Here is a 72,089-nt window from a genome sequence, read left to right on the forward strand (position 1 = left end):
CTATGAGCTGGAAAGTCATCTCTGAGAATATAATTTACAAATAATGTAGACAGCTAAATAAATATCTGACTGTAGATGTTGGGTATTATTCTGGGTAGAGAGAAAAACAATTGCAAATTCCTCAAGGTGAAAGGGTTAGAGAACACATCAGTGTTATTGGTGCAGAGTGAGAAAATAGGAAAGTTACATCATATTAGTACAGACATAGAGAGCTAGATTATATAAAACTTGGAGACTACTGTAAGGTTTTGGCTTTTTTTTTCTGATTGAAGTGAGATGCTATTGGAAATTGGAAGAAGTAATGGTTAAAAGGAAAATTTTAGACAAATAAAATTTAGCAGTTTATGTGAGGAAATAATGATTCATGGGTCAGGCCACACTTAGAACCAGGAGTGGGCCAGGTGGGGTAGCTCACACCTGTAATCCCAGCACTTTGGGAGGCTGAGGTGGGCAGATCCCCTAAGGTTAGGAATTCAAAACCAGCCTGGCCAACATGGCGAAACCCTGTCTCTATTAATAATACAAAAATTAGCCAGGCATGGTGGTGTGCACCTGTAGTCCGAACTACTCAGGAGAATGAGGCAGGAGAATCGCTTGAACCCGGGAAGTGGAGATTGTGGTGAGCCGAGATTGCACCACTGCACTTTAGCCTGATCAACACAGTGAAATGTGTCAAAAAACAAACGAGCAAACAAACAAACAAAACACCCAGGAGAGGTTCAGAGATCTTCACCCAACAGAAAAAGAAACTGACATACAGAAACAGCATCACTGGTTACAGCTCCAGCTCAGGATTTGTCTTGTATGGAAATGATCTGATCAATTGGCTGCCTGAGACAGGTTGAATCTCCATTGCTCTGATTGTTACAAACAATATACTCTTAAATTAGGTAACAGTTTGTTTACATACCAAGTTAGTTTGTCCTTATTATGTATGGAGACAGCTTTAAGCTAAATTAGTTTAACATAGTTGAATTAAAAGAGTTGTTTAAAAAATATATATTTTAGCGGTAGTTTAGGCAATTGGCTGCAGGGATGAAAGGGCAGAAAAGGAAAAATTGTATATAAGAATATTGCAATAACTCAGTGATTATGAAAGCATAGACCCAAATAATTTTCTACTAAAAATATAGGATTCTTGATTTTTTATTGTTGTTGTTTCTTGTTTTGTTGTGAGTTATTTTTTATTGTTGTTGTTTGTTTTGTAATACTGACAGGATTGGCTGCTGTGTAAGAAAACAAGGATTGGTGGTAATTTCAAAGCTCTTAACCTATGGAACATGAAGGAAAAATAGCGAAGATGAAAGAATGAGTATATTGAGGATAGGATTAGAGGGTAGAGTGTAGATGTGCGAGTTAAAATTTGAAAAACATATTAGGCTTCCAAGAGAAGATGTGAAATAGGTAATTGAGACTTTTGATTTGGGTTCAGTGAAAAACACATAGCTAGAGCAATACTGAAAGATTTCAGTATCAGACATCACTGAGAAAAGTTGGTCACTAAGCAATAAATAATAAAACATTTAGAGACTAAATGCTGGGATTTGCCCATATTTGGTAGAATAGATGAGGAGAAAAAAGCAAAAGTTACTGAGAAATGGCAACAGCAGAAAAAATACAAAAACAAGGTCTTCTAATACATGGAAAAGAAGTTGAGTATTTCAGAAAAAGATAATTGTTCAACTTTAATGTATTTTCCTGATAATTGGTGAGAATAATTTTGTAACATGGAGATTCTATACATACACCAGTGTTAACAAAAATGCTTCAGATTTTGTAACGGACGGTCAATAAAGTATTTGTATTTTTAGAAACGAAAACTGAAACTATTCCAGATTTTTATCAGTGATAAAATGGATAAAGGAGTATAAACATTGGGAAATTCAGCAACACTTTATAGGACTTAAGTATAAAGTAAATCTTGATGTCCTGATGTGAAAGTATGCCTGTGAACACTCAATAAAAAATTAAATAATAAAAAAATAGGTTTAGTTAAAAGCAAAAATACACAAAGACAAATGAGAAATATTCTTACCTCAGGAGGTTAATATGAAGTGGGCTGGTTAATAACATAGCAGTCTTAATGTAAACACTTCTAAAATAAAACAATATTCAAAATAAAAACTGATAATGAGTTTCTATTTGCAAAAAAATTAAAAGCAAAGACTAAGATACTTACAAATTAAAAAGCAGAATTGTAAATGTAGGAAGCTTGACCAAAGAAAATACTAATTTTTTAAAAAATTACAACTTTTATTGATGTTTGGTATTTTCATGTATGAAAACATAAGCCAATTTTCACAACATCAATCTTGAGCAGGAATGAAAAATATCAATGTAATGACCCTATAATCTGTAAGTTTTTAATATGGATAATATGAGGTAAAACCCTTTGGAAAGAAATAATGCCACATATCTACAACTATCTGATCTTTGACAAACCTGACAAAAACAAGCAATGGGGAAAAGATTCCCTATTTAATAAATTGTGCTGGGAAAACTGGCTAGCCATATATAGAAAGCTGAAACTGGATCCCTTCCTTACACTTTATACAAAAATTAATTCAAGATGGATTAAAGACTTACATATTAGACCTTAAACCATAAAAACCCTAGAAGAAAACCTAGGCAATACCATTCAGAACATAGGCATGGGCAAGGACTTCATGTCTAAAACACCAAAAGCAATGGCAACAAAAGCCAAAATTGGCAAATGGGATCTAATTAAACTAAAGAGCTTCTGCATGGCAAAAGAAACTACCACTAGAGTGAACAGGCAACCTACAGAATGGGAGAAAATTTTTGCAATCTACTCATCTGACAAAGGGCCAATATCCAGAATCTACAGTGAACTCAAACAAATTTACAAGAAAAAAACAAACAACCCCATCAAAAAGTGGGCAAAGGATATGAACAGACACTTCTCAAAAGAAGACATTTATGCAGCCAAAAGACACATAAAAAATGCTCATCATCACTGGCCATCAGAGAAATGCAAATCAAAACCACAATGAGATACCATCTCACACCAGTTAGAATGGCAATCATTAAAAAGTCAGGAAACAACAGGTGCTGGAGAGGATGTGGAGAAATAGGAACACTTTTACACTGTTGGTGGGACTGTAAACTAGTTCAACCATTGTGCAAGTCAGTGTGGCGATTCCTCAGGGATCTAGAACTAGAAATACCGTTTGACCCAGCCATCCCATTACTGGGTATATACCCAAAGGATTATAAATCATGCTGCTATAAAGACACATGCACACGTATGTTTACTGCGGCACTATTCACAATAGCAAAGACTTGGAACCAACCCAAATGTCCAACAATGATGGACTGGATTAAGAAAATGTGGCACATATACACCATGGAATACTATGCAGCCATAAAAAAGGATGAGTTCATGTCCTCTGTAGGGACATAGATGAAGCTGGAAACCATCATTCTCAGCAAACTATCGCAGGGACAAAAAACTGAACACTGCATGTTCTCACTCATAGGTGGGAATTGAACAGTGAGAACACATGGACACAGGAAGGGGAACATCACACACCGGGGACTGTTGTGGGGTGGGGGAAGAGGGGAGGGATAGCATTAGGAGATATACCTAATGCTAAATGACGAGTTAATGGGTGCAGCACACCAACATGGCACATGTATACATAAGTAACAAACCTGCAAGTTGTGCACATGTACCCTAAAACTTAAAGTATAATAATAATAAAAAAAGAAATCATAAATAAAAGGTTATAAAAAAGATTGAGATAGAAGTAGTTTCAAGCCCCAATCAAAGGACAAGAAAACATAGAAGGTACAATCACTTTTTCAATAATATAGCCTTCAGGACATTTATTTTTGAAGTTTTTAGTGAATGTTCTTAAGTGTTAATACTAAACATTTGCACTTCATTCATATGTAGGTGGGAGTATTTAATCTTCCTCAATATAAAAAATTATAATTTTTAAAAACATTTTACATACTAGTTTTATAATGACAGTTCAACTTGAAATAAAGTTTAGCATTTTAAAATTAAGGAGTGTGGCTGAAAGAAAATTATTAAAATTAAATTTATGATACTACTCTATAGCATTAAGTACCTTTATATAATTTTACACGTGTATGACAATTTACAAAATTTTAAAAATTACAGATGTTTTCAAATGAATCTAACTTATTACATTAAAGAAGTTCTGATTTTACCATACTCAGTTAGATTTATACTCTGTTATTGGGAAACTAAGACTGCTAGAAAATGTCCTCCAGTAAAATGATAATAAATGTTGAACAGAATGAAAAAACCTCCTAGAGGCACTGAAGAGTAAACAAAGTAGAAACAGACACACAGTCATTGGAGGTACACACTGGAGGAAGCAAAAAGGGGCTGTAAAATATGAATTTTTTTGTCTTTTAGCCTTGGGCTAAGGACAATTGGTATACTGTGTGCATTAGGCAATTCGGGTGACAATAAATCAAAAAAAAAAAAGTAATTCTACTCTAGGAATCAAAAAACAAAACACACACACACACACACACACAGACAAAAAGAAAAGAAAAGAGGAAAAGAGTACTGAAGAAACTGAGCATGCTGAAGAAAGTCAGGAAATCTTGGAATTCAGAGAAGGAATACCCCCAACATTTCTGACTGACGCATGAACGATGAATTCAGGAATCATTTGCACTTATAATGTTCAGGAATCAATCTGATTTACTCAGTACAAAAAATGAAGAAAATGGAATGCATGTCGTAGATTAAAGACAAAAGCTTGGTTTAATCAGAAATAAACTAGGTGTTAGAAGTGGCATTCAAAAATTTTAAAGTATTAAAAAAATTTTAAGTATTATTTTAGTAACTCTAATTAATTTAAAAGTGATGCGCAATGAATAAGATTCCACAATGAATAAGAAATTTTAGTCATGGAACAGAAAAGATTTAAAGGAATCAAGTGAAAATTCTAGAACTGAAAAATATTTCAAATTTAAAAACAAATGTAAACACTATCTGGATAACATCCAAGGAGAAGACAAGAAAAAAAAAAGAGAGAGAGAGAAAACGAACTTGAAGACAGATAATTAGAAATTGTCCACAGTGAAGAATAAAAAGAGAAAAGACTGAAAAAAATGAACAGAGACACAGAGAATTGTTAGATAATATGTGGCCTAAAATCAGTGTGATTAGAATCTCAGGAAGACAGAAAATAAAGAATGAAAAATAAAAAGAAAAAATTAGAAGAAATAATGACTCACAGTTCTCCAGACTTCATAAAAAAGAAATGAAATAATACAAAGTACTAAACATCAATCAGAATAAGACCAAAGAGGCCCACCCTGAAATACATTATAATACACTGTGGAAATCTAAAAGTAAGAATAAATTTTAAAAGGAACATGTGAAAAATAACATATTAACATTCCAGTTAAATTACCATCTGAATGATAAGTTGATTTTTGGCAGAAACCATGGAGGCCAGAAACAAAGTGTGGCAACACATTTATAATGCCGAAAGAGAAAAAAAAAAAGTTGATCCAAAATTCTATACTCAATTAGTGGAATCATACATTTAAAAATGACTAAGATGTTTTAAAATGTTTTTAAAAATGTTATCTTACCAAACATTTATAAATTTCAGTTAAATTTTTTTTAATAATTCAAGAATATAGACATACAACATTTTAAATGAAGAACTAACAGAACTTTCTGATAGAGAACTTTTATTGTGGGAAATGCTAAAAGCATTTTTTCAGGCTACATGGAAATAACACTAAATAAAAATGTAAATTCTTACATAAGAATAAAAGAGTATCAGACATTGTAAATATCTAGGTAAATTTAAAAAAATTATTTCCTTACTGCTGTCTTAATTGCTTTTAAAACACATAACTTATTAAAGTGAAGATTAAAATACTGTCTTCTGGGATGAGCAATACAGATTGGCCATCCATAATCAGAAAATCATAAATCTGAAATACTCCAAAATAGAACCTTTTTCAGTGCTAATGTCATGCCACAAGTGAAAAATTTCACAGCTGACCTCATATGATGGGTTTCAGTCAAAATGCAGTCAAAACTTTCTTTAAAACTATACAAGTACATGGAAATTAAGCAATCTCCTCCTGAATGATCTTTGGATCAATTAATTTAAAATAGAAATTTAAAAATAAATGTTTGAGACAATTAAAAAGGTAAAACAACATATCAAAACCTGTGGTATACAGAGGGAAATTTATACTGTTAAGTGCCTATATAAAAAAAGATTATAAATTAGCAACATAATGTTGCACCTCAAGAAATTTGAAAAAGAAGAAATTATCTAATGGGAAATCAATTCCAAAGCTAGCAGAAGAGAAATAACAAAGATCAGACTAGACTTAAATAAAATTGTGACCTCCCTCCCGCAAAAGAAAAGGATATGAAGGATCAGTGAAACGAACTGTTGGTTTTTTGAAAAGATAAATAAAAGTGATATACCACGAGCTAGAATAACTGAGAAGAGGGAAGATCCAAATAAGCCCAAGAAGAAATAAAAACCGAGACATTTCAAATGATACCACAAAAATATAAAAGATTATAAGACACTACTATGAGCATCTCCACACTTACAAACTAGAAAAGCTTGAGGAAATGTATAAATTACTGGAAACATAAAAGCTCCCAAGAGTCAACCAAGAAGAAATCAAAATCCTGAACAGACAGTAATGAGAAGTGATATTGAATAAGTAATAAAAATATCTCAACAAAAAATAAGCCGAGAACTGGATGAACTCACAGGATAATTCTACCAAACATAAAAAGAAGAGCTAGTATCGATCCTGTTGAAACTATCCGACAAAAATCAAGGGGAGGGAATTCTCCCTGACGCACTCTAAAATGCCAGCATCACCCTGATACAAAAGCCAGGCAAAATGAAACAAAAAGAAAATTACAAATATTCTTGATTAACAAAGATGCAAAATCCTCAACAAAATACCAGCAAACTGATTATAACAGCAGATTGATAAGGTAATTCACCATGATCCAGAGAGTTTTATTCTAGAGAGGCAAGGAGAGTTCCCCATACACAAATCAATAAATGTGATTCACCAAATAAGCATAATTAAAAACAAAACAATATGATTATCTCAATAAATACAGAAAAAAAATTTCATAAAATTTAACATTTCTTCATGATAAAAACTATCAACAAAGCATGAAAGGAACATCTCAAAATCATAGGAGTCATATATGATGAGCTCACAGCCAACATCATATGTAACAATGGAAAGTTGAAAGTATTCCTTCAAGTAATGTATCAAGACAAGGACGCCCAATTTTTTTACTCTTGTTCAACGTAGTATTGGTAGTCCTAGCCAGAGCAATCAGGCAAGAGAAGAAATTAAAGCCATCCAAATTGGACAAAAGAAAGTCAAATTGAATCCTCCATGGTGGAAATTTCAGAGGAGCCCCTGGGAACCGTGGCGGATATAATAGGAGGGACAACATGCCACAGAGAGGTGGTGGTGGCGGCGGAAGTGGTGGAATCGGCTATCCATACCCTCGTGCCCCTGTTTTTCCTGGCTGTGGTAGTTATTCAAACAGAGGGAACTACAACAGAGGTGGAATGCCCAACAGAGGGAACTACAGCCAGAACTTCAGAGGACGAGGAAACAATCGTGGCTACAAAAATCAATCTCAGGGCTACAACCAGTGGCAGCAGGGTCAATTCTGGGGTCGGAAGCCATGGAGTCAGCATTATCCCCAAGGATATTATTGAATACCCAAATAAAACGAATTGATACATATTACTCCAAAACCTTCACAAGAAGTCGACTGTTTTCTTTAGTAAGCTAACTTTTTAAACATTCCTCAAGAGGAATTGCCTGCGGGTTCCTTTTTTAGAAGCTTTGTGGGTTGATTTTTTTTTCTTTTCTTTTTTGTACATTTTTAATTGCAGTTTAAAAGTGAATCGTAAGAGAACCTCAGCATTGTGCACAATAAGAGAATGTGTCAGTATTTCAGGGTTCTACATTTTATCTGTAAAATTTGACTTTTTTTTTTAAATCAGAAATAAAATGTTGCTTTGTAAAAAAAAAAAAAAGAAAGAAAAAAGAAAGTCAGATTGTCTCTGCTGATGAGAAAGACTCCTCCAAAAGACGCCTAGATTTGACAAATGACTTCAGTACAGTTTCAGGTTACAATATCAACATATAAAAATCAGTAGTATTTAATACAACAGTAACAATCACACTGAAAACCAAATCACACGTAAATCCCATTTACAATAACCACATTCACAAAAATACCTTGGTATACATTTAACCAAAAATATGGATTCAACCTAAATATCCCTCAATGGATTATTGGAAAAAGGAAATGTAATATAGCACATACATAAACACATACACAAACACACATACACCACGGAATACCACTCAGGGGCATAAAAAAAATGAAATCATGCCTTCTGCAGAAATGTTGATGAAACTGGAGACAATTACCTTAAGTGAAATAACTCAGAAACAAAAAGTCAAATACTACATGTTCTCAGTTATAAGTGAGAGCTAAATAATGTGTACATGGACATAGAGAGTGGCATAATAGACACTGGCGAGTCTGAAAGGTGGTAGGGTGGGAGAGGGGAGAAAGAATAAGAAATTATCTAATGGGTACAAAGTACACTATTTGGGTGATGATTACACCAAAATCCCAGACTTCACCACTACGGAAAATATCCTCATGTAATAAAATTGCACTAATACCTCTTCTATCTGTAAAACACACACACATACACACAAATTACACAAACATACTCTAGAAGAAATATGAATACCTTCTATTACTCAAAAGGAATTGAATCAACAATAAGAAACTTTCAAAGACAACTCTAGGCCCAGATGGCTTCACTGGTGAATTGTCAAATATTTAGGGAAGAAAAAATACCAACCATATACTTTGTATTTTCAGAAAATAATGTAGGTTGGAACATTTGCCAACTCAATTCATAAGACCAGTGTTACAGTAATATCAAATCTAGAAAACTATATCAGATTTAAAAAGAACTGCAGACCATTATGCCTCATTGGCAGAGATGAAATCATTCCTAATAAAGTGTTAGCAACTTGAGCTAACACTTTATTTATGTATTTAAAGAAATACATAATGACCAACTGGGATACCAGGGTGGATCAGTTGGAAAGACAATGAGGATAATTAATTATATAATTTTTATGGTGTAAGAATTGATAACAAAATGTGAAGATTAAATGTAAAGATTTACTTTTCAGAGATAGTAAAGGAAATATGGTATAACAACAGGAGCCATATGGAATAAATTCAGGGCAATGATATTTCAAAAAAAATTACTGTTTGTGTGTTCATTGCTACAAGCTCCAAAATATTCCTGAGTAAATTTTTATATCATAATGCATAGAATAAAGGGTTTGAAATCACTTGCCAGTATCTGTAATCATGTTTATTCTATTTCTTAAAATCATATGGTATACTTATTGTCTTCTTTGATCATTTAGGGCTTTGATATTATTCTCAATAATGTTTTTACCTTATTCGTTTTGACTGTTGGAACTTTATTCTTTCATGCCAAATAAGCATTTAAGTATTTTTTAAATCAAGAAGTAAATGTCTTAAACTATTTTTATTGGGATAGGGGTTATATTCTTTTGAAAGACTTGTGATTGGTTCACTAGGCTGAATATTATCTCTTCTTTATAACTTCTCATAAAAAGCACATTTTATATAAGCTAATAGTCTTAAAAGTATAATCAGTAAAAAATAATTATTCTCCTATATGCACGCTTTTCAATAGTTGATTTTAATTGTTACGAATTTTAAAATGTATATGAAATTCTGGTACAGTGATTCTCAAGTGTGTCATATTTTCAAATAAACTATTATTTCTGAAAAAGAAAAATTAAACTGCATTCTTCAGGTAAAAAATTCTTTTTAAACTATGCGTTAATTTTTGTGGCATCAACAATTTCCTAGGTTAAGATATTTTAAACTTATATGTTATTTATTTTAACAGATTTATAAGACACGGACTCTTTTAAGGTAGCCCAGAAGCTTTACACTGCCAATCTAGGATGATAGATGTGTTATATTTATTGGTCAAGAATCTATTCTTATTAATGTTGACTTAGTGAATATGAACAAATTTTAACAAACCTCTTCTTCCATTTCTCTATAGATGTATAACAATTGATGGTCTTTCACATATTCTGATTCACATATTTACTATATCTGCCTTTCACTTTTGGTCATTTGTGTTTGCTCTTTATACACTAGAATGCAGATTTCATGATCACAAGGACATTAATATATTTTTCATAATAATAACTCCAAAATGTAATTAGCAACTAACTCAGTAACTTTTATACACACACACGTACACACACACACAAACACATATATTCTCCATCTATATTGTAAGTTTAAATATTTCCATCCCATATTCTTTGCTAATGCTTTGCAAAAGGATGTCATTATTTTATAAAATTTCCTCTTATTTTTCTAGAGGAATTGGCTAATAGCTGATGCCTTTATAACAACAACCTCAGTATACATAGCAGATAACTATTTTCGAAGCTTACAAAACATTTTTCATTTCTTGATTCTTACAATAGTCCAATACTAAGAAGTGTAAAAATAGTGATAAAAATCTAAGAATCTAAAAGAAGTCATATTTTTATTTCAAATACTGTTCAACCATTTATTAGTATGTGACTTTTGTTTAGTATTTCAACTCTGCACCTCAGCTACTCCATCTGTAAAAAAGGTAGTTTTTAATTTCACAGACTTAATGTGAGTATTAAATGAATTCATCTGTATATAACACTTAACACAATGTCTAGCAAACAGTAAATTTTTAATAAATGTTAAAGAGCAATAGGAGGATTATTAATTTACTTTTATAGGTAAAAAAAGTTTCAGACAATTTAAGTGACTTTTTAAAACTAACACAGTCAGTTTAAGACCACAGAATAGAATTAAATTATGAAAATAACGTATTAGTTTTTTTCTATGTTAATATATTCCAGAGAAAAAACTACAGTTGACTCTTGAACAATACAGGGTTAAGGAACGCCAATCCCAACGCAGTCTAATCTCTGTGTAGAACATTTAACTCCTCCAATACCTAACTACTAATAACCTACTGTTGACCAGAAGACTTACCGATAACATAAATAGTAAATTAACACATATGTTGTATATGTTTTTAAACTATATTCTTATAATAAAATAATCTAGAGAAAAGAAACTGCTACTAAGAAAATCATATGGAAGACAAAATACATTTACTATTGAATAAGTAGATGTGGATTATCATAAAGATCTTCATCTCATCTTCACATTCAGCAGGCTGAGAAGAAGGAAGTGGAGGGGCTGTTCCTGCTGTTTCAGGTCTTGGGGATAGCAGAGGTGGAAGAAACTCTCTATATAAATATACTTGGCAAGTCCAAATCTATGTTGTTCAAGGGCCAACTGTATACATATATTACATAAAAGCTATGAAGATAAAGACTTACAATTCTCAAGATTTTTAGAGTAGTCTGTACATTGACTGGGTCAGAAATCCAGCAAGTACAATTTCAAACTCTGCTTTCTTCAAAATACAGGAAATACAATACTATAAAAGTGATGTACTAAGCATGTTTGGAACTCCAATAAAGTAATAGGAAAAGTTTGGGGTCAAAACTTATTTTGTCTAGGACTGTTTTATCTATCTTTTGTGGATCTTTTAAAATAGATATATGGTTCAAGGATCAGATATTGTGCTTGGAGCTGTACTCTTCTAAATCAAAATTTTAGTTTCATTCTTTCACAAGTATGCCAAGCCTGACTTTTGTTACATTTATTATGTAGGGTCATAGGAACTAAAGTGTACCATTATCTTATGCTTAAACTGAGTTATCCAGATTATTGCATTTTGGTTGTAGTATGACCTTTTCAAAATTAAGTTCACTTTGGTTGTACTTTTCTAAAGAAGTAAGATATAAAAAAGCAGTGGTTTAATCTCCATGCCAGATGAATCCATGGGCTAAAATGAGATAAGGGTAAGTTTTCATTATCTGTCATGTTTTTTTATTACACACAGAATAGCCATAATGCCTAATACTTGTGATTTCTCCTCTGTTCACCTCAGAATCTTTCAAATCCTTTCTGTGATTTAAATAAAGATTAATTACTGTGAACATTCTTTTTTTATCTTATGTTGGCACATATCTGCTTCAGATCTAAGAACTCAGGTCTTATCAGTTTAAACCCACAGCTGTAAGTCTCTACATCTCTGTATAAAAACATAGTATTCTACATCTCTTTCAACACTTTCTCACTCCAAAAATTATTGTCATTTGGCTGGGCTCAAGAGACATACCAGCAATAATTTATATTTTTCTTGTAGCCTCTTCCCTATCTTGATTTTTTTTTCTTATCTATATATCGTCTCCTCTGTAGTGGAGACACCAAAGATTAATCTCATGCATAGGAAAGAGAAGCTCATGTGTGTGCTTTCTCTTGTTCTCATTCCATGAAACCACATATTTTTAGCTATATTTAGACATAGTAAAGTCTTCACACTAGAATTCTTATAATTTGTAAAAACCAATCAAGATATATGTTATAATTAATACTACAAAACTGCTCCAATATTACAGAATGAGGAATAAACTGAAAGGATTAATTCATCTGGAAAACTTTTTACAGAGAGAGTTTAGAACATGAAACTTTCCAAACAGAATATATTTGTTAATGGGTTGAAAATAAATAGAAGTGGGTAGTGGTAAGCTACTAGGTCATTATTATGCTAGTTTTCGTCATAGTCTCCTTAGGTATTACCAAACTTTTTTGTATGCCATGGTTGCATTTAGCTGAACTAAGGAAAAGTCCTGCAACCACAAAAATTTAGACTCACAGACGGTTTGAAAGGTGAGTAAAGCAGGGTTTTATTGAGTGAAAAGAAAGAAAAGGGGGAAACAGGGACTCTCGCTAGGCCACAGTCCCTGCAAGAGAGCTTCCCACCTGGCCATTCAAATCCCCAGTTCCACACAGGAAGAGGAGGGGCCAGGCTCCTCCCCACCGCAAAGTGCATGAACTTCCAGAACTTTGCTTTAACCTGTGGCTTATAATTAACAGAAAAATGGCTTATATTTAGAATATATTATATAAAGTGTCCTTACAAATCAATAAGGGAAGCAAAAAAAAAAATCTGCTTAGGAAAAACACGACAAATAGAACCGTAAGAAGACAAAGTCCCAATAAACATGAAACATGAAAAGATGATGTGCCACCACATTCATAAAAAAGGGTATACAAATTCTGTGAGTCACTATTTTGGAATGATAATTAGTTTGACAAAAAGAAAAATCATTACTTTTTTGTTTGACAAGGATACAGAAAATTGGCCACTCTTGCAAAATCTTTATGTTTTATATGCTGACAAATTTTGCTATAGAAACATTATTCATCTATGCTAAAATATATGTATAGGAGTTCATGATAACATAGAACCTACTTTGAATCTGTTAAAGAGATTATTCCAGATGGTAATGATAAACCAATCATGTATTATGCAAGAGCAGTGTCATCTACAGAATAGACCTTTGGTAAGCAAGTTAACAGTAACCATCCCTTTGCTGTTATAATTGGTGTTTAGGATATACACATCTATAACCATGACCGTACTTTTAAAATGTGTACTAATTTTAGAATTCTTCTAAGGATTTCCATGACCATAATTAAATCATAGCACATACCGCATGGGTATCTCTTGTTCAGTATTTATGATAACACTCTTCTTGTCAACTCTGGAAGAGCAATATCTTATCCTAATACAAAAAACCATCTGGTGCTGCAGATGCCAGGTTGTGGTATCTTGACAGTTTTGATGGTAATACCACTGAGTTAATTCTTTGCTAGAGGCAATGAAAAATGAGTACATTTGATTCTTTGATGTATAATTAAAGTAACATGGTTTGTGTCATAAAGGTTTATAAAGTACTTGGGCCAGTCTAGCAAAGCCACATTGATCAGATATGAGGCTATGTACCAAAAGAAAAACTCCTTCCTGCAGGGCAAACACTATGATTTGTCTGAACACAACATGGTACATCAGAACAATTGTGTTTCATACTCCCTGGCCTGACCTATTTTGTTAGTCCCACAAGCCACGACCTCAGACTAGCTCTTTGACTTTGAAGAAAGTGTCCATGCTTTCTTCTCATTTTATTTAATGACATCTCCTATTAATTAGGTTATTGAATTTGATCTGTGACCAGCTCTGCTTCCATTATGGGGCCTAGTTCCCTTTATGTTATGTAATTAAATAGATATATATTTAATATATGTTTATTATCACTATTATTATTTTGCCTTTAAATGTTTCTATCAGCCCTTATATTTTCAAGGAATCTTAATGCACTGTACCTGTGTGGCAAATACTGTAGGCTTTAAAATCATACCACATGTGTTTAAATACTAGCACCATCACTCATGAGCCAGGTGGTCTTATAAACGTTAACTTTTATGACTCAGTTTCTTCAAAAAATATGGATGCAATATTGCCTACATATAGGGTTGTTATAAAGATTTAATTAAAAGCTAAATTTAAAATGCTTAACACAGAGACAATTATAATATAAATGTTATATTTATTATTCACTATAAACACTTTCCTCCCAAGATAATTCCATTGGAGTATTAGACGTTCTAGTTAGTATAGACATTACTTTACCTGTATACAGTCAAACCTCATTATTCATGGATTCTGTGAATTGGCCCACTCACTAAAAGTTATGTGTAACTTCAAAATCAATACTCACGAATTTTCTCCGTCCTTTGCAGACATGCTCAAAACCTCAAAAATTTTGAATCAGTAAATGTGCTTATTCGCAACTGAAATTGAACAAGGCAACACTCTGCCTTCTTGTTTTAGTTTTCATACTTTAAACAAGTGTCCTTTCTACAGTCTATTTGGTGCTACATTTTGTGCTTTTTGTTGGTGATTTTGCTGTTTAAAATGGTCCCCAAGCATAGTGCTAAAGTGTTATTTAATGTTCATGTATATCCATGTGTGCCATATGGAGAAAATATATGTTAGATAATTTTCATTCAGGCATGAGTTATAAGCTGTTGACAGTTATCTCAATGTTAGTAAATCAACACCATGTATACCCAGAAAAATAAAGCGGAAATTTGCTGATCTGTACATGAGGCTGCTCCACAAAGTGCTAAAATAACATCTACAATGCATGAGAAAGACATGGAAAAGATGGAAAACCTGCCAAATTTGTAAATTCATGAGATGACACATATAAAAATGTGTAATGAACAGCATTGTTGTCATTCTTAAAGCCAAATATATATATATGTATATACAGTCATGTTAATCAGGGTCAAGAAAACGCTAAATCCTTCTTGGCCAATGCTGACTGTCTTACGTGTTTTGAAAGCAGCATGGTCTGAAAAATGTTAAACTTGAAGGTTTAACAGACAGGGTGGTTTCTACAGATCTGGAGACTTCATAAAATAATTTAGAATGCCTGATAAATATTATACAGGAGGAAGATTAGGTGGAAGAGCAGGTTTTCAGTTCTGATGATTAAATATTGCCTTGTTTAATAAGGACATAGGCAAATTAACCTATATAACACAAATGACATTTTGGTTGAGGAACATGTTGTGACTCAAGGCTTGCATAAACTTAACCCTGCTTTTTCCCAGAAGCAGTCATTCAATATTTTTAAATTCCGTGTTCATGGTGACTTCATAAAGCATAACTACCATGAGTAATGAGAGCTGACTACATCTTGAGGTGTTACCAGATCTACTGAGAGAAGGACGCAGTAATTCACACTGAAAGACAGTAGACCTGTACTATCTCAAAAATCGGCATAACAAGAAGAGTTTTATTTATTATTTTTAAATGAAAGTCTACCTTGTCACTGCTTTAAAAAAATATTGACAAATTTAAAGTTGATTTTTATATTGGGAGTTCTGGTTTAAGGTAAGTATATTAAGTGCACATATTTGTGCTGTTAGTTACATAAGGCAGTGTTAGCCAAGAATGGACAATTGGGTCTCAGGTATTGCTTTTGTGCCTGGAGCTAGTAAATGATAAAATGCAGCACTGTGATGTCAATGGTAAAGAATTTCAACACTTCATTACATTTAAAATCATACATCAATACATATTTTGCTGAAAAGAAATTGGGAACACATTTTGCTGGGAATATTTTCATAACAGTGATGAGATTTTCTACCTTTCCATTGAGAAATGTGTCAGTCACTACTTTGATAAACTAAAGTCATGTAAACCGTATTCAGGGAAAACACTATACTTGACTATTTTATTTTAAAAATAAGTTTGTATTTGTTGGTGTAATTGTGCTTATGTCAAGTCAAGCACCTAAAATCTTTCCATATTAACTCTTACTAGAATTTGCTCTAGTATTCACTAATTTGATACTATGTCTGTATGAAGTGAGCAGTTCAACCAAATGTACATAAAAATAAATTAAGTTTGGATTTACTTTAAATAACATGGTTTGTTTCCCAGTATGGCTTTTTCTTATGATTTGTTACATTTAGATTATGTTTTATTTCTTTCAATGTATGATGTGTAGAGTCTTTTCTTTTTTAGTGAATACATTTGATGTTAACCAATAAGCCATTACACTAGTGATCTCTTTCCTATTCTTTTATTTGTATGTAGATAAATACGCCTTGTCTCACATGAATCCTTTAACATTTTGGTACCACTATAAACCATAATCAAATTCCCAATCTAAATATAATGTAAGTGAATATTGTTCTATATATCTTTCCATTATGCTGTTGAAATAGCCTGCTTTGGGCTTTAGTTTTGAGGATTTGGTGTTGGACATAATTACCCATGTCAACAAGAAGTGCAATATTTGAATAATTTGTTTTGTGATTTAAGAACAAACTGCCATATGTCAACTGTACTAAAATCTGGGAATTGTGGAGTACAGTTATAAGTGGTCTTGAATTTTTAAAAATAAGGTGATAGCTTGGGGGAGAATTTTAAAGTAGTGGAAGAAAATATAACCTGTAAGCACTTCTGAACTTTATAGTGAGCAAGACAATTTAGGGAGATCTTAAACAGTAATCAGATTCATGAAAACTATGACTGGAGAAAAATATGCAGAGGTAGTATATTTTGATGTGAAAATATTGGAAGGGAGGTCAAAATTATAGTGTTATCAATTTATTCCTGAATTTATATAATAAAGTCATATCTTTTCTCTTGCTTCCCTGTTTCTCTTAGTTTCTATTTATCTTGCCCAGCAAATTGTTACAAATTAATCTTTCTGAAATATCAATTTTATTAGTTTTATTTGACATTCCTATAGCTCCAAGCTGCCCTAATATGTCCTTATTGTGATTAAATTGTGCATGAAGTAGAAAAAAATGTAATACATTGATCTAGGATTTGTAGATATTTTATGTTAGTGTTATAGTATTGCAACCTATAAGTCATATATTACAGTTGTTTCATTAGACATATAGCTTTAGCAATTTTATAAAACCATTGCCTTATTTTGTTTGTACTCTACCTAAATATTTTATCTAATAACTTTTCCAAAAAATCAACTAATTTCAAATCAATTTATGTTATTAAAACAATGAACAAAATAGAGACTATCAAAAAGGCAAAGTATGTTCTAAGTATTTAGTTTTTAATTTATGTGTACTAGTTTAATTGACAGACCTGTACATAAAATATCGCTCAGGTACTACTTTAGGGAAACATTCTGGGTATTATATTAATAACAAAGTATAAATCTGAGTAGAATTTTCAGAACGCAGGTTTATAACAGCTAGAATATACTTTAATCTATCTTTTTAAAAAACAACACATATTTCTCAACCGATCAAAAAACAAGTATCTTTTTTTTTTTTTTTTTTTTTTGAGACGCAGTTTCACTCTGTCGCCCAGGCTGGAGTACAGTGGCATGATCTCGGCTCACTGCAAGCTCCGCCTTCCGGGTTCACGCCATTCTCCTGCCTCAGCCTCCCGAGTAGCTGGGACTACAGGCGCCCGCCACCACGCCTGACTAATTTTTTTTTGTATTTTTAGTAGTGACGGGGTTTCACCGTCTTAGCCAGGATGGTCTCGATCTCCTGACCTCATGATACGCCCGCCTCGGCCTCCCAAAGTGCTGGGATTACAGGCGTGAGCCACTGTGCCCGGCCAAACAAATATCTTAATTGTTACTGTTATTGTACATAAATCTCAATAAATCAACTGTAATTATACTTTTTGATCACCTAAGTTTGGGGACACTGAGCTGAATTAAGCATAATTCCAAACACTGTAAATTAATTGTTTCATATTTTCTCCACAATCTTCCTCTGACATTGCCATCTGCTGTCACTAGAGAGTGTGCTTAAAATAAAACAAAATTACCCAGGAAAAACCTAACAGCCCTGGAGGAGAGAGCTGAACAAACAACACAGGTATATGTAGTTAAGCTATCATGTACAGGAAAATCAATTGAAAAGAATGTTGCATTACAAATCCACAATGCAGGAGAACTTAAGTGAACAAAAGTAATGTTTAAGGAGCATATAGGTTTTAGATAAGAACAGAGAAATGAGGATTATCACTGGGGTGCAGAGCTTGAGATAATCATAAAAATATGGTAACCTTATATTGAGGTCTAGTTGTCCCAAGTTTTCTTGAATCAAATTTTAGGGAGAAAATCTACCCAGTACTTAACATTGGTAAATGGTATTTTTAATGCAATATGCAAAATAGTAGTATGAAAGGATAATACATCTTGGGACCCCAAAATCACTAAACCAGAGAAAAGTCAAGCTGGGAACTGCATCAGGCAATCATTCCTCCCATTTTATTAAGGAAATTTCTTGTGAGCCTCAAGACTTTTACTCTAAAAATAATTTTGCTGAATTTCACCCTGGCAAAGTAAATTGATAGCTTATCTTCACAGGTGTAGGACAGAAAGTCATCCCTCTGCTCACCTGAGACAAATGCATATCTAATTGCTTTCTCAGCCCTATAGTTTATGTAAAAATGCAGATTCACTGACCCAGATTAAGGCATCAATGACTATTCCTTTACCCCCCACCCGAAGTCACATGTAAATTGTGTATTCATTGAAAGGCTAATCAAATAGCCAAAAGAATGCAATCATTTGTCTCTTATATACCCATTCCCTGGAAGCCCCACTTTGAGTTGTCCTGCCTTTCTTGACTGAACCAATATACACCTTACACATATTATTTAATGTCTCATGTCTCCCGAAAATGTATAAAGCCAAGCTGTGCCCCATCCACCTTGGGCAGATGTTCTCAGAATCTCCTGATGGCTATGTCATGGGCCATGGGCCAGTCATATTTGGCTCAGAATAAATCTCTTCGAATATTTTACAGTTTGACTCTTTTCATCAACAGTAGAGACATTTTGTCCAAAATGATACAGTCTAAGGGCACTTAAAAAGTAAGCAGTGTTAAATAGAGCTTAGCCTAAAGCTGTATCATTACATATTTTAAGTTCAGACTAAAGGTTTCTTTGTACATTGTGAACTAAAAGCTAAATGGAGTTCCAAACACACCGTAGATTAATTTTGTACCAATCACTGAACATTGACCAATCAAAGGTGACCAACAATTCAAACCGTATTCAAATAAGTCAAATGCCAAGCTGTAATCAATCTAGCTGTTTCTATACCTCACTTCCATTTTCTGTACACCACTTTCCTTTTCTGTCTATAAATATTTTTCTACCACATGGCTGTGCTGGAGTCTCTGAGCCTACTCTGGCTCAGGGGGTTTCCAGATTTATGAATATTGCTTTGCTCAATTAAACTTTTTAAAATTTAATTCAGCTAAAGTTTTTCTTTTAACAGATGGTGTCAGAATTGGGATCCAAAGTAGAGCTTCTAATGATCCCCATGAGCACTGAGTGACCATCCGAGGTACCTGCCAGTCTTACTGTGTCCTTTGGTCTCTTGGAGCAGCTGGGGACTATGGTAAGTTCTCTCTCAGATTCTGAAGCTGAATTGATTGTGTTTTGAGTTCTCTGAGTTTCTTTGAGCAAAATTCTCATCCAAACTGGGTTTGGAAGTCATAACAGAAACTGGACTGGGTCCAGGATCAGATTAGACCTGATAATTAACTGGCTTGGATCCAGTTAGAAGCCTCTTATGTCTCACTGGATTAGAAAGAAACTGGTAGTAAATGGCAATGTTGCAGGGGGTGTAAAATTTGTCTTTTGGAAATTTGTAGGAATTTTTGTGTTCTATCCACTTTGTTTCATTTTTCTTGCACACTTGGGTAGGGAAAAGTTGATCTTTGGCTAATTGATCATTGGAAAACATTTGTGGTAAAAATAGGATCCTTAATTTCTAAAGAACTGAGTTCCTTTCAGCTTATACATGCATAGGTATTAGGCCCTGGAAACAGCAAGGTCTCATAGAGATGACAAAATCTTACTAAAGATTAGTTACAGTGGAACATTCCAAATGAACAGTACTGCACTAAAGAAATGCATTTGAAAATGAGGGCTCCCAAATTAGTCTCATGTAAGAATGACTACTGATATGCAGAAACTTCTAAAAATATACCAGTATTTTCAAGCAAAGACTTTATAAAAGGCAAATAAAAAGCTAAAGAGACTAATTGATAAGAAAAATTAAACCTGCTAAACTTTTGGCTTATTACTATCCCACCACAAAGGTGGAAAGAAAGCTATCCTAAGTGATAATAAAATGTAGTCCCTCAGGTAAAGAAGGCTTGACTTTTTTTCAGATCTATCCATGCTGAGTCCAGGCATAGAAAATGCTTTCTTGGCCCTAGTCCTTAGTGGACTCCACCCTGAACTCAGTAATTTTAGATAAAAAACAGTAGCTAAGTTTAAAGGAACACCCTGTTAAACTAAAATACACCTTTCTGAAATTTAATTTGTTATCTTGAAACACTTTTGTAAAAGAAATTTACATCTATAAAGGAAATCTCCATTTTTAAGGATGTCTGCCTATGTATATTAGAAACTTGTAAAATTCTTTTAGATTTACATAATAAGTCATACCTTTGTTTAAGGCGCTTATCTGGCCATCTTAAGTGACATTTTGTTTGAGTCATTTTTTCCTTTGGTTTGTGCAAATGATAATAAAATATTTAGGCCTAAAATCTTAGCTCTATGCTTATGAAATTACATATATATGTATTTGTTTCACCTAAGAGTTGTCCCTTTAGAAATGCAAATTGTTGCCTAGTTAACAATACCTTAAGGCAAAGAAACAGGTAATTAGAAGACTGATAGACCAAATGGGGTGTAAGAGTGGGAATTATTTAAAAGCCACCAAATGAAAATCCTTTATGAAAGCTTCTGCGTGTTTGTATGTCTATATGAGTTATGTGTGTGTGTCTATATGTGTTATGCTATATGTTGTGTTTCTATATGTTGTGTGTCTATACGTGATAATATTTAGTAAATAAAGCTAGTTTTTAAAATGTTGGTAAAATAAAAATGGCTTCAAAATTATCAGTTAAATACAGATACTTGCTTCATTTGACTGTGAGCTTATGTCTTTGGTTTAGAGTCTCCGGATTCCGGGATCTAAATGGGTAGTCATGATGAGGTATGAAGACATTTTCTATACCATTTTCTACGCCTATACCAGCCAGAATCAAGTCCAACATGGCTGCTTCCTCCTCTGCTTTTCCTGTTTGCCTCCTGGCTATTTTGGGATGGGTTGGATTCTCCAGATATAGTCTTCATGGCTCTGTTCTCTGTCCTTATGGATTCAGAAAGGCCTTGAATTTCATAATCCTCTTGGGTCCCCTGTGGCTACCTAAGACCTAGAATGCCTAGGGGAAGACATTAGAAAGGCTACCTGTGTCAATTTCAAAATTATTTTCAGTAATTTAAAATTTTAGAGTCATGTTATGTAAAATTAAGTAATAGATAATTATAAAATGTCTGAGTCATCTGTAAGTTGATATTGAAATGTAGATATTAAACATGAGTTTAAGTCTATATACCTTCACATGTTATTTTTACATGATATAGAAAAGCTAAATAGATCTGTCAATAAACAATAATTTGAAGAACTATTTTTCTTAAAAAATATAAAATGGTTTTTATCTACAAATACTGATATAAAACAGTTCAAAATTACTTTCTAGGTTTTTCACTAAAAAATAGAGATAATAAAAGTTAAAAACTACTAGATATGAGACAATTCTGTATACAGAGTGTATAAACAAAACCAAGATATGTGTTCAATGGGGAAAGTTATAAAGGCATAAAAATGTGTGTTTAAAATGTTGTCTGGTTTAAAGTTACTTAAAAGTTTCAAGTTGAAAGAGTAATAAAATAGATACAACACAATAAACAAAGAAAGTTGGGGAAAAATGTAAAACAAAAGGTTTATGGAAATCTTGTGTGGTTAAAAGATGACAGATTTGGTACATTTATTTATAAGGTTTTATTAAAATTAATTTTAGTTTTGATAATACACTAATACAAAAAGAAAACTTGGTTTTCTCTTTTGAACAAAATTTTTTTGTAGTTTTAATAACACATGGTAAAGTATTTTCATTCACCTTTTGAGTAAACTGCCAAAAGAGTGAAAAAGACAGAGGAAAGAAGAGACAGATTCTGTCTCATGCTGTCTTAGGTCTTTTGTTTGGAAAACTGGGTCTTTTTTTATCAGAGTACAGGTTTTGGCCTTTAAAAATCTTTTAAAATTATCACTTTGGTTAAATGAACAACTATTGTTTTATGGTGACCAGTGATCCTATTTTGTTCAAGTGTTTTAAACCTTTAATGTATTTGATAGGCTTCCCAAAATCATATTTCAGCATCAAAATTAAGTCTTCTTTGGCCTCTAACTTTGAGATGCTAAAGAGGGCCACTGAAGCCCTCTGTAGGGAGGTAAGCAGGATTATTTGACATGTTAAGTTACATGGGAAGCATTGTCAAGGAATAATGTTTAACCTTCTTCAGGTTATATTTAATGAATGTCATTAATATATGTTCCAAAATTGTATGGGATTTCTAAAATTCTAATATGTCTGAGTATGCACTATAAATCACACTTATGGTTATAATGTTGTTATTGTAGACCACAGAAATAAAGAAATTTTTTTATCAACTGTGTCTTTAAAATGCTTGTTTAAAGTCATTTCCACAGTTAATTGCTTAATTTTGATGCAATTTCTGAAAACTTCACAAGCATACAAAATTTTAGAATATAGAGTCTTTAAGGAGTTCATGAAAGAATGAAAACAACCCTGAAAAACACTCTTGAATGCAGGTTTCTAATAACTTTAGAATCATATCATTTGGATTGGGTTAAGAATTCCTAGTACTTTAATGACGAGACTGACTGGTTTATAAAACTGCTAACTCAAGTAGAATCAAATTAATTGAATACCGAGAAAATGCTTTGGCAAATTTTCATGCTGAATCAGCCAGTATTGAAATTGTGTAGATATACAATCTGAATGAACTCCATGGTCTAAGTCAGATTACTTATGATAACCCATCAGTTATCAGTGTTACACCCCTAAACCGGAAAAACAACTGGTATTCAAGAGGACTAAGTACAATGTTAAGCATGGACTCATGGAGGACCAGGATGGCTGCCTTGTCCTTCCTGAGTCCTTAAAGCTTTTGTTATTAAAAGTTCTGCATTTCATGACTCATCATGGAATAAGTAAAATGATCCAAATTAAATATATATATATAAATATATATATATAGTGACTTATAAATGGCTAAAATAGTTTACATAGTTTATGACCAACGTTTGGTTTGTCAAACTCATATTCCTGGGAAGACAATCAAAATTTCATGTGCATTCTGCTACCTGATGGGCCATTTAAACAATTATAGAGGGGTTTCATTCCATTGTCATTTTTAATGCATGTCTTCCGGTTGTATTAGAGCTTTCTCATGCAAGAAGACTGATGTTATAATAGCAGCTCACTATTCCACAGTGTATTTTCACCAGGTAAAGAGAGCTTTTCATGGTTTACTGTCTGAGGACAATTGTCCCCTTCACAATCTAGAACGCAAAGACTGAATCTTTGGAGAACATCAGAGAATCACTGCCCTTGCTATTCACACTGCAGCAAAACTTCGGGAACTTGAACCTTGGATTCATAATCTCACAACTGAGAAGGGTCCCTCCACACTCTTGGAACTGTACACCCACTGGAAAACCTTAAGGTAAAGCTAGCCAGGGAAGTTTCTCCCCAAAAGAAGGTGGCATCCTTGAAGTGAATAGCTTTTTCCCAAGATCAAGAAATCAAGACTTCTCTACTATCATGAGACTCTTTATCTTTCTTTTTTTTCCCCTTTTTTATTCATCTATGAACAATAGAAGTGGAAAGGGTGCTGTTGGGTGCACTCATGGCATATATATATATATTTTTTGTGAAGGAGTTTGCAGCCAGCATTATGCATGGATAACTTTATACCTTGACAGATGGAAGATGAAGGCCCAATGTAGGTGAAAAGCTTTAATAGTACATATGTTGCCTGATAATTAGTGAGAAACAGAACATTGTTCCACTTGTCTTAACCTATATCATGGGTTAAGGAGAACATTGTCAGGAGGTCTTCACTATTCTAGAAGGGCATCATTTGTTAGGTTTTCTTTTTTTTTTCCCCCATGGTTAGGAGTAAATGAGGCAATGATTGAAAATTTACCACTGATGATAGGCTTTAAAGCAGATTTTACTCTAAAGGTTATGGTTACACAACAGACTTTAAATTATCTTGTGAAAGTTATGCTAAATAATAGAATTGCTCTATTGTTCTAGATTACTTACTGGCTAAACAGAAGTATCTGTGCAGCTGGTGGCACTTGTTGCCCATGGAGAACTACATCATAGTGCATATTATAGAGATTCAGTTGTACGGGATTATTGAAGAGACTGTTTAATTAAAGTGAGTAGATTCTTTAGCTTATTCTTTGATCTATTTGATTTTAGTTGGTTTGGTTTATGGGGACCCACCATAAGGAGCATACCCCAAGCTCTTGGTATTATCCTCCTGATAGTCATAATAATAATCTTCTTGGCGCACTATATTCCCTCAAAAGTATTAAATGTTTGCATACAGACATCTCTAGAAGGTCAAATGGTCTCTCTTTAATGGGAATGACAAGAGCTGAAAAAGATGTGTGATCATGAGGGCACTGTAACCTATGAATGACATGCTGAGATGAGAAATCCAAAATGATGGTAACTGAGAGTGGTGCTAAGGCCCTAAGTTTGAATCACACTCTCACATAAGTGAGAACCTAACCAAAAGGGGAAAATTTTTAAACAAAATAGTGGGAGCCCATTGTTTTGGACTAAGCACATGCACTAGACCCCAACAGACCAGACCAAACCAAAATGGAGTCATTCATGCTAAATGTGACAAAATCAAACTGAAACTTTAAGGAAACATGTAGATCCTAGAACAAACTAGGTTTTGTTTTCTCCTGTGAACAGTCCATTCCAGCATAATCAGCTACCCTTTACTGTAACCCTTACAAAAAAATAACCTGAAGTCCTTGTTCCCCTTACCAAACCCACTGATCTGTTTGCTATTTCTCAGTGGGTTTCAAGATTGAATAAGTGCATTTACAATGGCGAGAGTGACATTACTGATTAAAATTTTGGTCAATCTCTCATAGTTGAAAAAATTGACCAAAGGGGGGGAATTATTAAATCAAGTATAGCCTAAAGCTGCCTCCTTACATATTTTAAGTTCAGCCTAAATGTTTCTCTTTGCATCGTGAACTATAACCTAAATGGAGTTATAAGCACACTGCAGCCTACTCTTGTGCTAATCACTGAGTTTTGTCCAATCAAAGGTGGCCAACTGTTCAAACTGTGTTAAAATAAGGCAGACATCAAGCTGTAACCAATCCAGCTGTTTCTGTTCCTCATTTCCATTTTCTGTATGTCACTTTCCTTGTTCTGTCCATATATCTTCCACCATGTGGCTGTGCTGAAGTCTCTAAGTCTAATCTGGCTTGTGAGGCTGCCCGATTCACAAAATTTTCTTTGCTCCACTTAACCCTTTTAAATTTAATTTAGCTAGTGTTTTCCTTTAATAGGAGAAAAACATGATGACATGAAAATATATCCCTAAAAGTGTTGGAACCTACATAAATATATCAGGAGAACCTTACAGATTCATGAACTAGTGACAAGGGAATAATTCCTATAAAATAATAGAACTCTGATTTTCAATGTGTATACTTGTAAAACAATTTTAACTATCCCTTAGATATGATACATCTACTTCCTTCCTTAAATTCCTAAGGTCTACATGTTAAGTATAACACTAAATTTGAACATATATTTGCATAACAGATTAAAAGATTTCATGTAATATTGTCATGCCTTTTTTAATACTTAAATGATGAAGTTCAATGTTCAGCATGTTAAACTTTCTAATTCTGGTAAAACTAAATTAATATTCCTCTTCCTATACTTTATCATTTAGGGTTAGAAACAATTTCATGGGCAATTTCACCATACCTTACTGCACCCTAAATAACCCCATACCTTCAGATGAAACTAATAAGGAGCCAGTGAAGCTTCAATGCAGATTACGATATAACTTATTGTCTACTTAGAATTTCATCTTGCAATTTTTTCATCAGAAGAAACTAAAAAAAAGCTATTCTGGACAAAGCAATTTCACTTTTGCTAAATATTCCAGAAATATGAGACTTAGAGCTTTATGGTAATTTATAGAATTTGAAAAGAATATTTAAAACAGCTTTTAAATTGATAGTGACTTTTAAGGAAAATTTAGTTTTCAATTTGCATTTTGATTGCAGGTTTTATAGGAAAAGAAAACACATAACTCCAACGACTCTAAACTTCTGGGAGGTCAGTCCCCAGGCATGGTTCAATTACCAGAGCCATCTCCATATGGAGAAAAGGAGCAGCTCAGTTAGTGTTTAATTCTTGTTAATTCTTGCCCTTCCTTTGAGAGTGTCATGGCTACAACTTCGACAAGAAGTTCTACAAACTTCTTCATTGATGAGAGTAACCTCATCAATTAAAAAAAAAACAGACAAAAATGTCTATTTCCAGCTATTAAAAAAATGGTAAAGTGTAGCATGGAAAGAAAATGAGGAAACAAAACAAAATAAAACAAAATTTAATATATTTTTTGAAAAGCTTTAGACTTCTGAAAAAAATTATACTTCTTTTTAATAAACATTGGGTTCTTTATTATGAAGTCTTATATATCACAGATTTTTATAGTGCATGACTGCTCTGAAAATAAGAAAGGCACTTTTATGCTTTCTGCTATATTCCATCTTTTTTCTTCTTCAAAGGTGAAAATATAGTAAGGTTTATATTATTTTTCCTATCATAAAACCTGAACCAGAAGAAATCTAATGGAATGTGAAGTTTTATAACAGGGGTAAGATTTTTAGATTGTCTTTCATCGAATGAAAAAATTCGCTATCTAACAGTATAATCCCATTGGTTTCCTAGCCTAGTATTTAAATATTATGCTATTCATGGGTAGTTATTACTTCTTAGAGAATGTATATCATAATTATGATTTTGCCTGAATTTTATAACTAGAATAAAGATTTTTTTTGCTTTTTGTCTGTTTTATCTTTTACTTTTACCTCTTCATTATTTTACAGTTATGCAATTATTTAGAAAGTCTAACAATACAAAGAAATGAAATCAAAATGGCATGCATAATTATTATTTGATAAATGTTGACACATATCTACATTATTACTATAAATATCAATATGCATTACAGTAATATAAGTAGTAGCCATTATATGTAAACATTTTATTTAAATGCTGAATCTTCCTGTTAAAAATACCAAGTAATGATCTTCAAGAGTATGGTTTTTAAAAACTTTTGTCAACATATGCTTTCTACTAAAATCAGTAGTAATGAATTATTAAATGTATAGAAAGATAATTTTGTGCTTTTAATTTTATTTGGTTCAAAATTTATCTAATATAAAATTATTTCTGCCCTCCTTATTATTCAAGCATTTGAATAGAAAGAAATAGATACATTGATTGTGACCCCTCAATATTGAGTTGGTTCTCTTCCTTATTATGTTGATAACTACTAAAAAATTCTCAGGGTTTTTAGATACCAAATATAATAAAAAGTAGAATGAAACACCTACTGCTTTTTTTTTTCCCCAAACTACTGTCATGATCATTAAAACTGTGTTTACACAATTGCACACACAAATATATGTGTAGATCGACAGATAAATAGATAGATAGATATATGTAGTAGATTTTTTAATTTTTTTTTTTTTGAGGTAACGTCTTAATCTGTACCCAGGCTGGAGTGCAGTGGCACAATCACAGCTTACTGCAGCCTTTACTTCCCAGGCTCAAGCAAACATCCCACCTCAGCCTTTCGAGTAGCTGAGACCACAGGTGCACAACACTATGCCTGGCTAACTTTTAGTTTTTTGTTTTTTTTTTATAGAGACAAAATATTTTCTATGTTGCTCAAACTCCTGGTCTCCAGGGATCCTCCTGCAACTCCCTTATGGAGAAAAAGAAACCTTTATTTACCATTAGTTGGGATGTAAATTGCTATAACTATTATGATGGAGAGTCTTAAAATTAAAAAAAAAAAAACTAGAACTATCATATGATTCAGCAATTCCATTTCTCCGTATTAACCCAAAGGAAATAAAATCAGTACATCAAAGAAATACCTATACTCCCATGTTCATTGTGGTGTGATTTACAATAGCCAAAACATAGAAGCAATCTAAATGTTCACCAATGGATGAATGGATGAAGAAATTGTGGTATTTACATACAATGGAATACTATTGAACCTTACAAGAAGAAGACAATCTTGCCATTTGTGACAATGTGGATGAACCTGGATGACCTTATACTAAGTGAAATAAGCTAAATCCAGTAGAACAACCACATGATGCCATTTATATGTGCAATATAAAATAGTCAAACTCATAGAAGCAGAGAGGGAAATGTTACTTGCCAGGATCTCGTGAAAGACAGAAATGGAGGGATTAGTCACAGGGTATGAGATTTTGGTTGTACAAGATGAATTAAGTCCTAGAGATCTACTGTATACCATAAAGCCTATAGTTAATAATATTATTTTATATTCTTAAAATTTACTAAGAGGGTATATCTTATGTTAGGTGCTCCTATCATAAACCAAAAAGTATCTGATGCAGCTCTCAATCAATTTCGATGTTTTTCTGCCAAGGTTAAAGACCATGGCCTGTGACACAGCCTCAGTAGATCCTGAGAACATGTGCTCAAGTTGGTTTGGTTACAGCTTGATTCTATACATTTTAGAGAGACAGAACTTATGCACAAAGACATAAAATCAACACATGTATGGTGTATTATTTGTCTGGCAGGGGTGGGCTTCCAGGTCATAGGTGAATATTGGCAATTGGTTGAAAGACTTTATCTCTGCCTGAAGTGTTGAAATCAGCTTGAGTTAAGGTAAGGGGGAGGATGTCCAATTAGTTGTTCACTGGCTTAGTATTTTCTTTGTGGTTTACAGTATCATAAATCAATAATAATGATAATAAATTTAATAAATAGGGTCGGAGAAAACTTTTGAAAGTGATAGGTTTACGGCATAGATTGTGGTGGTGGTTTCATAGGTATATACTTATCACCCAATTAATCATTTTGTATACATTAAATATGTACAACTTTTTAAAAAATCATTAATACCTCAACAAAATAGTCTCAAATAAAAGGCTACAAACTGTACGTTTATATTTATGTGGCCTCTTGAAAGTCAAAACTATGGAGGCAAAAAACAAAAAGAGTTTTTAGGAGCTGCAACTGGATGAGGAGGTGTTGACTACAGTGAGATATAGAGAATTTCTGGGGATAATGCAGTAGTTCCTATCTCGATTATGGTGACTGTTACACAAATGTGTGAAGTTGTCAGAACTCATAATATTTTAGTAAAAGATGTACATTTAAGGTCAATAAAAATACTAGTTTGCATACACAATCAAAATTAATCTGCTCATGGTGTTGTCTCCTGGGATCTTTCACTCAGGCATAAATATAAATAAATACTTATATAGGGAAAGGTACCATATATAGAAAAGTTACTATAGAAAAACAGATACGGGTACTGAAGGCTCAGCTGTATGCCAAATATTGCCTTTATGCTCCTTACATATTGTATTATTAAAACAGAACTGTAGCTATTTTCCTGGTAAGAAACTGACATCTTAAATAGGTTAAAGTAACTTTATACCGTCAAGGGTTAGACAGTGGCAAGACAGAGACTGATTCCAGCCTTACTGACAGCCTGGTTTTTATCTCCTTTACATAGCACATTTTCAGAAAATATCTTGCATGTTGTACCTGATAGTTGAAAGACAGAATGAAATGATCTTTTAATTTGGGAGGACTCCATTAAAATTGTGTTCATAAATAAACTGTTAGAACAAGGCCTCAAATAAATTTTTGAAATTGTCTTAATATGAAAAACAGAAGAGAGAATAATTAACATCATGGATTAAGTATGTACTTATATTTTGTGTGTAAAAAAATAAGATTTTGCAGTGTGATCAATGTTGGCTTTTAATGGAATTCACACAATATTTCCAACGGTTCACTAATGCAAAGCACGTGCAAAGATTTTGCACTTATCAGTTAGATTAGGGTAATAATAATATGTCAAGTTGATACGCTCTTGAATAATGAGGGTGAAGTAGAGAGGATAGAGCAAATCAAATTGCAAGAATAACGGAAGCACATATATTCAAATGAAACACTGGCAGACACTATAAGTGGATCAATAATTTAAATTTCCAAATTTTATTTTTAACATATCAGAAGCTATTTTTTTCTGAAAGATCAGGATTTGTTATTCATTGTTTGTAAACATATGCTTACAGTATAATTAAAAGCATGCAAGATTGGCCATGAGAAGTCAAGGTTATCATTACAAATTACTATTATTAAATGAAGTTTATGACGTTGGAATGTAAGTTTTACATATCTTCATTTTCATTAGTAACTACTGTTAAGTTTTATTTAGTATTAAATAGATACTAAAATAAAATTTATACACATGCCTGGAGATAAATGAAATACATTTATTTTCATGACTAATATTTTATAATGTTTATATCTTCCTTTACTAAACATTAAAGAAATCATCTACATTGACATTTTCTCAGCCTATCATACATATGATAAAAAATAAAAAACGTGGCTGGGCGTGGTGGCTCACGCCTGTAATCCCTGCACTTTGGGAGGCCGAGGCAGGTGGATGACGAGGTCAGGAGATCGAGATCATCCTGGCTAACATGGTGAAACGCCATCTCTACTAAAAATACAAAAAAATTAGCTGGGCATGGTGGTAGGTGCCTGTAGTCCCAGCTACTCAGGAGGCTGAGGCAGGAGAATGGCATGAACCCTGCAGGCAGAGTTTGCAGTAAGCCAAGATTGTGCCACTGCACTCCAGCCTGGGCAACAGAGCGAGACTCCATCTCAAAAAATAAACTAAAATAAAAAATAAAAATAAAAAACATTTGTCAAATAAATAAATACTGTAGGGTAGCAAAGTGACCTAAGCTATTACAGTCTTGAACAACTTTGTATTTTTCCTAAAAATTATAGCAACAGAAAATTTTGAAGACATTAATAATTAGCTACTTTCCTCTAAATGTTTTCCTAATTATAGTAAAAATGAGTCTCAGAGTATTCTGACATTATCATACATTTAATTAACTAAATTTACTAGCAGGCAAGCACAATACTTCATGCAGCCTCTTCACTAACCTCAAGCAAATGCCAGCTCCTTGTCCATTCAGGTGATATACTACCACTTATGTAAATGGTTACTCCACACCAACCCAATTTCCCAAGGCAGACTTTGGCTACTCTTCCTAACAAGAATCAGACATCTAACAGGTGTGAAGTGAAGCTTACTGTGATTTTTATTTACATTTCCCTCATGATTAATGATGTTGAGCACCATTTCATATACTAGTTGCCATTTTTATATCTTTTTGGAAAAGTGTCTATTAATGCCCTTTGCTGATATTGTGATTAGATTATTTGTTTTTTGTCTTGTTTTTGTTTTGCCACTGAGTTGTGTGAGTTCTTTATGTACTTTGAATATTAACTGCCTTTTCATTTGATTGTTTCCTTTACTGTGCAGAAGCTTTTTTATTTGATGCAATCCAATTTGTCTATTTTAAATTTTGTTTCCTGAGCTTTTTGTGTAATATCGAAAATATAATTACAAAGACCAATATTAAGGATCTTTTCTACTATGTTTGCTTCTGGTAGTTTTCCAGTTTCAAGTCTTATGTTTGGGTCTTTAATCCATTTTGACTTCAATTATATATATAAGGGTTTAGTTTTATTCTTTTGCATGCATATATGCAGGTTTCCCATCATCTGAAAAGGCTATCCTTTCCCCATTCTGTCTTCTTGGTACCCTTGTGGAAACTTAGGTCTGTACACACTTGAGTTTATTTCTTGGCTCTCTATTCTGCTCCATTTGTGCATTTGTCTATTTGTCTCTCTATTTCTTGGCTCTCTATTGTGTTCCATTTGTGTATGTGGCTATTTTTATGTAAGTACCATATTGTTTTAATTACTATAGCCTATAGCATTGCAATATAATTTGAGATCAGTAATTGTGATACTCCAATTTTGTATTTTCTTTTTCAAGATTGTTTTGGCTATTAGGGGTCCTTTTGTAGTTTCATACAAATATTAGAAGATTTTTCTATTTATGTGAAGAGTACCATTAGAATTTTGATAGGAGTTTTATTGAATCTGTGTATCACTGGGTAATAGAAACATTTTGACAATATTAAATCTTTTAATTTATGAATATGGGATACATTTCCATTTTCTTTTGCAATCTTCAATGTCCTTCATCAATGTTTTATAGTTTTCAGTGAACAGATCATTCAATTACTTGGTTAAATTTACCTCTAAGAATTTTGTTTCTTTTCCATACCTTTTAAGATAGCAGCAAAAGACAACAAATGTTGGTGAGGGTGTGGCGAAAAAGGAACAGTGTACACTGGTGGATGTAAATTGGTACAGTGATTATAAAAACAGTATGGTGAGTCCTTGAAAAATTAAAAATAGAATTATAATATGACCCCAAATTCTCACTTTTGGGCATGTACCCAGCCATAAAATAAAATCAATATATTAAACAGATACCTGCACTCTCATGTTCACTATAGCAGTATTCACAATGGCAAAGGTATGAAAACAACCTAGGTGTTCAGTGTTCATCTCAGGAGAATAGCTAAAGAAATTGTGGTGCATACATGCATGCACACAGACACACACACATAATGAAATATTTATCCTTGAAAAAGAGATAACTTCTATTTGTGACAACATGGATGAACCTGGAACACATTATGCTAAGTGAAGTAATTCAGAAATAGAAAGAAAAACACATATAAGTGATCTCACTTGTTTTTGAGAATGTAAATAAGTCAAAAACATGGAATCAGAGAGTAGAACTGTGGTTACGAGGGCATCTAGGGTGGGAGAGGGGGAGAAAATGGGGAAATGTAGGTCAAAGTGAGAGGTGACAGTGTGCTGGCAGCCCTCGCTCACTCTCAGCGCCTCCTCAGCCTGGCACCCACTCTAGCTGCACTTGAGGAGCCCTTCAGCCCGCCACTGCTCTGAGGGAGCCCCTCTCTGGGCTGGCCGAGGCCAGAGCTGGCTCCCTCTGCTTGTGGGGAGGTGTGGAGGGAGAGGCGCAGGCGGGAACCGGGGCTGTGCACTGCTCTCATGGGCCAGCGTGAGTCCTGGGTGGGCGTGGGCTCCGCGGGCCCCACACTTGGAGTGGCCGGCCGCCGCCACCGGCCCTGGGCAGTGAGGGGCTTAGCACCTGGGCCAGCAGCTGCAGAGGGTGCGCTGGGTCTCCCAGCAGTGCCAGCCTGCCAGCACTGTGCTTGAATTCTCGCTGGGCCTCAGCTGCCTCCCCATGGGACAGGGCTCCGGACCTGCAGCCCACCATGCCCGAGCCTCCCCACCACCATGGGCTCCTGCACGTCCCAAGCCTCCCCAAGGAGCACCACCCCCTGCTCCACGGCGCCCTGTCCCATCGATCGCCCAAGGGCTGAGGAGTGCAGGTGCATGGTGCAGGACTGGCGAGCAGCTCCACCTGCGGCCCCTGTGCAGGATCCACTAGGTGAAGCCAGCTGGGCTCCTGAGTCTAGTGGGGACTTGGAGAACCTTTATGTCTAGCTAAGGGATTGTAGATGCACCAATGAGCACTCTATGTCTAGCTCAAGGTTTGTAAATTCACCAACCAGCACTCTGTATCTGGCTAATCTGGTGGGGACTTGGAGAACCTTTATGTCTAGCTAAGGGATTATAAATACACCAATCAGCACTCTATGTCTAGCTCAAGGTTTGTAAACACACCAATCAGCACTCTGTATCTAGCTAATCTAGTGGGAACTTGGAGAACTTTTGTGTCTAGCTCAGAGATTATAAACACACCAATCAGCACCCTGTCAAAACAGACCTATCAGCTCTCTGTAAAACAGACCAATCAGTTCTCTGTAAAATGAACCAATCAGCAGGATGTGGGTGGGGCCAGATAAGGGAATAAAAGCAGGCTGCCCTAGCTAGCAGTGGCAACCTGCTCAGGTCTCCTTCCATAATGTGGAAGCATTGTTCTTTCACTCTTTGCAATAAATCTTGCTGCTGCTCACCCTTTGGGTCCACACTGCCTTTATGAGCTGCAACACTCACTGAGAAGGTCTGCAGCTTCACTCCTGAGGCCAGCGAGACCACAAACCCACCAGGAGGAATGAACAACTCCGGACAGCAGGAACGAACAACTCCAGACTCGCCGCCTTAAGAGCTGTAACACCCACCGCGAAGGTCTGCAGCTTCACTCCTGAAGCCAGCGAGACCACGAGCCCACCAGAAGGAAGAAACTCTGAACACGTCCAGACATCAGAAGGAACAAACCCCAGACACATCACCTTTAAGAACTCTAACAGTCACTGCGAGGTTTCGCAGCTTCATTCTTGAAGTCAGTGAGACCAAGAACCCACCAAATTCCGGACACAAAAGGATGAAAACTTGCAGTTGTGTAGGACAAATAAGTCTAGAGATCAAATGTACATTTTGAAGACTACAGTTAATAATACTGTAATTTATTCTAAACATTTTCCAAGGAAGTAGATTTGAGGTGCTCTTACCACACGAAAAAGGTAACTAGGAAGGTGATGAATACGTTAATTTGCTTAATTGTAGTAATCATTTTATTACACATATATGTATATAACAGCATGACATATGCATTAAATAAACACAGTTTTAAAAGAAAAAAAATTAGTCAATCCCCAGGATCAAGGCTGGCACAGGACCTCTTAGAGGATTAGCCTAAGCCATTGTCTATAAAGGTAGTATCTATAGGTCTTGCTGTTGTATAATCTATTCAGCCAAGGGCAGTGAAAATCTCTAAAATAATTTACCCAATCTGCATTTTTTATTGACTTTATCAGTAAGAACCCATTTTTAATACAGAAAACACCTATTAATCTGTTACTATTTGTACCAATAAAACCCATTTCTCATACTTACCATGTTGATTAAGAAAGTGCTGAACAAGGTAGTCAAAATCCCTTTTTAATCACACCTTGTGCAATATGAAGTATCTGATGGGAAAGTGTATTCTTTGGAATACTTACTGCTCTTTGCTTATAGCTTAACCTAAGGAACATGCAATATCATAATCTATGCTGACGTGTTTTCAAGAAAATCACAGACGTCATAATATGGCGGGAAAATTAATATTAACCTAACATTAATCATATTTTGTTTTGTTCTTATTAACTCTTTTGTAACTTTAGGTCTGTTCTTTTTATAGGCAATGGCTATTCTTATTCTACATAAAATTAGAAAATCTTCTTGTCTTAAAAAAACGTTTGAACAACAAGCTATACTTACTTAAATGGACATGATAATATATCCAGACTATATATTGCATTACTTAAAAATTTCCTGATTTCTTCAAAGTATTTTTTTAAATTTAAAAACCATGAAAGTAAATCAATTTACCATGAAATTATACTAAAAGATTTTTGAATATGCATGATATATGCTCCAAACTATGTTTTATCTAATGAGCTGTTGATTATTAATTTAAGACTTATCTAAGATAATCACTGGCATTTTAAGCTTTTGCAGTTTTTTGCAACTTAGAGAAAATATTAGAAATGGAAGCAGCTATTTTCAGTATTTTATAGCAAATGATAAAAGAATCAGAGAAATGAATAGTTTCTTATAATAGAAATTTTATGCTAGTGTAGCTTTACTGAAGGAATCACACTGCAGGAGGAAAGTAAAAAAAAATGTACACCTAATAAATAACATTTTCTCTTATAGGTTTGTGTAATTAGATCAACCACCACAAGGGAAAAATAACTTGGCAAAAGTTATTCAATTCTTGATAATAGAAGAACAGCCAGAGGTGTAGTAAATTGCCCTAGATATATGTGCCCCAGTATTATTTCTTAGTAATTTCTAATTAGTTCTAAGTAATTCTCCAGTAGAAGCCTTAAAGAAAAGCACATATTCAAGTACCAGATGTGACATAGCATCATCAATGGCTGATTCATTATAAAAGTCATCTCTCTAGACTTTAGTTTCACCCTTCGCTTGAAATATGGAACATTGATCAAAGTAACTCAGAAAGTCCTCACTTTTTATGCACCCCTTCTCTTCTAAACACAAATAAATGATTAACAAAATACACAAAAATAAAAAGACAGACATGGGCACAATATAACATGAACAATCCCAGATAATATGCGGAATCAGAACACCTCACATTGATTAGAGCTGAAGCCATGTCTGCTTTGCTGTCATTCTAGAAGCAAAGGCATGCAGGAATTTAATGAGAATGAGGAATAAAACCTCATCTCACTATTTGAAAACAAGTGGTGGGGAGTGAGATGAAAAAAAAGTTCCCATTTCTGAAAGAGGACCAAAAACCAAGCAGATATCGCAAAGCCCCATACTCCCGCAGGCCTGGGGTGGGGCTGAAGGACCGTGTCCTGCAGTGCTACATTAGAACCTGAGGCAAAAGGAAAATGTGTGCCCATATGTGCACTTAGCAAAACGTTGTCCTATATTTTGGACCAGATGAAAAAGTGAATTAATATCTAACAATTAAAAAACATTATTAGGCCGGGTGTGGTGGCTCACGCCTGCAATCCCAGCACTTTAGGAGGGTGAGGCGGGTAGATCATGAGGTCAGGAGTTCGAGACCAACCTGGCCAATATGGTGAAACCCCGTCACTACTAAAAAATACAAAAAATTAGCCAGGTGTGGTGGTGCGTGCCTGTAGTCCCAGCTACTCAGGAGGCTGAGGCAGGAGAATCGCTTGAACCCGGGAGGCAGAGGTTGCAGCGAGCCAAGATTGCACCACTGCACTCCAGCCTGCGCGACAGAGCAAGACGCCGTCTCAAAAAAAAAGAAAAAGAAAAAGAAAACATTATTACATATAAAGTCCCTTGTTGCTCAATCCATTCTCTAGTCACCGTCAGCCCTTATAAATTTAGAATTATGAGACTAATGGACAGACTGTTCCAATGCGCAATAATTGCAGGTACTAAAACAAGTAAACAATACCCTGCCATTATTTACAATTTTTATATTTTCTTCATAAATATTTTGCATTAACTTTAAGTTTTGCAATGCTGCATTAAATATTTTTCTGGAGTACTGAGTTTTTGGCACTTTCTTAAATTTTAGATTCAAGGAGCATGCCTCAAAGTCTTCTACTAGTCCTAATATTAGCGCATTAGCGGAACATAGACGCATTTCAACCAGTAATGGTTGAGGTAGAGAAATCTTCAATCAGTTCTGAGACAGGAGCTCAGAAATGACCTTTCCATGACCTTATGGATCTCCACAGTGCAACTACAGGCAGATCAAGTTTAGTATTATAGTTGCATGGCTTCTGAGAACTAGGGTACTTCTAGTTTTTCAATCTCTTGGACTAGTATATGGCTCTGATTATCATTATACAAAACAGTTTTCTAGATATCACATCAATGTTCCAAGTAGCAGAATAAGAAAAGGAAGAAGAGGCATTTGCCGTTCTTCTTCCATTAAAGATACAATCCTCATATCCCACTGGGTAGAGTATATAGGTAAGATCACAACTACCTACAGGCTATGTGGCCACATGTAGTCTACATTCCAGCTGACCATATGCCCAACCACAATGTAGGAATTGTATTGCTGTATAAAAGACATACTAGATCTGTAGAGCAATCATTAATCTCTGCCACAAATTTTGAGCAAGTAATTAATAAAAATGTTAAAAATTGAGTTATATAAATATAAAATATTGTGTAAGAAACACTAAAAAATATTAGATGATACTAAAAAGATAGAAGATTAAATTTTCAACATAAACTAAGTATCTGTGAGATAAAGAGGCTAACATATTATTTAAAAAAATAGAGGATTTAAGCGGAAAAATACATGGATTTATTTTATGAACATATAGAAAACTATGTATCTTTTACATAGAGGATATGTATTACTTCTAAGGTATCAAGTAATTTTCACAAAAAATGACCACTTTCTAACTTAAAATGAATATATGGGTCATTTTCAGTTGGATGTTTAATATTAGAACAATTAAAAATAAACACTACTGTGTATGCTCACAAATCAGGAAGTTCATGCCTGAAGAAAGGCATGCATAATATGCAAATTTCAATTAAAACAAGAAACTTTTGTAGTTAAGATAAACAGCTTTCTTGTCCCCTCTCCAAGAAGATGCCCAAGTCCTAATGCTTGAAGCTTTGTGAATTTATTAATTTATATGCAATGCAGAATTAAGTTTGCAGGTGGAATTTTTTCCAAACAATTGAAAATACAGAGATTATCCTGAATTATCTATGTGGCCTCAATGCCGTCATAACAGGTAAAAGTGGAAGAGAGGCACAAGAGAAGTGAGAATCAGTGAAAGACAGGTAAAAATGAAAGGAAGTCAGAAAGATGTTTGTCTGGTTTTGAAATGGAAAAAGGAGCCAAAAGCCAATGGATGTGGACAGCTTCTCAAAACCAAAGAAAGCAATGAAATAGAATCTCCCCTACAGCCTCCAGAAAGAAACATAGCTTTGTAGATTCTTTGCTCTCAACTTGGTGAGAAAGCTGTTGGGTTTCTGACCTCCAGATCTGTGAGATAATAAATGTGTATTATTTAAGCCACCAAGTTTGTGTAACTTGTAAGTGAAGAAAATGGAAAATTAATAAACTTTTGAAATGACTTTAAATCAGTTTGTCATATATCAATATTATTAATGATACCAAAGCAGTACTTAGGTAAAAATGATTAAATGTGGTTTAAAAAAGAGTTAAAAGGTAGAGATTAAATGCATTACATTTATCAACACAAAAATTAGATAAACTATGATTTGAAGAAGGCAGCATTTCCTTTTCCTCTATTGGAAATTACATAAAGATGACAAGAAAGCTGAGAAATTGAAACGCAACTTGCATTTTTAGAAAAATTATGACACAGCTAAACAACCCCTGAAAAACACATTAAAAATTAGGTAAAACTGCAGCCCGATGCAATGGGGCTCAAATATTAGTAATTGCTCTAAGAACTTGAAAAGACTAGGGCAATTAGTCTCAGAAGTCGCGAGAAAATAGGCTCCTTGATTTGGCCATGCCTCCAGTAAATCTCTTTTATTTAGTAATGAAAAAGCATAGCATATAGTGAGCATGGCTTCTCTGGAACCAGTTTTCTTCCCAGAAATGGCAAATAAAGGAATCATACAAGCAGGTCATATATTCAGGATGAAGCCATCTCTACATCAGGAGGGAATGAAGAGTTGTTATCCTCTAGAACAAGTGAGAACTAGGAATAAACAAATTTACCCTCAAAACCAAGGAGCAAAAGAAAAAAATTATAAGTAACTAGCATCTGGAACTAAGCGTTTTCCAACATGAAACTCCTACAAACAGATAACCTAAAAAATGAAAGACAGTGCAAAGATACTACAAGGAAAATAAACATCTTTTTAATTAGACAACAAAGCAGTTATTAGAAATGTTTTGTTACATCTTGGTGAAATGCAAATAAAATAATATACTGAATGCAGTAATCACCTCTATGAATCAATAGAACAAAATAGAAATATAAGAACTTAAGAAAAAATAGTAAAATGACAGAGACAGAAAAAACAATGTGACAGAATGAGCTCAGGACAAATTGAATTTCATTCTGTCAACAAATATGTTATTTATTATAAAACTTTTGAGAAGCTAATGTATGATAGGCACTATTTGAGAAATGTGTTATATTAGGAAACAAAACAGACAAATACCCCTATTGTCATGGACTTTATATGATGGAAGGAAGGTGGACTGGATAGAAAAGTAAACATGCTAATCACATAAATTGTTATTGTATTTATATATTATATTATATAAGAATATCCAAAGTAAAATGGAAGAGTCAGTATATCAGGATAAGGATGAGGAGCTGGCAGTGTGATTGAAGTATCATTAAGGCAAGATTTGCATGCAGATGTCAAGAGAATTAGTGAATTTGCCAAGCAAATAACCACAAGAAAAGCATCCTGGCAATGAAACCAGCTAAAACAAAAATCCTAAGGCAAGCATGTATCTCTGAGCTCTTGAGAGGCCCCAAGCTTCATACAGGAATCAATATCTCTTCTAGCAGTTTCACAACAGCTTCCAGGTTACCAAAAAAGGAGCATGCTCAACTACAAGATTTACCAAGCTCAGGAAAATCCAAAGCTATGGCTTTACCCAGGTTTTTATGGTGTGATTCTTTTTTAATAGTATCTCCAGTCCAGAAGTGGCTTAGTAATCAGTGTTGTTATTGTTGTTTTATTTTTCCTGCTAAAACCAATGTTGCCTGAGAACACAGCTGACATTCTACCTTTATCAGATTGCTAGCAACTAGAAGGCAAATTCAAGGTTTATGTGTTTTTCCTGATAGTGTGTATGTTTTATCACTTTAAATTATTGACCTATAATTATACGTATTTATGGAGTACAGTGTTGCAATGCATGTGTACATTATACAATAATTAAATCAGGGTAATTACCATATCCATCCTTTAAATATGTGTTCAAAATGGATGGAAGAAGAGAAAAGTTTGTTGTTTTTCTCTTTACTCATGCCTACTATTCATAGTAACTTTGTATCTATAGTTGTGTTAAAATGTCCTCTAGAGGGAATACTTAAAATGCATAGACCACAGAATTCCAGAATTTAAATAAGATGTCAAACCAAAACACAATATTTGCTTGGGAATTACCTTTTACTCTCTGGCATACAGGTGTCTCACTGAAACATCAACTTCATTTTCTTCAGGACCTATCAAGAAAAGTGGAATCAAGTGAACTTTTACTAGACCACCATCATGTTTTATTGAATATTCAGATTAGAAAGGTCCTTTTAGACTAAATTTCGATATAGCTTATCAGCGTTTGTAGCATTTTAAAGAAGAGTTGTGATGATGTACTCTGAAACAGATTACTCATGAGGCTAATGTAGTTTAAATTTCAGGACCTCTAATTTGGAAAGCTCCCTACCTAGCCCTACCTGAGAGACAAACTGTGTGTGTTTGTCAGCCTGGCGCAGTGGCTCACACCTATAATCCCAACACTTGGGGAGGCCGAGGTGGGCGGATCACGAGGTCAGGAGATCAAGACCATCCTGGCTAAGAGGGTGAAACCCCGTCTCTACTAAAAACACAAAAATTAGCCGAGCATGGTGGCGGGCACTTGTAATCCCAGCTACTCGGGAGTCTGAGGCAGGAGAATGGCATGAACCTGGGAGGCGGAGCTTGGAGTGAGCCGAGATTGCGCCACTGCACTCCAGCCTGGGCAAAACAGTGAGACTCCGTCTCAAAAAACAAACAAACAAACAAACAAAAACAGGCTGGGCCTGGTGGCTCACGCCTGTAATCCGAGCACTTTGAGAGGCCAAGGCGTGCGGATCACAAGGTTAGGAGATCAAGACCATCCTGGCTAACACGGTGAAACCCCGTCTCTATTAAAAATACAAAAAGATTACCCGGGCCTGGTGGCAGGCGCCTGTAGTCCCAGCTACTCAGGAGGCTGAGGCAGGAGAATGGCATGAACCTGGGAGGCAGAGGCTTGCAGTGAGCGAAGATCGCACCACTGCACTCCAGCCTGGGCGACAGAGTGAGACTCCATCTCAAAAATAAAATAAAATAAAATAACATGTCCCCTAGTTTATACACGCTTCAGTTTCTAAAATATTAATCCATCAATCTCATTCTTACTTTATTTGGGTACAGATCTATAAGGCAACTTCATGAACAATAAATAAAATACCATGAGTTGTGTTGATTGGCTGCAATAAAGAATACATCCAGAATAGAAGCTTCAGCTAAACATCACTTGATTAAATGAATTATAATCCACTGTTATTTCCCAAGTTATATCACTATTCTACACAGTGTAAAAGTAAACTAAGTGGAGATCTTCTAGGGATCAAGTAACGTACATAGCATAAGATCTTTTCTTGCACAGTAGCCCTTATTTCATAAATCAGAAAGCTAATATGAACAATATACCAACTACTAAGTGAAGTGTTAAAATTCTGTATTCATGAACAGAGAAACTAATGAAAGGATGAATCTGAGTTCCTATGAACCAACTGTGTGGCAATCGTGAATGAAGACTCAATCATTACATGCTAACTCTTTACCCTGACCCATGAAACATAATGTGTCCCCAGGAATTTGCATTCACTTGGATCTATGGCAAACAAACCCTGAAATTTCTAACAATTATCATGGTGTACATTTGACAGGTATCTTTGGGAAAGGCAAAAATAAGTATGTATAATATGCACTTATGATATGATTATTGAATCTTTTGTTTTTGTCAGTCTCCTAGATGCTACTTCATAAAGAAGACCTGTGATTGTGAACTGGGTGAGTTCATTTCTAAGAAGTGGGTGAGATGCTTTATTTCCAGTTCATTTCTAAGAACTGAGTGAGATGCTTAAAGTTTCCATCATATTGATTTAAGATTGCACTGTGCTTGTCATATCTGTAATTTTTGTTTTATTTTGTATGTCTTTTTTATTGTGTTTATTTTTATTTATTTAATTTATTTATTTATTTATTTATTTTTTAGTTTTTTGAGACGAAGTCTGGCTCTGTGCCCAGGCTGGAGTGCAGTGGCACGATCTTGGCTCACTGCAACCTTTGCCTCCCAGATTCCAGCGATTATTCTGCCTCAGCTTCCCAAGTAGCTGGGACTACAGGCGGTGCCACCACGCCCGGCTAATTTTTGTATTTTTAGTGGAGATGGGGTTTCACCATGTTAGGCAGGACGGTCTTGATCTCCTGACCTATGATCTGCCCTCCTCAGCCTCTTAAATTGCTGGGATTACAGGCATGAGCCACTGTGCCTGGTCATTTTGTATAACTCTTTACCCTTTTACAATCCAACTTGGATTTTAGTGATTCTTCAGTACCAGGAACTGCATAGTCAGTTAATCATTTTCACATTTAAGGGAAGTTTGGCTGCTGTGGACCCTGTGGTTACATCATCCCAAACGAAATTAAGGGAGTCCATTTAAATAGTAGAATCTGATAGCAACATCTCTGACTTTAAGAGAAACATCACCAGAATATATTTCAACAATGGTTTCATTCTCATCAAAAATGCAGTTCCTGATGCTTTCATGATGCTTATGAATCATCTCTGGGGACATCAGAGAGGAACTCAGTGAAAGTAAATTGCACATCTTAAATCAACTTAAACATTCATAAGTATCATTTTTTTCCATTTCTTCCGCTACATTAGACCAAGACATTTCCAGCATTTTATCCTTATTTCGTGAGAGAGAACTCTGAGTCCAAAACTTAGTCAACAAACAACTAGAACTATTTCTGTTTTATCTAGTTAGAATATTAAATCCACAATCTTTAATCAATGTGCTCTTTAAAAATCACCTTACTAAAATTACATTTCTTTGTACTTGGTCAAATACTCTCAGAATCTATACTCACAAATATCATTCATGGATTTTTTCCAATATAAATTAGCAAAGCTTTCCAATGCTTTCATTTTTTTCTCCCAGGGTAACTTTATAATTGGCCCCCTGGGGGATGCTAGATTCTTAGTCCCATTATAGATCTGGATAAAATGATAAATTTAAAGTTAGTGGAGGTGTTCATGAGAAGAACTGACAGCTCTAGAGGTTTTTATAGTTTCCTAGCAAGGCAGAAATGGCCTCCTGAGACCGTGTGGAAGAGAGGTTGCATCTGTAGACTAGGGATGTATGTGGTCAGAGTTTAGGGAAAACTTCAGCAATCTTGTTACCTCCTCTTGCAACCACTTTTATTGTCATGTTCATATCCCTTCATACACCTTATTAAGTATTTAAATTTAGCATGAGATAACTTTTATAATTCATAATGATGAAACTTAAGTACATTTCAGAGACTGTTTTGAGCATTCACATATATTAACAAATTTACTCCTCACAATACCTTATAAAGCAGGCATTATTATTTAAATGAGAAAATTGCATTACAGAGATGGAAATTTGCCCCAAATTACAAAGCTAGAAATAGCTGAACTAGAACCTGAACCAAAATAGTCTAGTTTTATAACCCTTACATTTAACTATACTGAGGCCGAGAGATCAGTGAATGTTGTAATTCATAAACCCACAGGACCAAATTTTAATTCAAGCTTTTAGGTATATTATCCCTAAAAATGTAATTGATGAGAAATTCTTTAAATTCAGTCACAGAAATGATATGACTTGTTGTCTTTTACTTGGAACTTAAAAAGTTAGCACTCTAAGCTTTTTATTCTCTTTAAGATGACCAGTATAAATAAAGGAAACAGCTCATTATACATTGCTTCGATTTTTCATGTTTTTTTAATATATATTTTTTCTATTAAAATGTTGTCACTTGAACTTTATTCCAGTTATCCACACATGGTAATTTAGTTACTTAGCCAAAGCATGCCATAGGCTGCCATGAGTTACATATTTTAATTATACTGTTAAATGACAGAATTCCAACCAGGCCGGAAAACTGTTAAAATAAATTAAATTTTGCCTAAGTTTACCTCAGAACCTTGAATTCCTCCATAGTAAACTTCGACCTTAGTATGAAAACCACTACAATCTAACAAGAGCATAATTTTGTAATAAATATTTATTACAACATCTGAGCTTCACAACATCTGAGCTTCAGCCAATCACAAGCTACCAACTGAGCAGACCAAGTCCAAATAAGGAAAACTCTGAACTGTAACCAATCAAGCTTTTTATGTAGTTCACTTCCATTTTTTGTCTATAAATGCTTCTTGCCCACAGCTGTGCAGCACAGCTTTTTGAACCTTTTCTTGTTCTATGGACTAATTGATTCATGAATTATTGTTTGCTCAATTAAATTCTGTTAAATTAAATTTGTCTATGGTTTTTTTATTTTAATAAAGCCATTCCCAGATGTCCAACAGTACCCTGAGGGTCACCTTCTTTTATTTATATCTTCCCCCATTTCATAGAGGTTTTAGGTAATTAATTTTAATAAAAACATATAGGTTCTAGCAAATTAAACAGGAAGTTAAGCTTCCAACTACAATGTTCAAAACAATGCTATCAATTTGGCTTCTTGAGAAGATAATCGCAACCACTGAAGTCACTCAATCACTCGACAAAGGCATTATCACCCCCTCACTGACACTGCCCCACCAATGCAACTTGAGTGTTACAATTCAACCTTTTGCTTCTGTTGTTACTGAAATCTGGGCGTATTTGCTGGCAAAATGAATTCCATAGAAATTCTAAATACTCTGAATGAAAGTCTCTAGGACTAAGTGTATTGCTGAATCCATGGTCCATGACCTAGTCCTAGATCTAGGCCTATAATGGGTCCACACTAAATGACTGCATTTTTTAGATGTTAACATTGTGGGACATAGATATCACAAAAATGGGAATTTGCTCAAACAAGGACATCAATAAGTAATGAGTCATCAGAAAACCTGACATGGCAAATAATCTGAGAAGACAAAAAGAGCACATACTGATCTCTCTCTATAATGCAAAAGACTTGTGATAATGTTCATAATTATGTTAATAATAAGAAAATCCTAAATAAAGTAATAACATAAGGATACTTTTTAACAATAAAAACCGTGTTTAGTTTAACAAAAGAAATGCTAGAATGATTTTTAAGCAGAAATACTAGGAGCAGTGTTATTGAGTTCAGAATTTAGATTTATTTTTGGTCATTGTCATTATTATTCAACAATGTCTTGGAAGTCACAGCTAGTATCACTGGGAAGGGAACTTAGAGATATAAAAATTGGAAAAGAAGAGTTATAAAAATTATTTAATGATAATTTCTTGATGATTAGAAAATCCAAGGAGATTAAGTATAACACTACAAGAAAAAGCAGGAGGCTATAGGAAACTGGCTGGTTAAAAAAAAATAATATTCAGGAATCAATAACTTCTTCATATAGAAATAATCACCAGTTAGAAGATACGTTGATTTATAACAGTAAAACAACAAAAAGCATGAAAGACATATTAATAAATATAACTAGAATTATACATTATTTCAATCACTTTTAACACTTAAAATTTCCCTAAGTTGAGATGAACAAAGGCAAACAAAAAATAGATTGATAGACAAAAATATTTAAAGTCACAAAATGCCAATTATTCTTATGTTAATTAATATATCTAATGTACTCTTAATACAGATGACAAAAGGAATTTTTAACTAGCAAAGCTGATTCTACATTTTACAGGGAAAATACCCAAAGAAATTTTGAAAATTAAGAATAATAAAGCAACAGTACTGCTAACAGACAACAAAATATATTATGATGCCATAAAAATAAATCATATGGTATTGGTATATGAACAGATGGCAAAATAACTGCAAATGAAAGTTTTAAAGTATCTGCAGATGCATGAACACATTTAATATCTAATGAAGTGTTTCCCATGTTTATGATCACTAGAAAATGATAGGATGTTAAAAAATGATGTAAGCTCATCTAAGTATTCATCTAACAAAAAAAAAAATGTGGATCTATGCATGAACCCCAACTAAGACACATTCTAATTAAACTAAAGCAGTGTATTTTAAAAATAAATAAATAAATAAATGAGAGAAAGAGAAAATAAAGAAGGAGGATGAGGAAGAAGAGCCAGAAGAGGAGCCAGAAGGGGGAAAAAGAAGAGGAGGAGGAGGAGGAGGAGGAAAGAGAAGAAAGATGAGGGGGAACAAAAGGAGGAGAAGTAAAGTAGGAGAAAGAGAAGAAGAAAGGTGAGGATTTTTTTTTAAGGAGCCATGGGAAAATTAATTTCAGAATTAGTGAGTCTTTTCTATGACAAAAATGAATAAAAATTCCATTAACCAAATTCACACCAACTTATTTGCCCTTGAAAACCCCAGCTTCTAGTAACCACCATCTTACTCTTTTATTTTATGAGATCAACTTTTTTTTTTTTTCATTGCAGGGTACATGTGCAGGATGTGTAGATTTGTTACACAGGTAAACGTGTGCCATGGTGGTTTGCTGCACCTATCAACCCGTCACCTAGGTATTAAGCCTAGCATGCATTAGCTCTTTTCCCTAATTATCTCTGTCCCTCTGCCCTCCCATGAGAGGCCCCAATGTGTGTTGCTCCCCTCCCGGTGTCCACGTGTTCTCACTGTTCAGCTCCCCCTTATAAGTGAGAACACGCAGCGTTTGGTTTTCTGTTCCTGCATTAGTTTGCTGAGGATAATGGCTTCCAGGTTGTTTATGTGGTTGCTTCGTAGTGTCATTGGTCTGTGTACTTCATTGTGTTTTTGTAGTAGCTGGGAAAGGTTTTTCCTTTCTGGGAATGGTTTTTCCTTTCCATGTTTAGTGCTTCCTTCAAGGGCTCTGGCAAAGCAGGCCTGGTGGTGATGAAATCCCTCAGCATATGCTTGTCTGAAAATGATTTTATTTCTCCTTCGCTTATGAACCTTAGTTTGGCCAGATATAAAATTCTGAGCTGGAAATTCTTTTAAGAATGTTAAATATTGGCCCCCAAACTCTTCTGGCTTGCAGGGTTTCCACTGAAAGGTCCACTGTTAGTCTGATAAGCTTCCCTTTGTAGATGATTAGGCCTTTCTCTCTGATTGCCCTTAACTTTTTTTTCCCTCATTTCAACCTTGGAGAATCTGATGATTTTGTGTCTTGGGGTAGATGTTCTTGGGGAGTATCTTAAGGGGTTCTCTGGAATGTCTTAATTTGAATGTTGGCCTTTCTCACTAGGTTGCAGAGGTTCTGGATGATACCCTGAAGTGTGTTTTACAACTTGATTCCACTCTCCCTAACTCTTTCAGGTTCTACAATCAGTTGTAACTATGGTTTTTTTTTACATAGTCCCATAGTTCTTGGAGTTTTATTCATTCTTTTTCATCCTCATTACTCTAATCTTATCTCCCTGCCTTATTTCAGCAAGATAGTCTTCAAGTTCTAATATTCTCTCTTCCACTTGGTTGATTCAGCTATTGATACTAGTGTTTGCATCATGAAGTTCTTGTGCTGTGTTTTTCAGCTCAATCAGGTCATTTATGCTCCTCTCTAAACCGGTTGTTCTAGTTAACGGCCCCTATATTTTATTATGGTTCTTAGCTTTTTTTTGCATTGGGTTAGAAAGTAACCCTTTAGCTCAGTGAATTCCTTATTACCCATTTTCTGAAGCCTACTTCTGTCAGTTTATCCATCTCAGTTTCAGCCCTGTTCTATGCCCTTGCTGGAGAAGTACTGAAATCATTTGGAGGGGAAGAGGCATTCTGGCATTTGGTATTTTCAACATTTTTGCACTGGATTTTCCTCATCTTCATGGATTTATCTGCCTTTGATCTTTGAGGCTGTTGACCTTTGGATAGGGTTTTTGTGGGGTCTTTTTTGTTGATGTTGTTGTTGTTGTTGATTTCTGTTTGTCTGTTTTTCTTCTAATGGTCAGGCCCCTCTTCTGCAGGTCTGCTGCAGTTTTCTTGTGGTTGATTCCAGATGCTGTTTATCTGGGGATCACCAGGCTGCAGAACAGCGAGGATTGCTGCCTGCTCCTTCCTCTAGAAGCTTTGTCCCAGCAGGGCACCAACTTGATGCCAGATGGAACTCTCCAGTATGAGGTGTCTGGCAACCGCTGTTGGGAGGTCTCACCCAGTCAGGAGGCACCCAGGTCAGGGACCCGCTTAAGGAAGCAGTCTGACTGTCCCTTAGCAGAGCTGGTGCACTGTGCTGGGGGAATCCCCCTCATCTGGATTGCCTGGACTCTTCAGAGCCAGCAAGCAGGAAAGATTAAGTTCACTGAACCCAAGACCACAGCCAGCCCTCTCCCTAGGTGCTCTGTCCCAGGGAGATAAGAGTTATGTCTCTATGCCCCTGGCTGGCATTGCTGGAATTCCCATAGGGAGGCCTTGCCTGGTGAGAGGGATGGATCTGGGTCCCACCTAAAGAAGCAGTCTGGCCATGACCTGTCACAGCCCCTGTGCTGTGATGTGCGGAATACCACCCAGTCGAAACTGACCATCATCCCTAGCACTGGATGGGGAGAACCACCAACTAGATCCACAGTAATGGCGGTTGCCCCTCCCGCCTGGGAACTTTGTTGTTTTAGGCAGACTCCAGGCTGCTGTGCTGGCCAGCGGAGATTCCAAGCCAGGGGTGTTAGTTTGCGGGGTTCTGTGGGAGTCAGCAAGGCTGTTGGCTCCCTGGCTTCAGCCCCTATTCCACTGGAGTGGATAGTTCTCCTGCCTCACTGGAGCTCCGGGTGCCACCAGAGTCTGTGAAAACTCCTGCAGCTTATGTAATGGATTACGTTTATTGATTTGCGTATGTTGATCCAGCCTTGCATCCCAGGGATGAAGCCCACTTGATCATGGTGGATAAGCTTTTTGATATGCTGCTGGATTCAGTTTGCCAGTATTTTATTGAGGATTTTTGCATCGATGTTCATCAGGAATATTGGTCTAAAATTCTCTTTTTTTGTTGTTGCGTCTCTGTCAGGCTTTGGTATCAGGATGATGCTGGCCTCATAAAATGAGTTAGGGAGGATTCCCTCTTTTTCTATTGATTGGAATAGTTTCAGAAGGAATGGTACCAGCCCCTCTTTGTACCTCTGGTAGAATTTGGCTGTGAATCCGTCTGGTCCTGGACTTTTTTTGGTTGATAGGCTATTAATTATTGCCTCAATTTCAGAGCCCGTTATTGGTCTATTCAGGAATTCAACTTCTTCCTGGTTTAGTCTTGGGAGGGTGTATGTGTCCAGGAATTTATCCATTTCTTCTAGATTTTCTAGCTTATTTGCATAGAGGTGTTTATAGTATTCTCTGATGGTAGTTTTTATCTCTGTGGGATCAGTGGTGATATCCCCTTTATCATTTTTTATTGTGTCTATTTGATTCTTCTCTCTTTTCTTCTTTATTAGCCTTGGTAGTGGTCTATCAATTTTGTTGATGTTTTCAAAAAACAAGCTCCTGGATTCATTGATTTTTTCAAGGGTTTTTTGTGTCTCTATCTCCTTCAGTTCTGCTCTGATCTTAGTTATTTCTTGCCTTCTGCTAGCTTTTGAATGTGTTTGCTCTTGCTTCTCTAGTTCTTTTAATTGTGATGTTAGGGTGTCCATTTTAGATCTTTCCTGCTTTCTCTTGTGGGCATTTAGTACTATAAATTTCCCTCTACACACTGCATTAAATGTGTCCCAGAGATTCTGGTATGTTGTGTCTTCATTCTCATTGGTTTCAAAGAACATCTTTATTTCTGCCTTCATTTCATTACGTACCCAGTAGTCATTCAAGAGCAGGTTGTTGGGCCGGGCGCGGTGGCTCACGCCTGTAATCCCAGCACTTTGGGAGGCCGAGGCGGGCGGATCACAAGGTCAGGAGATCGAGACCATCCCGGCTAAAACGGTGAAACCCCGTCTCTACTAAAAATACAAAAAAATTAGCCGGGCGTAGTGGCGGGCGCCTGTAGTCCCAGCTACTTGGGAGGCTGAGGCAGGAGAATGGCGTGAACCCCGGATGCGGAGCTTGCAGTGAGCCGAGATCCCGCCACTGCACTCCAGCCTGGGCGACAGAGCGAGACTCCGTCTCAAAAAAAAAAAAAAAAAAAAAAAGAGCAGGTTGTTCAGTTTCCATGTAGTTGAGCGGTTCTGAGTGAGTTTCTTAATCCTGAGTTCTAGTTTGATTGCACTGTGGTATGAGAGACAGTTTGTTATAATTTCTGTTCTTTTACATTTGCTGAGGAGTGCTTTACTTCCAACTGTGTGGTCAATTTTAGAATAAGTACGATGTGGTGCTGAGAAGAATGTATGTTCTGTTGATTTGGGGTGGAGAGTTCTGTAGATGTCTATTAGGTCCACTTGGTGCAGAGCTGAGTTCAATTCCTAGATATCCTTGTTAACATTCTGTCTTGTGGATCTGTCTAATGTTGACAGTGGGGCATTAAAGTCTCCCATTATTATTGTGTGGGAGTCTAAATCTCTTTGTAGGTCTGTAGGGACTTGCTTTATGAATCTGGTTGCTCCCGTATTGGGTGCATATATATTTAGGATAGTTACCTCTTCCTATTGAATTGATCTCTTTACTGTTATGTAATGGCCTTCTTTGTCTCTTCTGATCTTTGTTGGTTTAAAGTCTGTTTTATCAGAGACTAGGATTGCAACCCCTGCTTTTTTTTTGTTTTCCATTTGCTTGGTAGATCTTCCTTCATCCCTTTATTTTGAGCCTATGTGTGTCTCTGCAAGTGAGATGGGTCTCCTGAATACAGCACACTGATGAGTTTGACTCTTTATCCAATTTGCCAGCCTAGCCCATTTACATTTAAGGTTAATATTTTTATGTGTGAATTTGGTCCTGTCATTATGATGGTAGCTGGTTATTTTGCTTGTTAGTTGATATAGTTTCTTCCTGGCATCAATGGTCTTTACAATTTGGCATGTTTTTGGAGTGGCTGGTACTGTTTGTTCCTTTCCATCTTTAGTGCTTCCTTCAGGAGCTCTTCTAAGGCAGGCCTGGTGGTAACAAAATCTCTCAGCATTTGCTTGTCTGTAAAGGATTTTATTTCTCCTTCACTTATGAAGCTTAATTTGGCTGGGTATGAAATTATGAGTTGAAAATTCTTTTCTTTAAGAATGTTGAATATTGGCCCCCACTCTCTTCTGGCTTGTAGAGTTTCTGCTGAGAGATCCATCATATAAAAAGGACCAAAGACAAAAACCACGATTACCTCAATAGATGCAGAAAAGGCCTTTGACAAAATTCAACAGCTCTTCATGCTAAAAACTCTCAATAAATTAGGTATTGATGGGACGTATCTCAAAATAATAAGAGCTATTTACAACAAACCCACATCCAATACCATACTGAATGGGCAAAAACTGGAAGCATTCCCTTTGAAAACTGGCAAAGACAGGGATGCCCTGTCTCACCATTCCTAGTCAACATAGTGTTGGAAGTTCTGGCCAGGGCAGTCAGGCAGGAGAAAGAAATAAAGGGTATTCAATTAAGAAAAGAGGAAGTCAAATTGTCCTTGTTTGCAGATGACATGATTGTATATTTAGAAAACTCCATCGTCTCAGCCCAAAATCTCCATAAGCTGATAAGCAACTTCAGCAAAGTCTCCGGACACAAAATCAATGTGCAAAAATCACAAGCATTCTTATACAACAATAAAAGACGAGCAGAGAGCCAAATCATGAGTGAACTCCCATTCACAATTGCTTCAAAGAGAATAAAATACCTTGGAATCCAACTTACAAGGGATGTGAAGGACCTCTTCAAGGAGAACTACAAACCACTGCTCCATGAAATAAAAGAGGACACAAACAAATGGAAGAAAATTCCATGCTCATGGATAGGAAGAATCAATATCGTGAAAATGGCCATATTGCCCAAGGTAATTTACATATTCAATGCCATCCCCATCAAGCTACCAATGACTTTCTTCACAGAATTGGAAAAAACTACTTTAAAGTTCATATGGAACCAAAAAGGAGCCCGCATTGCCAAGTCAATCCTAAGCCAAAAGAAGGAAGCTGGAGGCATCACACTACCTGACTTCAAACTATACTACAAGGCTACAGTAACCAAAACAGCATGGTACTGCTACCAAAACAGAGATATAGACCAATGGAACAGAACAGAGCCCTCAGAAATAATACCACACATCTACAAACATCTGATTTTTTGACAAACCTGACCAAACCAAGAAATGGGGAAAGGATCCCCTATTTAGTAAATTTTACTTCGAAAACTGCCTAGCCATATGTAGAAAGCTGAAACTGGATCCCTTCCTTATGCCTTATACAAAAATTAATTCAAGATAGATTAAAGACTTACATGTTAGACCTAAAACCATAAAAACCCTAGAAGAAAACCTAGGCAATACCATTCAGGACATAGGCATGGGCAAGGACTTCATGTCTAAAACACCAGAAGCAATGGCAACAAAAGTGAAAATTGACAAATGGGATCTAATTAAACTAAAGAGCTTCTGCACTGCAAAAGAAACTACCATCAGAGTGAATAGGCAACCTACAGAATGGGAGAAAATTTTTGCAAACTACCCATCTGACAAAGGGCTAATATGCAGAATCTACAAAGAACTCAAACAAATTTACAAGAAAAAAAACAAACAACCCCATCAAAAAGTGGGTGAAGGATATGAAAAGACACTTCTCAAAAGAAGACATTTATGCAGCCAACAGACACATGAAAAAATGCTCATCATCACTGGCCATCAGAGAAATGCAAATCAAAACTACAATTAGATACCATCTCACACCTGTTAGCATAGCAATAATTAAGAAGTCAGGAAACAACAGATGCTGGAGAGGATGTGGAGAAATAGGAACACTTTTACACTGTTGGTGGGACTGTAAACTAGTTCAACCATTGTGGAAGTCAGTGTGGCGATTCTTCAAAGATCTAGAACTAGAAATACCATTTGATCCAGCCATCCCATTACTGGGTATATACCCAAAGGATTATAAATCATGCTGTTATAAAGACATATGCACACGTATGTTTATTGCGGCACTATTCACAATAGCAAAGACTTGGAACCAACCCAAATGTCCATCAATGATAGACTGGATTCAGAAAATGTGGCACATATACACCATGAAATACTATGCAGCCATAAAAAAGGATGAGTTCATGTCCTTTGTAGGGACATGGATGAAGCTGGAAACCATCATTCTGAGCAAACTGTCGCAAGGACAAAAAACCAAACACCATATGTTCTCACTCATAGGTAGGAATTGAACAACGAGAACACTTGGACACAGGAAGAGGAACATCACACACTAGGGCCTGTCGTGGGGTGGGGGGAGTGGGGAGGGATAGCATTAGGAGATATACCTAATGTAAATGACGAGTTAATGGCTGCAGCACACCAATATGGCATATGTATACATATGTAACAAACCTGCACATTGTGCACATGTACCCTAGAACTTAAAGTATAATTGTAGTAAAAAAGAAATTTAAAAAAAAAAAAAAAAAAAAAAACTCCTGCAGCTCAGCCCCTGCAGGAATAACCAGAACAGCTGTCATGGGTTTGCTCAATTTTGTGCTTGAGACCCAAGGCCCTGGTGGTGTAAACTTACAAGGAAATATCCTGATTCATGGATTGCAAAAATTCATGGGGAAAAATGCAGTACCCGGGCAGGGAGCCCAGTCCCGCACTGCCTCCATTGGCTGGGAGAGGGAGGTCCCTTTGCCCTGTGCAGCTCCCAGGTGAACTGTCACCCTACCCTGCTTTTCCTTGCTCTCTGTGTGTTTCGCCAACTGCCTAGTCAATCACAGTGACGTGAACTGGGTACCTTAGTTGGAAATGCAGAAATCACTTTGTTTATCATGTTTGTCTCACTGTGAGCTGCAGACCGGAGCTGTTTCTACTCTGCCATCTTGGCCTGTCCTCCGAGATCAACTTCTTTATAGGTCTTTGGTAGTTTTCTTTCATGCCTGGCTTGTTTCATTAAACCTAAAGTTCTTCAGGTTCATTCATGTAGCAGTAAATGCCAGAATTTTATTCTTTGTTTATGACTGAATAGGATTCTACTGTATATTTATACTACATTTTCTTTATCCATTCATCCACTGATAGCTATTTGAAGTAATGCATTTTTAATTAGCTAGATTTCACCAATTCACAATGTATATAATACTTCAGAACATCCTGTTGTATGTTATAAAAATATATAATGGAATTTGTCCGTTTATTTAAAATAAAATAAAAATTTCAGAAAGTCTAAGATCAAAAAGCTCAATATGTAAGTTTTTAAAACTTAAAAAATTATGCACAATACTTAAAAGACAAAAACTGGAAAAATATTCACAATATACTAAAATAGATAATTTTATTAAATGATAAACAAATAGGTCAATGTGTGAATGTCCAATTGAAAATTAATTTAAGTAGTAAACTTACAAGGAAAACAAGAGGTTCTCATATATGATGATATTCCATTTCACTTATAAGAGAGAAATACACATTAAAATTAAACTGAAATACTTTCAACCATTAGCATAGCCAAAGATCTAATTTTTTGGTAGCACATTAATTTGGGAATTAAGTTCTCTCATACATTACTGTATAGCACAGTCTACCCACATGCTTTACTGTTGGATGGTACAACATCCATGGAAAACAATGTGACACAATAAAAAAAAAACACATATTATAACATTCTACCTAGAAATATTTCTTGTTGTTTATTGGCTATGTAAATATTCACCTATGAATAAGTTACATAGATGAAAGACCTTCCAAAACATTTTTGAGAATTTGAGAACATGAAAGAGAACTGATAGAATTGATAGGAAGATTTAAAGTCAAAGAAAAAGAAAAGGTATTAGTACTTAGTCTGTCAATTTAAAGTGATTTAAGTGATGTCTAATATCACTTATAATAAAGAAAACATACAAAAATATAGGCAATTTCATAAGAAAAGTTTTTGTACCCACTGACCAGCTTTAACAAATCCATGTTATTGCATGTAACAACAGTTGCTTCTCCTTCATTGCTGTGTGACATTGTTATTTTGCTTTATCATATATTGTGTATGTATGTATTGTATATATTTGAGCGTGAAATAGCTGCAGGAAATATTGCCTTTAGTAGACACAGTTTTAGTAGATACTGACATTCACCATTACCAATATCTGTGACATTGTGTATATTTTTAACTGTGTCTTTGCTTCCTCCTCTGTAAAATGGGAGATAATAGTATTTACCTTATGAAGTTTCTATGAGGATTCGATGAGAAAGTATAGGTGAAAATATTTAGAGCTGTTTCTGGCACGTAGTAATTGTGTGTTATTTATTTAACATCATCCTCATCTTCTCTAAGATTGTTCTATAATTCTTTATATAACATAGAATTTTAAAATACACAAGAAAATGTTTTGACATATTCTCTCCTGATTATATCATTTTCAAAGAGGTATACTTTTATAGTATATTGTTTTATAATTATTCTATCCAGCAATGTAACATTTTGATTTATATTTGTTTTTAAATTTACATATAAAATTGTCTATATTTGTGGTGCATATGATATTTGGATGCACATATACATGTGGAATGGTTAAATAAAGCTAACTAACATATGTATTACCTTGCATACTTATTTTTTGTACTGAAAGTATTTATAATCTACTCTCTTAGCAATTTCCAAGTATACAATATATTGTTTGTAACTATAGTTAGCCTGTTGTACAATAAATCTCTTTATTTCTAACTTAATTTTTTGCATCTTTTAACCAATATATTTTTAAAACCTCACCCTTCAGCCTTACTAATTACCATTGCACTTTCCATCTATTTTTTGTTACAGTAGCCCATGGCTGTATCCTAATTAGCTATAAGAGGCCATGCATTTTATTAGGTCCTATGTTCATTTTCTCAGGCAATCCTTAGGGAATGCTAACTTATTTCAAAGATGCTGTCTCTGTTTTTACCTCCCACCTCAGCCAGGAGTTGTGCTTCACAACACAGGTCTACTCTTAGGCAAATCAACTACTTATATCCTGAAAGAACTATTTCAGGCTGCAGGGATTTTTCTCTAATTATAAATATGAGTTTTAGATTTATGTTCTATGACTTTTATAGATCCCTGAAATAGTATTTTGGAATGTGGTTACTTACTAGAAATATAAAAATTAGGTAACGATTTAATTATATTACTAATTATTTACCTTTTATTTTATTTTTGAGCACCTACTAGTGTGTGGCATTTTGCCACTTATTGAAGATGGTAAGATATATAAGTGCAGTTTCTGTTACAAGGGTCTTACCAGTCCCAAAATGTCATCCAGAAGCTCAAGCAAAATTAAATTTTTTCCAAATAATATATTTCTTCTCTAACACCTTATAAATACATTTGGCCTACTAAAATGCATATTCCATAATGACATAAGCAGAAAAATCTTCTTTCAGTCTGTTAACGAATCTTTCAGAATAGTGTTAAAAGGGAACAATATTGTGTTAGTCCATTTGCATTGACATAAATACCTGAGGTTGGGTAATTTATAAAGAAAAGAGGTTTAATTGGCTCATAGTTCTTCAGCCTGTGAAAGAAGCATGGTGCTGGCACCTGCTTCTGGTGAGGCCTCAGAAAGCTTCCAATCAGAAGATGAAGCACAGCAGACATGTCAAAAGGCAAGAGTGGGAGCAAGAGAGAGAAAAGGGGCTCTAAGACTCTTAAACAACCAGATTTCAGGTGAATTAACTGAACTGTATAAGAACTCACTCATCACCATGGAGATGGCTCTAAGCCACTCATGAAGGATTTGTCACAATGATCCAATATCTCCCACTCAGTCCTACTTCCAATGTTGGGGATAACATTTCAGCATGAGATTTGAAAGGGACAAACATCAAAACCATATTAAATATGTACCTCAATATTTACTTCAGTCATTTTTCTTTTGTTCTTAAATTTAAATCAGTAATAAGAAGACTAAGAAGTGAGGCAGTGAGCATGTATGGATCATGAAAGGAGGTGAGGTGGTATTTATGGGGTATACCAGGCCAGGCACGTGCCAGCAAGGAGTGATAGGACTTGTGAAAAACTGATGTCCTAAATTCAATAAAAATAAAACAAAACCTACTAGCAAAAACTCTGCAGGATAAAATTCACCTTACATGAAAGTATAAGGCGAAAGTGCTGAGTTTTATATCCAAACCTATTTGATGCCGAAGTCCATCCTTCTTAATCTCTTAGGGCCATTAATTGTAGTTCATTCCTAAACCAGTACCTTAGTGGACTACCTTGAATGTTTCTAAAACCCTCATCTGCCACACATTCTCCAGACTTTTCTTAGAATGGTCTTAAGCAAATGCTTATTACCATCAATAATCTTTTGAGTTTTGTTTTTCTCACAAATGTTTACTTTAATTCCATATTCTGAGTGTTCCTTCTTGTAAGTAATATATTAAGATTGTAGTAATGTTATAAAAAAAAAAAAAAAAAAAAAAGCTTAGGCTCGGAGCAGCGGCTCACCTCTGTAATCCCAGCTCTTTGGGAGGCAGAGGCAGGTGGATTACCTGATGTGAGGAGTTTGAGTCCAGCCTGGCCAACACGGTGAAACCCCTTCTCCCTAAAAAAAAAAAAAAAAAAAAAAAAAAAATAGCCTGTTGTGGTGGCAAGCACCTATAATCCAAGCTACTTGGGAGGCTGAGGCAGGACAATCACTTGAACTCAGGAGGTGGAGGTTGCAGTAAGCCAAGATCATGCTATTGCACTCCAGCCTGGGCGACAAGAGCGTAACTCCATCTCAAAAAAAAAAAAAAAAAAGCCTCTTGTCAGTTTGTCCCTCTCCCCTGCATGGACTTAAATATGTCTTTGTCTCTTTCCCTTATAATACTTCCTTAACCATAATGTTATGTCACTTGTGTTTCATGAATAATAAGAATAAGAAAAGTCAGAAAATGTATTGGTCAGATTCTAAGGCAGTCTATTTTAACAGAAAAAATAACAGAGCCCAGGATAATTAGATCCTTTCCAAAGTAACTTTAAATATTAGATAATAAGTTAATACATGAGTAAGTGAATGATTAAAAGAATCCAAAATCAGTCCTTCTTTTACTATTTAAGATACGTATATCACTGTCATTTTATCATACTGTATCATTTATTCTTCAAGTATAGAATGTTAATGTACTTGTGTGATGAGTTTTAACAAAAGTCATTTCATAAAGAAAATGCATGATTACATTTTTTCTATAAATACTGATTTGAAATATGAAATATGATATCTCCTTTTTTTAAATTTACTTTTTTTGTGCTGGTGTCAATAAAATGTAATCCAATCCAACCCAACCAATATTCTTACTCGGGAATTGGAGCCATAAAATATCATCTTATTAACTGGGTAAATAAAGCCTGTCTCTTTAGAGTATAACATTTCAAAGTGCTTCGGTGAATTGCAGGCTTTAAGACCACTTCCAGTAAGTCTCTTTGCTTAAGAAAGAAAAAAACATTGATTTTCTAATATATGTCGAGTATGCTGCTCAGAGTACAAAAACCAGTTAAAAAAGACAGTAGCTGTGAAAAGCTGAAGAGAACGTGGGTGAGAGAAAAAGCAATTTATTTTACCTAGGAAACTTTGGAAACTGATTTAAACAGAATAAATGGTATAAAGAAATCAGACATTTGTCCAAAATTCTAAATATAGAAAAAGGGGGTTGAAGTGTAAAAAGCCAAACTGCTTACAAATGTAAAAGTAGAGACTAGTTATCAAATACTTTTTGTTCAAATTGGTCAAAAGGAAGGGAGAAAAATATTTCTGCTTTTTAAACATTATAAATTTACAAATTTTCATTGGCAGTGAAGAAATACGATGTCTTTTCATACTTCCAGATTAACAATTACTTTACCTTTCTTTTTACTTAATTACTTCAACTATTTTTTTGTAATAAATTGACTTTTCTCTTGCCTAGGCAGTGACATGGTTATAAGCACTGGATTTAGGGTCAAGCAAGACTCAGTCTGAATATTTGTCTTATTATTTCTAGATATATAACAAGTAATTTTCTTGAGCTTTCTTTACTTTCAATAATACAGACATAATAATAGTTCCCATATAACAATTGCTTTAATAAAAAGACATATTCATGCAAATGCTTTATCACAGTGCCAGCAAATGGTAAGCATAGTAAACATTCAACATATGCCCACAAGGGTGAATATAATGAGGATGTTTATGAGTCACACTATAGCTGTCTCTCTCTATCCCCTTCCCCTGTGTATATATCTATCAAAAAAATAGTGACACAAGACAGAAGTATCAATACAGTGGATTCTCCATATTTCATATTTGTTGAGTTCTTCATCTGCGAATTCAACCCAACAGGGATTGAAAATATACCAGAAAAAGAGGAAAAAAGGAATAATTGAGTCTGTATCAAACATACATAGAGCTTTGTTCTTGTTATTACTCCCTAAACAATACAGTGTAACTACATACATTGCATTTACATTGCATTAGGTACCATAAGTAATCTAGAGATTATTTAAAGTATAAGGAAGGATTGTGCAGGTTATGTGCAAATACTAGACTTCTTAATATAGGGGACTAACAAGCAAAATGAGTGTTTGAGGCATAAATCTTAAATTGTAGAAGTTTATTGAGCCAGCTTGAGGGTGTGACCAAGAAAAACGTGTCACAGAAGCATCTGTGGCTGTTTTTCCCAAAGAAGTTTTCAGGAGATTAAGTATTTATACCTATTTCTTACAAGTACTGGGAGAGGCAGCAGTGACACAAAGGTTACATACTTGTGAGAGACTTTAATTAGTCCCCAGTAAATCTACATTTTATATAACATAAGGTGAACATTTGAAGAAAAAGGCAAAAGAGGAAGCGACTTCTCAGAGAGAAGTGAGGGAAAGATGAATTTCAACTTGTCTTTGTTCTGTATATGGGAAGATAAGCAAGTAGTCTTTTGAAAGGGCTGGTTTCTGTTTAGCCCATAGGGAAGAAAGCCTGAAGGTTTTTGGGGTAAAAGATGTATAATGAGGCATGTACCATCTTCTATCCCTTTAAGGCCTTGAATTCAGCTTCCAAGATGTCTCTTGGGTTCCCTTGGCCAAGGGAGGGTTCATTCAGTCAGTTGGGGACTTAGAATTTTATTTTTATTTCTCAGGACTTAAGCATCTGAGGATTTTGGTATTTGCAGGGGGGTCCTGGAACAACACCATGAATACTGAGGGGTGTGTGTGTGTCTGTGTGTGTGTGAGAGAGAGAGAGAGAGATTGCATGCAACATAGGCTAGAAAGCAACAACCCTATCACTTATTGAGCACTTACTCTGTGTGATTCTGAGAGATTTAAAATTTAAATAATTCAATAATATCAACACACTAATACTATTGTTAGTCTCTGTTTATAAATAGAGAAACTGAGACATAGGGCAGTTAATCAATAGGTCAAGTACGGGGGTTGCATTACATGCTATCTGGCTTCCAGCATTTGTGGTCCTAGATGTTATTCTTTATTGATTTTCATGGAAAAATTTGAACTTTGAACCCACAAAATGATATCAGAAGGAATAAGAAAAATGCTCTCTCTCTCTGGTTTTCAGCAGCTTCATCAGCATTCTTTTTACAAACATGGCAGACAAAGATTGTGCATCTCTAAATTAGTGTTTTGAAAAGAATTAGTAAATATTGTTAAAGAAATGTTGTGGCCACATGCTCTTGATTTTCCCTTTTAAAAAGGCATTCAGCAACCTACAATTGAGGAATAATTTCAGAACATAAAGAAGGACAATTGAGTTTCCCGGCTTTTATCCCAAATGGCTGCTTAAGAAACCTCTTTCTGTCACACTTGCCCAACTTTAAGCAATGGAAAATAAATTTTTATTATAGATAAAATAGAGGCTTTTAAATTACTTTTGATCATCTGAAGGGCTTATAGACATGATTAGAGAAATTAGAGAATTCCAAAAGGTATTTCTAATGCTTAAATTACAAGAATAAACCTTTCCTGAGGGTCATTTTCTGGACAATTCAACACTGTGCTTTTGTGAAGAGTTAAACTCTCCATGACTCTTATCCTTTAACTACTGAAATTTTAAGAGACTTGATTATCAAGCCAGTGTGATTTTTACTATTATATGCCTCACAAACAAATGTAAGCCTTTAAAGGATTTTAGATTTTTTCTACAATTAATAATATTTCAGATAACTTACCAATAAAGAATATTTCCACTTACGAAATATTTAAAATAGAAATAAAATATTTTAAGGCATTTGTTACATGATAAGCCATTTTTGTCATTGAATATTGTTTTGAATTTTTGAAATATTTACTTAACTTGTAAAGTGCCCTTTGTTTTCTGAACTTTTTATATATGCAGACTGAATGATTTTTTTTTTATATCAGAGGGTGCAATTTAAGAATTTGTAGCCTAAAATTTATGCGAATATCATTAACCAATCTCTTCCCATTACCCCCACCCTCAGCCTCTGGTATCCACTATTCTACTCTACTACTGTGAGATTCACTTTTTTAGATTCCATATTTGAGTGAGATCACGTGGTATTTGTGCTTCTTTGCTTGGCTTATTAACATAGTATGCCCTAGGTTCCTCATGTTGTTAGAAATGATATAATTTTCTTTTTTTATCGCTGAAAGTACTCTATAGTGTATATATACTACATTTTTAATAGATTCATGAGTTGATGGACACAAGTTGATTCTGTTAATTGCCTGTTGTGAATAGTGCTGCAATAAACATGGCAGTGTGGATTTCTCTTTGACGTACTGATTTCATTTTCTTTGGATATATACCCAGTAGTAGGATTGCAGGATCATATGGTAGTTATATTTTTTATTTTTTTGAAGAACCTCAATACTATAGATAATAATGGCTGTACTATACATTCCCACCAACATTGTGAGTTCTCCTTTCTATACATTCTCACCACCATTTGTTATTTTTTCTCTTTTTGATAATAGTCATTCCTAGCTAGAGTGTGGTGATAGCTCATTTTGGTTTTGATTTGCATTTTCTTGATGATTATGGATAAATAGGAGAAAAATTCTGTCATTCTAGTGCACAAAAGATGACTACAGTCTCTAGTGCACAAAAGATGACTACAATCAACAATATTGTATTGTATAATTCAAAATAGCTGAAGAGAGGATTTTTAGTGTTCTCATCACCAAGAAATCACAAGTGTTTTAGGTGCTGAATATGCTAATGACCAATTCAATTATTATAAAACATATATATGTATTGAAAATTCACATTGTACCCCATAAAAAGGTACAGTTGTTACATACCAATTAAAAACAAAATAAAACTTAAAAAACTAATAAAAATAATGACACTAGTGTACCAGTTTTATCACCTAAATGCCGCAGGAATAAATAGATCATTTACTAAGATTACTGGGCTTTTTGTTGGCTTCTTTGTTCATTTTTAATCTGCAAATATAAAAGATTGTGTTACATAATTCTTTAGGTTGAAACATGAAATGATGAAAGAAGACTTCAACTTCCAGGAGAGATTTATTAGCTAGTGGATACTCAGTGCTCCCACCAAAACCACTAGAAAAAAATGTATTTAAAACAAATAAATCAACTAGTTCAAGGAAATAGAGAGCTGAAAAGGCAAAGAGACCTTGACGAAGTAAGACTCCAGATAAGGCAACACTTAGTGAGGTGAACTGACTTTTAAAGACTTTATCCTTGGATGCATTTCATAATTCTGGGCATGTTTTAGGCAGAATAACAGTATTTAAATCCTGTAAAAAGGAATTCAGTTTGCAGATGCAAATAAGGTTGGTAATCAACTGGCCTGAGATAGGGTGGGCACAATCTTTTCACCTGAGTCTTAAAAGCAGACAGCCTATCTTAGATATAGTCACAAGGGACGGGAAAATGCAAGGAGAGTCAAAAAAGGTGCGATGTTGCTGGTTCTGAAGATGCAGGACAGTACAACAAGTTAAGGAATTCAAGTGGCTTCTCGAAGCTGGAAAAATCTTGGAATTGGATTATCCCCTATATTCTCCAAAAGGAAATTCAGCCCTGAGACAGCTTGAGTTTAGCCTAGTGAGATCAATGTTGCATTTCATCCTGCAGAATCAGAAGATAATGCACATGTGTTGTTTTGAGCTGCAAATTTGTGTAATTTGTTATGGTATCAATGGAAAATTAATGCATTGCACAAGCAAGAGTGAGGAAATTCACATTGTGCCATGGGGGCTGTTGCTGTGTAACAGACTAGCAGAAATGTTGACAGAGACTGGGCCTGTGTCAAGCATATGTTTGTTTAGTCCTCAGAGAATGGAGGAAATTGGACACCAAATATTTTATCAAAAAGTTTTTGAAAAACAAAGAGCAACAGCACTCTTGCCAGAAAAGGAAATAAATGAGTTTTTCAGTTGACAAGCCTGAAGGATAAGGGGTGAAGCTGAGGTAGACCCAGCCTTACCTGGACTGACACCCAGGCTCAAAACAGTGCAGTCCCTATGTGCACTGAGATAAACTGCTGGCACTTCATCTCTCTTCTCCTCTCAAATCAATTACATGAATGTTAGAGATTTCAACTTTATTATTTCCTGTATTTTTAAATTACCTTTTTTCCCTGCAGTTATGTTTATATATTGTCTCTTAACCTGCCTTCCAATTTTCTAATCATGCTTTCTTCTCTTTCAGTTCTGCTAAAATGTCTATCTAATGATGTTACTTTCAGGCATTATATTTTACTTTCTAAATGTAAACACGTGGGATTCTTCTATACATTTCAATTTTCAGTGAGATACTCCATGTTCTTATCTATTTTATTCACCTTATCTTGTGTTTTATGTATTATATTGTTAAGAATTATTTAAAGTTCTATGTCAGTTATCTCTGTTATCTGAATAACAGTGTTTCTGCTTTCATGGGCTATGTTCTCTCCTCTAGATTCTTTAACATGTGGTTTTGCCTTCTGGCATGTCTATTGAAAAATGAGACTCCAGATAATGTTTTCTTCCTTCAGAAAGGGGACGATTTACCCTTCCTTCTGCTAGAATGGGAGAGATAAATTACAGGTAGGAAGGCATAAGAGCATCAAAAAGCTAAATATTAGATAAATATAATAAATGTTGGGCAAACATTAACTGTATAAAACAATAATAGTAATGAGTAATAGGGTTTAAAATATAAGTCTAACTGAAATTCATGAATAGAATAATGTAGAAAAAGAGAGGGAAATAAATGACTTTAAAATATAAACCTTTTGCAATATCAAGGAAATCATAACAGCAATATTTTGTAATAGATTGAAATAAGTCAAGGTTACATTTTTGATCTCTAGAGTACTTAGTAGAAAACAGAAAGAATGCTTCATTAACAAGTAATAGAGAAAAAATGGGCTAACAAAACAATATTGAAGTAATACAAATAAAGATCAGAAAAAAGGAACATAGAAGTATTTCATATAGAAAACAAATAGGAATATATATATATAATCAGATAGTTCAATAATTATGTTAAACATAAATGAGCTAAATAATCCAGTGGAAAGACTAAATTTTTCAGACTCAGTAAATGATGACAAACAGATATTTGGGCCTTCAACCATGGCATATTAATAGATTCACCATTTTATCTACTTCTCTATATGTATATGTGCTCATAAATTGCAAATCATTATAGTTCTTGGAGAACATTTACACAGTATATTTCTCACATGCAATTATGTATTTTCTATGATTATATTTAATTGATTTTTTTCACACTATTATTTATAAATTGCAGCAATTATTGTCTAATAAGAAAATGAGATATGTATGACCTAACAAAACTGGGTTCAGTATAAGGTAATTTATACTTAAAGATGTAAAGTAATTACCAATTTCTTAGACAATAGTGATGTGCCAAAACTTAAAGATTTCATTTTTTAAAAATATATCATCCATTTATTGACAATCACTTAAAAACACTGTTCAGCTGATAATGATGAAATTGTTCTATATTTGCTCAATCAAATACATAGCAGCAAGATTCTATTTGTTTTGAACTGTGCACCAATTGCTTTTAGCCACTATCAGGAACTTGCCTATAGAGATTATTACTGTGATGCTCTAAGCATGGACATTTTTTTATTTTACTAATTTCTTCTACATTTGGTAATTGGAATTATTCTGCAAAAAAGAGTTGCCCCTTCTCCTCATTCATAATGCATCAGAATGAGTTAAAAATACTCATTTCACTTATTAAGCTATGATCCAATATTATGATTCATAATGCATCAGAATGAATTTAAAATACTCATTTCACTCATTAAGCTATAATCCAATATTATGATTATTTACTTTGCTACACAAATTGTTCTAGGATTGACCATTTAGAACTTCAGATGTCACAGGATCCTTGGGGTGTTGCTTCATCAGCCAGAAACTTCTATGGCTGGTGGCACCTTCTGCCTGAGTATTGCTTGCACCCACTGGGCTCATTCCACCCACTCAGCCTGGAAGGTTGCACTTGGCAGGTGCTACCAGCCCAGATATCACACCTGCCAAGGGCGAGCCAGCTGTGGAGTGGTGAGGGGTGTGTGGGTGAGCACACACAGGGCCTGGCCACTGCACAAAACCAGGCATCCTGGCTGCTGCAGTAGGGAGGGCAGCCCCAGTTTCCAGCACAGGTGCCAAGTTTGTGCAAGGCTGCAGCTGAACCAGATGTACCGCATGCTACTTCTGCTGCAGGAACCCACATCTGGCTGAGGGGAATGCAGTGGCCGAAAGCTTTCAAATGCCAGAAGCCACCGGCCCCAAAGAGGGTGTCACAGCCCTGGCTTGGGGAGCCCCTTGGTCTGGACTCCCAGAAGGGCTGCAGCTCTTCTCTCCTCCTTGTCCACAACATTATGAAGGGGAGTGGGAGCAGGGGTGCGTATTTCATCTCTATGTATGTTATAGCTCTTTCAGTTCTGACGTTTGGCGGATCCAAGTTCTTGTCATGTGTCCAGGAAAAATGAGGTACTTAGACAACTGGAGGGTGAGCAGAGTGAAGAGGTGCTTTATTGAGCAAAAGTACAGCTTTCAGGAGACCCGAGCCTAGTAGCTCCTTTCTATAGGCAAGTAGCCCTGACGAGTGAGCTCTTAGCTGAGAAGAGACCCATTGTGGATAGCTCCTGTCCACATACAGGTTGTCCCAATGTCTCTGTGTGTCTGGCTGAGTCCAGGGTTTTTATGGTCTTCTGAAAGGAGGAAATGAATGCTAATTGGTCCATGGGCAGCCATGGATGGGCCTAGAAAAAGCACCATAAGTTCTCACTCTGGGCTGCAGTCTCCACCGGGAACTGACAGACTAGCCCCCATGCTTCAGGCTGTCCCTGGCTTGATGGTGGATCTTTACCAGGGACCCGCCCATTTCCACCCAGGAGCCTGTCTGCCTCCTGCCACCATCAATCATGTCATCCACAGCATCCAAGCTGTTTGTGCTGAAAGGCACCTTCAGGCCCACACCAAGCAGCCCTCAGTGCCACTTTGGCCTCCCTCCCATGCTTGTTGGAATCCAAAGTCTGAAGGGGGTCAAGGCAGCAGGGGGCTGGCCTGTTAGTGCTGCCCTGAGCACATACACGCCCAGCCACGTGGTGACAGAGCCCAGGCTTGTCCTCAAATTTGCTACAAAATCAGAGAGGGCACCATGAGTGGAGAGAAGCCAGGCAGCAGCAGCAGGTTCTGCCATCACAGATAATTTCCTGTGTACTTTTGACATGCCTGCATTCTTTTTCTTTTTTGAGAAATTCCTTGTTTTTTGGCAGTACCAGATGATCTAGATTTATCTTGACTTATCTCTACCCCTGCCCTAGAAGTAAGGACTTTTCAGGGAACTCTTATGTTTCTTTTACAGAAGAATATTTAGAAACCAAGATCTGGGCACCGGGTATACCAATTGCTATAATCATGATACTTCTAGACTTTCTTAACACACAGGCCTAGAAAATTAGAATTTTTCATGTACATATACACACACATACAGACATATATAATATGTACATATGTGTGTGTGTTTGCATGTGTGTATGATTATATTGGTGCCTCCCACTTGAATCCAGAGCTAGCCTTCCCCTTTCTTATTTATATTTATTTATTGAGACAATGTCTCACTCTGTTGTTCAGGCTGGAGTGCAGTGGCATTCCTTTCCTTATTTATAATTTCACAACTTTCTTCTGTTATGCAGAAAGACCTAGGTCTCCTTACCTGCAATAATATATGTATATGTTTGTTCAGTCATGTTACACATATAAATTAGTTTTAAAATTACTAATCCTCACTTCTGGAAAACAAATTTAACTTTTTAAGTATAGTGCTTAGGTACATGTCTTTTTGTCCTTAGCCTTCAGAATCTTGTACAAACATTTGTGAAGTTACTTTGGTCAGCTCTTTTCTTCCCAAGGCCCATAAGGGTGGTATGTGGCTTATTTGTAATACATATAGATTTATTTGTCTCTTTCTCCACTCAATGTTCAGTACTACAACATCTTGATTGCTTAAAAAGAATTGTGTCAATTAAAATTTACTCTTTGTGGTGTAAAGATATATGTGTTTTGAAAAATGCATAAAGCCATACATCTACCTCTACAATTACAGAACTTTATATTTGCTTCACAGCAAGTTTTCCTCATGTTGATACTTTGTAGTCAGTTCCTGCCTCTACATTCCAAACACTGACAATTAAGGATCTCTTTATACATCCCTTTATTTTTTACCTGTTCCAGAACATCACATAAAGAAAGTAAATACAATTTTGTATTCTATTTGAGAGTTCGAGGTCTAAGTTCTTTCAAACAAATTATTTTTAATGTTCATTCATGTGTGAATTAACAGTTTGTTCTTCAGGTATTGCTGATTAGTATTCTATTGAATTGATTTACTACAATTGTTAGTCCATTAACTAGTTGAAGGACATCTGTGTTTTTCACAGTTTTCAGTGATTAAGAATAAAGATGTCATAAACATTTGTGTCAAAGTCTTCTTATGAACACATTTTTATTTCCCAGGGGTAGATATCTAGTAGGCATGAAATTGCTGGGTCATGTGGTAGTTGTGTTTACCTTTCTCAGAGATTGTCTAACTGTTTTGTAAAACAGCTGATCCATTTTGCATTCTCACCAAGTAAAAGAGTATTGAGTCACTCAAGAATATGCTGGCCATGATAATTACTCTGGATTTTATTTTAAGTGAAATGGAGAGGCAACAATGCTTTGAAGCATGAGATTACGATGATATGATTTATATTTTGAAATGATCACTTTAGTTTTATATTAAGGGGTCAAGAGTAAAAATCTTAGTAAACTTTTCTAGAAATACAGTAAAAAGATTATGCCATACACCCAAACTCACAGAAACACACAGTCTGTCTTACACATACACACACACATACACACAAATGCACATTATCTTGTTTCAAAAATGATTCCTGGGTCTTCAAATAACGTAAAAATAGTAATTATAACTGAATGATATATTTATATTTTACAAATGTGCAGTATTATACTGTTAGGGATATGTCAAATACCTATCTATATTTATATACACACATATATCTGTGTATGTATATATATATTTCTGTGTGTATATGTATACACACACACACCACCCACATGGACCACAGAGCAGCAGTCCCCAACCCCTGGGCCACTGACCCATGCAGGCCCATTGGCCTGTTAGGAAACTGGGCCGCACAACCAGAGACGAGCAGCGGGCAACTGAAAATTACCAACTGAGCTCTGCCTCTGTTCAGATCAGTAGCAGCATTAGATTCTCACAGGAATGAGAACCCTGCTGTAAACTCCACATGTGAAGGATCTATGCTCTCCTTCTGGGAATCTAATGCCTGATGAACTGAGATGGAGCAGTTTAATCTGGAAACCAGCCCTACCCCTACATCTATGGGAAAATTGTGTTTTAAAACACCAATCCCTGGTGCCAAAAAGGTTTGGGACCACTGCCTTAGAGGGTTTTTAAAAATTATTATTACAGTAATACATATGAATATCAGAGACAAGAGAGCATATATTTTAAAATCTAGAATAGTAATGCCATTTAAATTCACAAAATTAAATATATATATTTAATGCTCCCAGTGAAATCATATTAATAAATATTATACAGATATGTGCACAAAATAATTATCTAAATTATATTTTAATGATTATTGTTGTCTTATGTACTTGGTTAAACTTGCAATATTGATGAAACATTTGATTCCAGATAACTAAACCACAGAGTTAAAACTAAGCAGATTTTTTTTAATTCCTTCCAAAAAATATTGGCAGGCCTCTTAAATGATAGTCAACAGCATGCTTGCTATTTTATATTCTATTCATGGATTTCTATTTTATGTATTCCATACAAAAAATAGTGGCTATTAGACACATGCCATCATATATTTGAAGATGAAGAACAAGTTACCTGTAATATAATTTCAGTTCCTGATACATTTGTAGAAACTTAAATTTTCTATTTTTCCCCAAAGATAGGTCATTTATTTATTATTTTGTTGTTTATGGCTGCTTACCAGAGTCGTGACCTACTGACTGAATCATTCTTTTATTGAGACAGAATCTGATTCTGTCTCCCAGGCTGGAGTCCAATGGCACAAACACAGATCACTGCAGCCTCGACCTCCCCAGCCTAAGCTATCCTCGCACCTAAGGAAGGGAGGCTAAAATGCCTGGCTAATTTTAATTTTTTTTTTTTTTTGTAGAGACAAGGTGTTTCCAGGTCACCCAGGCTGGTCTTCAACTCATGGGCTCAAGTGATCCTCCAGCCTCGGCCTCCCAAAATGCTGGCATTACAGGCATAAGCTACTACACAGACCAGATTTTCAAACTTTCTGTTTTATGTATGTATTTTGAAAGAAAATCATATGTAACGTATGTTTGAGCAGGTAAATCAAAACAGCTTTAAGGTTCACCAATATTGACTAATATGCAAACATTTATTAATCTCATCGTTTATTCTAATCGGTTTAAAAAATCTATTTTATGTTCTTTTCTCAATGCATCTTCTAATTTAAAGTAATCTCTATTGTCCTGTTTTCTAATGTTATATATTTAGCTATTATAACTACCCTGTAATATGTGGGTAGAGTGAAGTAAAGAAAAGTGGAAAATTCAGTTTAAGTATTTTTGCAAATATAGATTTTTTCCTTTTTGGCACAGGTAGGACTACTGACTGCAACCCAAATTTCTCTTCTTCTTCTCCTTAAATTTTTATTTATTTAATTAGTCTAAGGTTTTGTTTTGTCTGTGTGGGTGAGAACAAAAGAAAATCCTGAAAAAGAGAAACGTAGGTTGGGCATGGTGGCTCATGCCTGTAATCCCAGCACTTTGGGAAGCTGAGGTGGGTGGATTTCTCGAGCCCAGGAGTTCAAGACCAGCCTCAGCAAGATGGCAAAACCCCATCTCTACCAAAAAAGAAAAAAAAAAGAAAAAAGAAAAAAAAACTATGTTATCTAGGCATGGTGGCACACACCTATAGTCCAAGCTACTTGGTAGGCTGAGGTGGGAGGATCACTTGAACCCAGAAGGTCGAGGCTGCAGTGAGCCATGTTTGTGCCACTGAACTCTGCTTGGGTTACAAAGTTAGATCCTGTCTCAAAAAACAAAACAAAATAAAAAGACAAGAAAAGAAAAAGAGAAATGCAATAAGATAAATATTATATGTAATATTTAAATAAAATTTACATTCCTATAAGGTTGATTTGAGTGCTTCTAATTAATAATTTTATATATTTTTAAAAATACAAAACATCAATAAATAACGTTTAGTGATATTACAAAACAACCTTCACAACAATTCAACTTCTGTGTACTGATACACAAGATAGATAGCATCTTGAAAATGACTGACAAGTTATTTTTCCTGTGTCCTCCAACCATGAATCTGTCATGTTTATTCTTGTGCAAAACAAGTGACAGCAGAAGAGAATAAATTAAATGGCCTTTAAAAAAAAAAACACATATGACAGACACCATATGGCTTTTCTCCCCATA

General features: G+C 35.1%; 2 long non-coding RNA genes and 1 pseudogene across 2 annotated transcripts, besides 1 other annotated feature; all 3 read left to right on the top strand.

Annotated features, from left to right (window-relative positions):
- Window positions 7,418-8,059, top strand: HNRNPUP1 (heterogeneous nuclear ribonucleoprotein U pseudogene 1; annotated as a pseudogene).
- Window positions 15,795-24,136, top strand: LOC105370470 (uncharacterized). Its single transcript, XR_943798.4, has 4 exons — window positions 15,795-15,992; window positions 19,882-20,004; window positions 21,575-21,615; window positions 24,053-24,136. It is a non-coding gene; the product is annotated as an uncharacterized LOC105370470 (long non-coding RNA).
- On the top strand, window positions 24,136-43,015 carry LOC124903307 (uncharacterized). The gene is made up of 3 exons (XR_007064136.1): window positions 24,136-24,212; window positions 24,809-24,935; window positions 42,946-43,015. It is a non-coding gene; the product is annotated as an uncharacterized LOC124903307 (long non-coding RNA).
- Window positions 66,305-67,174: an enhancer, noted in NCBI's record as "H3K27ac-H3K4me1 hESC enhancer chr14:43828358-43829227 (GRCh37/hg19 assembly coordinates)". NCBI's record gives its function as "activates a minimal SCP1, AML or CMV promoter by ChIP-STARR-seq in naive H9 embryonic stem cells {active_cell/tissue: H9 hESC(naive)}" and the evidence as "EXISTENCE:reporter gene assay evidence [ECO:0000049][PMID:30033119]".

The sequence above is a fragment of the Homo sapiens genome, chromosome 14 (assembly GCF_000001405.40).
Source record: "Homo sapiens chromosome 14, GRCh38.p14 Primary Assembly".
NCBI classification, from domain to species: Eukaryota; Metazoa; Chordata; class Mammalia; order Primates; family Hominidae; genus Homo; species Homo sapiens.